Source organism: Peromyscus eremicus, chromosome 3, assembly GCF_949786415.1.
Source record: "Peromyscus eremicus chromosome 3, PerEre_H2_v1, whole genome shotgun sequence".
NCBI classification, from domain to species: Eukaryota; Metazoa; Chordata; class Mammalia; order Rodentia; family Cricetidae; genus Peromyscus; species Peromyscus eremicus.
Window position 1 is genome coordinate 82853076 of NC_081418.1, and position 60948 is coordinate 82914023.

The window sequence follows — 60948 nt, forward strand, 5'->3', positions numbered from 1 at the left end:
CAACAGATGAACTGATAATAAAAGTGGTACATATGTACAAGGAATATTATTCAGCCATAGTAAAAGCAGAGATCATATAAATGTGACTGTTAAGTTTCAAACCTGGGACAAATGTTTGAGATACCTATTTAACATACCAAAGCAGACCTAGCCTCCAGATTCTCCCAGCATCCCTCATTCCCTACCTGTTACAGGGTATGGCTGGCATACAATACTCTCTACCCTGACCTCTCCAGCCCAGAGTCTGGGCTGCCCTTCCCCCAGAGGATCTTCCCTATATAATTCAGACATTTTGGCTACCTGCCCTTTTTTTTGTACCTTTGACCTCCTGGTCCTGCTGCACCTGGTACCCCTCTCTCCCCTCTCCCACATGGCCCAGCTCAGTTTGTTCAAGTCCACTCAGAACTCTCCCAGATGTCCCTGTCCATCCTCTACCAAAGCTTTCGATCTTATCTACAATAAACTCCCCTCCATCATATGTAGGAGTAGTCATGTCCTTTCCTTTACTTTTTATTTCTTTTTTCATTCAGTGAACAACTTTTGCTCCGTGACTCACTATATGGGTTTGTTTCATGAAAGGCTCCTTGTGAATTTGAATAAAATACATATGTTTTCCTATGTTTAGGGATAAAGTTCATGCAACCCCTCCTCATCAAGGCTGATTAGTAGTACTCTTAAAATCTTCTACCTCCTTCATGATTTCCTTACTGCATGTATATCAGTAACTGTGAAAGCCACTGTGACACGCAGGTGGATCAGGATTCCATCCTGGCACATGAGGGATTGAGGGAGAACATTTGTAAACTCAAGGTAATCTTTGGAAACTTTGTGAAAATCTATTTCAAAATTAAAAGAAAAACAAAAGTTGTTCCATCATCCTCACTCGCCCTAGAAGGAGATTCGTTTGTGTACCTACATGAGAATGCAGCCTTGACAACACCTTAACCGTAGCCTATGAGAGCCTGAAGAGAGAACCCAGACAAACCCTGCCCAGAATATACCTGTTAGGATTGTAGTCACTATGCTTGTGCTAACTTATTATGCATCACTAGGACTAACACAACATGGTCTCTCTATCCTGAACTAGGACTATAAACTTGAAAAACTCAGAGAGAGACCTGTATCTCAGAAAAATTACTAGGGATCATTCCATTGAGCTTTCTCACTCCACATGGGGAGGATGCAGAAGCCCAAAGAAGGCTCATGTAGAAGTGGAGAGTGTGTACAAAGTAAACCTTCAATGACCACAGCTGTGCACACTTGGGCCTCTAGAGTTCATGTGTCTGCAATGGTAGAATTATAAAATGAAAAGGAACTGGACATGGTGACATGTTATCCAGCAGTCAGGGAGAAAGGGCAGTTGGGTTGCAGGTTCAGGGTCACTAGGCACTAAATAATAATTTCCAGGTCAGCTGGTGATATATATATATATATATATATATATATATATATATATATATATATATATATATATCACTCCTCCCATATTAGAAGACAGCAAAAGGTGAATCAGGCAAGAAGAGAATGTGACCACGTTGTGGAAGATATTATAGATAAGAATATGAGTATTGGATGAGGAGAAAATAACAGCTAATGAGTCTAAGACCATGGATGAGCATCTATCATGGACACGGAGATGCAGAACAGAATACAAGCAGTAAATCAGCTGAAGGAAGCTTGTCTGTGTAATCTGCTGAAGAGGGACTTTGAAATCTCAAGAAAATAAGAGAGAAAATGTGACATTAGGGTGAGAACGTCAACTTATGTCTGTAAGACAACTAACAATCTTCAGTTCTCTAGCTCTGATTATTTTCAGAGAATGAGGAAAGTTTCCTGTAAGTTTAAAATGACCATCTTTTCAGTCTATTGAACACACAAATACACATACAGATGCATGCATGTACACGTATATGTGTACACACATATTATATTTTTAAAAGGAAATCTTTAATAAGGAAGCAAATTGAAAAATTCTAAAGCGTCCGTGTTTAGACAAACAGGCATATCAGTTTAAGAAATCTCTGTTTCACAGCTTCATTGTTTGTACAAACAAGATTTCTAAAATCACATAGTTGAGATATGTTGGCAAAGACACAGCTAAAACTGAGACTCAGTGAGGAGCAACCCCAAGAGGGTTTTGTTTAGCCCTGGAGCACTGTAGGAGGAAACTTCCTACTCTACTGACAGTAATAGCTTACAGCATCATCAGCCTCCACAGGATGGATGGTGAGGGTGAAGTCTGTCCCAGACCCACTGCCACTGAACCTGGCAGGGACTCCATATTCTAGGTTAGATGCTCCAAGATGAGGAGTTTGTGGGGCTGTCCTGGTTTCTGTTGGTACCAGTGCATATAACTATTACCAAATAAACTGGCACTTTCACTGGCCTTGCAAGAGTTGGTGGCTCTCTGCCCTAGAGACACAATCAATGAAGCTGCAGACTGGGTTAGCACAATGTCCCCAGAAGAACCGAAAATGATAAGCACACACTGCTGTCACAGATGTACGTACCCCAGTGTAAAACAATCATTTTTGTGGAATCTGTGTTAGTTATGAGCTACACTCTGAGAAGCGATAAAATCAAAGGGAAACTTTAAACCAATTAAAGGTGATCATTTCAATGATCAGGACACCAAAGCATAGAAGACAACAAGGGCTACAAGGGATGCTCCCAGTACTGTAACTTCTCACCTGGAACCCAGAGCAGCAGTACCCTTAGCAGGAGAGGGGCTGACCCAATCTCAGAGAGCTGGAATAGAGGCTGCCTCATGGGAACTGGTAAGCTGCCTTGCCTCAATATGCAAATCAGCTGAGAAAAATCTTGACTTGGTGCTTAAATGACACCTGCTCTTATATCACCCTATGGCAGTTAGGATTAGCAAAGGATTCCCTAGAGTATTTTAAGTGCATCCCTAGTGATTTTTTTGCAAGCCCTGTGGAATCACATTCTGTTATTTTGAGGTTCCATCTGGGGAGTACCCTATCACTGCTCTGCTTGCTGTGAAGGATCTGAGTTGAAGGAGCACTGTGATTCCTCAGAATTAAACTTTTCATAAGCACGTTTTTATTTGTAATTTATGAGAATATGTGTTTTGTCTCCATGTATATCTGTGCACCACATATGTGGATGTTGCCCTTGGATTCCAGAACAGAAAATTGGATCCCCTGAAACTAGTGTGGCTGATGGTTGTAAACTGCAATAGGGTTGCTAAGAACTGAACCTATGTCCTCTTCAAGAGTAGGAAGGGTTCTTAACCACTGAGCCATCTCTCTAGCCCCAAATTAAATTTTGTATGTCATAACAAACTGTCTTGCGTTGTGATATTTCTCACCAAGAGTTGAAAACAATCAGGTTTAATAAGATGGAGAAAGAACAAGGTGTCATGTTTAGATGAGAAGGGCATTGGCTCCACTAAGAGACTGCAATCTGAAGGTCATCAGGAGCAGAAGAGGCAGTGAGCCATGAGCATGGGATAAAGAAGGAGGCTGAAAACCTAACTTAGAATGAACAGACATCACTTAGGATAAGGCCGGTCTCTCCATCTTCTCATTCCAAAGCCAATGCTGAGTCCACATGAAGCCTTCACAAATGGAGGGACATTTCCCCCTCTAACCAGTTACACCTCCTCATAATCCACAGTTCCTGTCATTCGTCAGCAAGCTTAGGAACCACAGCTCAGTATGTGGACAGAGTGACAGACACCCTGGCAGTGTCTCTATTATGAAACAAAAGGAGGATAATGATGCTGGACTTTGTGTCCCTCTGGACAATCACTATCTATTCCACACAGGACCACGGCCTGTAAGACAAACCCCAGATTTGCTAAACAGTGAGGCTCATTCATAATGAGCATTTCTCTTCTCACTGGCACCTGAACTGGAGGCATTAAAAATGGGAGAATATTGTATACAATGACAGGAAACAGTCCCAAGTTTCAGCTTCCTGGTATTTGTTAGTGAGAAATGTCGTAGATCCTCACACCCTCACAAAGTATCATTATAATTTAAGGGACTGAGTGAAGCTCAGTGCTCCCCAATCAAGGATTGCAGTACACTGCAATCTGACTGTCCCCAGAAGGCCCATGTGGTTAAAGCCTTGGTCTCCAGTCTGTTTTGTTTGGTGGTGAAATGTGTATGAATACAGCACCACTGGAAAGGTTTGAGGTCACTAACACTGTGCTCATGAGGAGAACTGTGTGCCTGTGATCCCCTGCTCTTTTCTACTCAAGATACTCAGCTTTGCTCCACACTCATGTCCTGATGGACTGCCTCACCACAGACTCACACAGGACATTACTCCCATGGAGAAGAATCTCCACAACTGAGCCAATGTTAAGTTCATTATGCCATTGTCTTCTAGTGATGGACACAATGGGCTTCAACTTTTCAATGTAATTCAGAGCAAGGGATGCTTAAGTGATTGCACAACTGAATATTGTGAAACACATGCTTCAGTTAATGTCAGTGAGATGATTTTTACTTGCTTTCCCATCTCTGTAAGCAATGACTCCAAGGATGTTGATGTAGATTACATTCTTGTGTGACACTGGTGCCACAGCTTACATAGCTTTCTCTATTAATGAGTGTGAGAGATCTTTCCATCCTCTTTCTTCTTCAACTTAATTATTCAATGTCCAAGTGATTCCATTGTAGGCAGCTTTAACTTCCTTGCTTAAACTGGTTCCTAGGTATTTTGCTTTGAAGTTAGAAATGGAATTTGCCCCTGATTTCTTTTTTAGTGCATTTGTTACTATTACGTACAAATGCTACTGATTGTTGTATGTTGACTTTGTATCCTGCTCTTTGTTTATATCCTGCTCTTTACTGAAAGTATTTTCAGGTCTAAGAGTATTCTGGCAGTTTTGAGAGACGTTCTAAGTGAAGAACACATTATGTGTGAATGTTTGTAATTTGATTTCTTCATTTACTATTTATATCTCTTTCATTTCTGCTCTTGTCTTCTTTCTGTGACTGAGATTTGAGCATTACATTGAATACAAGTGAGACAGTGAGCATCCATTTCTCATTTCAGATTTGAGAAGCAGTTTTCTGGTTTATAATAATTTGCCCACTTGGTACAATTATAATGTTATTTTTATCATTAATAATCTTTATTTTTGTTTATTGTTCTTTTGCTTTGTCACTATAAATTTCACTGAGAAACCCACTTTATTTCCTTGATTTTGTTTATAAATCTCATTGTAAACTGGCTTGTCAATCAACTACAACACAGTCTTCTAGACCCACAGTAAAAATGGTTTGGCTCAGAATCGCCAAGATCTGTCACTCTCTCATGCTCTACCACCTCTGCCCTAACCAGGTTCCTGTTCTCTGGATCAGTAATGCAGCTCCAGGGATAGGGAACTAGATCTATGCTTCTTGAGCTGGCACCCATGCAGCTCTCTTAGGAGCTCTATCAAGATGTTCCAGATGCATGAAGTTGCAGAAGCCTCTCTTGGGCAAGCTCCCATTTCCTACTGGAGGCACCAGGCTTTTTAAAAATTATTCATTCTGAGACAGCTGTTTATTGATCAGCAGCTCATTAAACCTAAGGTAATTCAGCTCCACCACAGTCTTCTCAGCATCCTCTTCAAGGAGAAATGTGGCATACATGTTCTGACAAGGTGGTCCCCCATGTTGTTGCAAATATCCATCTTCTCAGTATCCCAGAACTTTTGTTCCACCTCAGTAAATACTTCCTCAAAGAACCCATCACAGTGCTCCTGTGTCTCCACATCATTCACAGAACAGTGTGAGCCATCAGCGCTCTGTGCACTGTTTGCAGAATTTTTGATGTTTTCAATGAAGATGGTGCAGCAAAATGTCACTTTTTGAGCAGCTAAGAACATCTATCCCCTTGATGACATGCTCCAAAATTGAAAGCAGATGAACAGTTAACTTTGTCTGTCTTGGATGGAAACCAAGTGTTCCACCTTCTTCCAACAGAAGCTGCAAACTTATCTTCAAGATGCCACCAACTATGTTCTATATTCCTTATTATATTCAGTAACGATCCTTCAGGGATTTTATTATGAGTTTAGAGGAGTTTTCTGCACTCATGGAAAGGATGATAGGATTTCAGCTTCTTAAGCACTTTGTGCTGACCTACAGTTAAGTGATTTTGAATGAAAGTGGACCAACCTTTTACCCCTGAATTGAAACCAACTTGGTTACAGGTTACACACCTCTCAGTTAATCCTAGATTTCATTTGCAAGAATTGGGGTGATCCTTATGTTAATCATGTATACATGTATATAATATACATGCATACTATATACATATATACAAGATAGATAAGATAAATTTTAGATGTCTGATTCGTCCATTCTTTCTCATACAGATTAATTTTAAAATTTCTTTGGTGGTTTTCAGTTTGAGTCCAAAGAGTGGTGCACTGAAAATACCCTCTGCTATTGTCTCAAGACATATCTGACCTTCTATGTCCATTGTTTCCTGGTTTGTTTTATAAAATTTGAGCCCCAAAGTTTGGTGTGTATTCATTTGGAGTTGTTGCATATGTTCTGTGACTCATTCCCTGTATTGTTGTCTTTATGTATTTGATTAATCTTTGTTTGGATTCTACTGTACCAGATAACAGCAGAGCTGTGCTTGAGCCCCCATTCTCATGGTAGATTTATGTCCATCATGTGACTCTTAGTACCTCTGTGTCATTACCAGTTAGGTGTGTTTCCTGGATAAAACAGACAGTTAGATATAGTTTTTAACCTAGTTCAACAATATCTGTATCTTTATTGCTAAATTGTGGTCACATATGGTTATTAAGAAATGTTTTATTAATTCTTATAATATTGTTGGGGTTACTTGATTTATTAGATTGTTTGTTTTCCATTTCCCTGCTCAACTATATTGGAGTTTTCTGGCTTATAGTGTTGGACACACTGGACTTCTTTCCTGATAGCCATTGTTCATCTATTCCTCTCATGACATGAACGTTTATCTGTGCTCTCATGATTGAAACACTCTTTCTCCTGTGTGCATAGTATTTTGTAGTATCTTCCACAGTGCTGTCTTCATGGTCATGAAATACCTTATTTTGTTATTGTCTTGCAATGTCCTTATTTTTCCCTCAATTTATAATACAGTTTTGCTTTTTTTTAAACCACTGAGTAATATTCCATTGTGTAAATGTACCACATTTTCTTTATCCATTCATAGAGTTGTATCCAGGTTCTGGCTATCATAACTACACAGAAAAATCCTGAGTGAGATAGCCCACACCCGGAAAGATGAACACAGTATGTACTCACTCATAAGTGAATATGAGACATAAAGCAAATTATAACCAGGCTACAATCCACAACCCCAGAGAGCTAGGTAACAAAGAGTAGCCTAAGAGGGACATGCATAAATCTCCCTGGGAGGGGAAAAGAGATAATATCTCTAGGGTAAACTGGGAGCATGCATGGTGGGGAGGGCACGAGTGAGTGGAAGAGATGGCAGAGGAGAACTTGAGGGAACAGGATTGTTGAGTTGGGGCAGGGACAGAAAAGGAGAACAAGGAAAGAGATATCTTGACAGAGGGAGTCATGGGGTTTGGGGGGAAATGGTGCTAGAGAAATCCCCTAGTATCCACAAAGATGACCCCACCTAAGACTCCGAGCAATAATGGAGTAGGTGCCTGAACTGGTCTCCCCATGTAATCAGATTGATGACTACCCTACCTAATTGTCATCATAGAACCTTCATCCAGTAACTGATGGAAGCAGATGCAGGGATCCATAGCTAAGCACTGGGCTGAGCTCCTGGAGTCCAGTCTAAGAGAGGGAGGAGGAATTATATGAGCAAGGGGGGTCAAGACCATGATGGGAAAATACACAGAGATAGCTGATCCAAGCTAGTGGGAGCTCAGGGGAACCTGCACAGGACCTAACTAGGTCCTCTGAATGTGGGTGACAGTTGTGTGTCTTGATCTGTTTGTGGGGCCCCTGGCAGTGGGACCAGAATTTATCCCTAGCACATGAACTGGGTTTTTGGAGATCATTCCCTCTTGAGGGATATCTTGCTTAGCTTTGATGCAGGGCTTAGGGGCTTAGCCCTGCCTCAACTTGATATTCCAGACTTTTTTGACTCCTCATGGGAGGCCTTACACTCTCTGAGGAGTGGATGGGAGTTAGGGAAGATAGAACGAGTGAGAGGAGGGGAGGGAGGGGAAACTATGGTAAGTATATTAAAAAATTTTTGAATAAAAAATGCAATTATACTGGACATGGCTAACTTATTTAACAATTACTTACTATCAAGACCTGAAATACACTGTTCCATGCTTTTCTAGCTTTTACAGTTTCAAATGAGAGTTCAGATGTCATTCTGATGTGTCTGTCTTTGGAGTTGAGTTGGCATTTGTCCATTATATCATTGGACTTTGACTTTTTCCTTTGTATTTTTTACATTATAGACACAATCCATGACATGGGGAGGTGTTTCTCTGGTGTTGTCCATTAGACAACTAAATGCTTTTCTGTGTTTGTCACTTTTTTCTCTTTATATGAAATTTTCTGTACTCATGTACTCATTCCATTCAACATGTTCCCTATGTCTTTGGTTTTTATCTCTGCTCTTCTATAGCCTATGATTCTTGGTATGGTTCTCTTCATCATGTGCTAGAATTCTTTGACATTATGGTCATGATAATTTTTTAACCAATGATAATTCAATGCTGTTTTTTCTACTGCAACCTTGATCCAGGATATCTTTCTTATGTTTTAATGAGACTGTTGGTGAGTTCTTTGTTCTGTGTGTTGTATTTAATGCATTAAAATTTGTTTCCAGCATTTCAATTGTGTTTTCCCCTTACTCACTTTTTCTGCTGTGTAACTGATTGTTTTATCTATCAAGCTTATGTTTGCCTGTATATATCACTAGCTTTCTGACTGAATAAATTTTTGTTTGTATCTGGATAATTTGTATATTGATACAAATACAGAACTATATTTGTTGTAAGGATTATATATTTCTGCTCCTATTTGAAATGTTTGTATATTGATACAAATGTAAAATTATATTTGTCATACTGTATGTATGTTCTACCAATTTAGAATATTTTGTATATTGATACATATATAGGATTATGTCATATTGAATATTGCACTATACATTTCTATCTCTGCTTGAGCTATTTTATGTATTATCACAATTTTGAGATCATTGTCCTTTTACGGTACATTTGCTTATAGACTGTTTACCTTGTTTATGTGAAATGTCAGTCCTTAGGTTATTTAGGTAGATAAGACTTACAGATTTATAGTCACCTATACTTGTCATTTCTATAGTTATATTAGTTAGGTTCTCCAGATTTACAGAAACATATGTCAGATGGATAGGTAATCTTCAAACACTTCATAGACCTACAGAATATGGCATTTTAATGTTTTGATAACTTAGAATTCTCTTGATGTGAGACACAATTGCTCCTGGCAGCACCAATCTGATCTTGAGAGAATGTTGGACTTCTGAGACATTTCCATTTGGAAGTTTATCTTATTCTTGGCACAAAATGGCCTACTGGGCAAAGAATTGCCCTTGCCACAACTGCTGACAGTATGAATACTGTCCTTTCTGGACAAGCAGGACACAAGGAAAAGTGACTTCTAAACTCTGCCAAGACAGAGTAAGATGATCTTCCAAATTCCTGCTTCTAAAAATGGTCTATCAGATATTCTACAGCCAATTCGAATGCACCATCGATGCTGTGAAACTTTAGTTCTCCAGGCTGCCTGTTGTCTCTGTCTACTCTAGCAAGATTCCTGAAAGTTGCTTGCATTCATCTCCTGTTTTCTCAGATATTGTTATAACCTTCTGGGGTCTTTGAAGTAGTTGAAGACTACATAGTTATAATTATAGTTTTCCTTAGTCATGACAAAAAATAAATTAGATATGAAACCTTAGACTCACAAATATAGAATAGATAGAATATTACATTTAATTTTAACAAATACAAAGACCAGATATTGTATCTGTAATTCTTGCTTAGTAGCTGTTTGTTACATATAATTTTACTATGTTAAAGTTAAAACCTTCCTTTTTGAAAAAACGTTACAGAGGAATGAATTTTCCCAGTGGTTAGGTCAAATGCAGTTACATCATAGCAACAGTATGTTTTGCACAGTTTAAGGCTTTGGCTGATTCTTTATTCAGCTTCTTCCTCTGATTCTTCTTCTTCAGCAATTTCTAGCCAGGTTAGCCACTGATTTACCTGGAACAAAGCCTTGCCTTTTCCTGGAAACTCTTGAGTAGAAGCACGTCAGTAAGGTTTCCTTCTGCATAAGGTTTTTGTAGTGTGATGTCTTAATCATAGTCTACCATCAAATACTTTAGGAGTATCCTTAATGTTTAGATAGAATATTAGCAGCATGCAATAATTACATCCTAAGTTCTCAAGCAGAGGCACTCTGCTGCAAGGACCTTCTTTGCTGCCAGGTACCATAGGCTGTTTTAAGTTAGAAAACTGAATAGCAACACTGAATACTGTAGAGATGCACTTTGCTCAGTAATACTTGAGTTGTTGCAATATTTGATTATCTATTTGGTTGTTACAGAAAAATTCTTAACTGTAATTGATGGCTGTTGCCATAATAGTATATTGCCTGTATTTCTACCTCTAGTAATGGGATTTATGTGCTAGATTTTAATATCCTTGAGCCTGGGCAAGTGCACAAGCCTTTTTAAAAGAAACGTGGTTTACTTGCACAAAACTGATCAGTTTTGAGAGATCTTTAATGCCCTTGAAGTGGTTTTTGTGGGTGCGAAACAAATGGTGAGAATTTGAATTGGTCCCTCTTATTATAGTATTGAAATTAAGTCTACTTAATTTATCAAGTCATGTTCACACCTGATTTTATATACTTGTATCTATCAATAAACATTGTGATACTTGGAAAATAAAACCTTCCTTTTTGATTAGACAGAAAAGGGGAAGTGCTGTGGGATGTCTTTTGTATGCTGTGAGTATGTGTTACTCTGGTTGATAAATAAAGCTGCATTAGCCTATGGCAGAGCAGGATGGAGCAAGATGGGAAAACCCAAAAGAGATAGTGAGAGGAGAAAGGAGAAAAAGGAGACGCTAGAAGCCACCAGGAGGAACAAGTTGTAAAAGTACCAGTAAGCCACGACCATGTGGCGACATATAGATTAATAGAAATGGGTCAAGTTATAAGAGCTAGCTAGCAAGAAGTCTGCCATAGAGCATGCAATTAGTAACTAATATTAAGACTCTTAATGACTATTTTATAAGCAGGTGAGTGACTGCAGATGGGAGAGCTTTGTTCCAACCATGGGTCAGGCTGGACACAGGAAACCTTCTGACTACAGTATCTTTTATGGTGATTCACCATTTTTATGAGTATGTTTTTGAAATCTTCACCCAACATTTTACCTATTTCATATCTTTGAGTTGAATCCATATGGGAATTATGGTCCTTTGGAACATCATTTTTTGTTTGTTTGTTTGGATCATGTGTTTCTATGTTATGATTTGTATCTGTTGGTTTACACACCCCTTTTGGTTTATTTGAGGCTTTTCTAAATTTAGCAACCTACACTCAAGGTTCACTGCCAAGAATCACTCAGCTTTAAGGTATCTGGCACTCTACAGAAATTTTACATACTCTGTAACACATTTGTTCCCTGCCATATCTCCAAAATAGGTACTCAATAAGTTTCTTATTCAGAATATGGACACAATTAGTTACCACATTGATATTACATGGAAGCACAAAGTATTCCTTTCTGGAAACATTAAGCTTTATTAATTGATATAAAATGTAAAGACTGGCCGGGCGGTGGTGGCGCACGCCTTTAATCCCAGCACTCGGGAGGCAGAGCCAGGTGGATCTCTGTGAGTTCGAGGCCAGCCTGGGCTACCAAGTGAGTTCCAGGAGAGGCGCAAAGCTACACAGAGAAACCCTGTCTCGAAAAACCAAAAAAAAAAAAAAAAAAAAAAAAAAAAAAAAAAAAAAAAAAAAAATGTAAAGACTGGAAGGTAGCATCTGCTGACACAGAATTATATCCAACATTAGTGTGAAGGGAGCTTTCTCAGTTTCCACAGTTGGAAATCAGATATGGAGACCTTAAAAGGAGATGTGGCCTGAGAAATTAGGGCAAGAAATATCACATTTTCTCTCTTTTTTTGGATCCTAAGTATATGGATTTTGGGTATGTAAGTTCATGACTGCATGTATATATATATATATATATATATATATATATATATATATATATATATATATATATATACACATGTGGATATGTGTGTATCTATGTATGTATATGTGTGACATTCATATACTTTTATGTATATGTAAGTGTAGGATGGGTGAGTGTGGGTGTATCTGTATGTAACACAGAGACAGAGAGATAAAAGTAAAAGAAGCTAGGGAAGAAAAGACAGCAGGAAAGGGAAGAGAAAATGGCGAAGGTTAGTGCATATGGTGAAAGTACCTGATATACTAGAAAAACATAGCTTTCAAGAAAATTGTGTAGAATAACTTTACATCAATAAAAGATTTTAAGAAGCAGCAAGAGGGATTAGATGGCAAAGGCACTTGACACCAAGCCTAATGTCAAATCTGAGCTTGATCCTCAGAACCCAAATGATAAAGACAATCAAGTCCAAGTATCCTCTGACCTCTAGAAATATGCCATGTCACATGTACACCTAGAAACATGCACACTCATATATATATATTAAATAAAATATAATAAAGGTTAAAGGAATTTATGGAAAGGAAAAGAAAAAAATAGAGGAAATGGGCATCAGTAAGGAAGTAAGAAAGCACTCCAGAATCTAGAAAGAGCAGGAAACACTCTTTCAACAGCCTCCAACAGAAATACAATTTGCCATCATCATCACTTCAGCCCATAGACTCTTATGTTGGACACCAAATTCCAGAACTATAAAAAGATAAATCCCTCATAGTCAAGCAGCAGAGTTTGTGCTAATGCGTTACAGAAGGAATAGCAAGATAATACTGAGTTCTCCTTTGCATTGTCATATAAAGGTTTTTGATACCAAAAGACATAAGAGAGATTAAACCCATTATATTTTGCTGGGCTCTGCAAACTTGTTCATCAGTGTTTCAGGGACACTGGCTCTCAGTCAAAAGGGGGAAGTGGAAGTGTGCAGGCCCAGGGCTGTGTGTGGTGCAGGCAGCTGGTGAGACTCTCAGAGGAGGTTTTTGTTGGAGGCTGAAGCACTGTGGGAGGAGTACTACCATACTGCTGACAGAAGTAATCTGCGATGTCTTCAGCCTGGACACTGCTGATGGTGAGAGTGAAATCGGTCCCAGACCCACTGCCTGTGAAGCGATCAGGGACCCCAGTGTACCGAGTGTTTCCCCAGTAGATCAGCATTTTAGGAGACTGCCCTGGTTTCTGCTGGTACCAGGCCAAGTAGTGAGTAGAGCCTGAAGTGAGACTCTGACTGGACTTGCAGCTGATGGTGACCTTCTCTCCTACTGACACAGCCAGGGAGGATGGAGACTGGGTCATCACAATATCTGCACAAGCACCTACAATAAAGAATATCAAAGATCATGCATAATAAAAAAAACTACAGAATTCAATACAAATTAAATTGTTCATTTAATGTCCTCGTAATGCTATATTGTCAGAGTATTATTGCAAAAATATTATTACAGCCTGACACACATTGCAAATTTTTATATACAAAAGTGACTCTAAAAAGGTTATAATACTTTAAAATTTCTCACCAGACACCCAGAGCAGCAGGGACATGAGGACCTGGGTCAGTGACTCCATCCTGCTTCCTCTGCTTGTCTGATGCAGCTCTGTTCTCACTGAAATGGCCTGGTTTATAAATTCTGAGCAGCTGGTCTAGGCTGGAGGAGCCCATGCAAAGCAGTCAGCAAATACAAAAGCAGATGCCTGGGCAGTGTGTGTGAGAGCAGCTGGTGTCAATCAACATTCGAATATACTATCACAAAGAGCATGAGAAATCACTAAAAGATATTGGCTTACAGCTCTCCAACAGAAATCTACTAGGATCTCTAATAGATGCTTTGGTTAAAATCCAAAACATATTTAAATCATGTGACTTGTGCAGAAACATTAGGAGCGCTATCTGAGATTGACTGTCCTAGGGAAATGATATGTTCAAAAAATTACAACAACAAATTAGGAAACATACATTAAGAAAATGTGCAATTAATGAAAGGAAGGATGGAATGAAGAAAAGAGGAAAGCCAAAAACGAGAGAATTAATACTAATTATTTTCATTATCTCCCATCTCCAAAGCAATTCTTATAGTAAAGACAACGAACAGTGCCTCAGTTATTTGGGCTCCAGTTTCCGGGCCAAAAATTGAACAGAGATGCAAAAAATTGATCATAGAAGTCCCTGATCGCTTTGTATAAATCCTGAGGACATTAACTTAAACCTGAAATCAGAGGAACTTTAATCTCAAAGCAAAGGTAAACCCTACAGAAACTAACACGTATCAATCCTACAACTTCAGGAAACAAAGATGGCTCTAAATTGGAGGGAATGAAAGGGAAATGAAAGAAACAAGATTTCTTCAAGAAGTCATGGCTGTAGACCAACACTGTTTATTCCAGAAATGCATATTCTAGAGTAATCTAGACATTAACAGCATTGGAACTGGGTTAAGATGGTCTTGCTGACACAGTGAATAGGGAAAAAAACGTTCCCAGAGGGGGCACAGTCATCTTATATCAAGTAACAATTTTACAGACACCAATAGCCCTCACCATCAGAGATCATTGCCATCCAAAGGAAAAAAAAAGTTTGAGAATGAATGAAAAATCAGTAATAATAACAGAAATCACAGAACCTGCTTGGATTTCAGTTTAGTGGACACTGAAAGCATATGTTAGAAGACAATTGTAAAGAGAGTACTATGTATAAAGTAGAAAAAAAAACAGAAGAGTAAATACATAAATAATAAATAAATAAATAAATAAAATATCATGGCAAGGAGTCAAGATTCACATCTATAATCCCAGAACTGGGGAGACAGAAGCAGGAACATCATGAGTTTGAGGCCAGCCTCGGGTACATAGCAAGTTCTAGGCCAGTCTAATCTATGCATGGAGACAATCTCTCCTAGACTTGCCCATACCTAGCCTCCAGCAATTCATTAAAACACTTCAGGTTTTTCTTCTCTTCCCTGCTTCCAAAGGAGAATTATATCTTGTTATCTTATGATTCTCTGTAACAGCCTGTGTCTGTAATCTTGGGGAGTGGCTTTTGATCTGTGACCTCCTTTCTCCTATGGGTCTAAACAGAGTGGATGATTTTACAGTTTGTTCAATCTCTTTTTTTTTGTTAAAATGGAGTGGCCTCTTCTAGGAACCTCACATGAAGAACTAAAAGCTTCAAGGCTCTGTTCCATTAACTTTTCTGTATTACATGTACTACCTCATTGATTTCTCAAACCAGGTTTGGAATACATAGCTGTATGTACTCTGTAGGTATGTTTATGTGTTTTGTGTGAGCTTAGTTGTTCCCATGGCTGCTGGACACTCAGAGTGAGGATAAGCCACAGTGTCTGATTTTCATGAGGCATTCAGACTCTTAAAAAAAAACAACAACAACTTCTGAGTGTTGTATGATGTTTTGTTTCTGTTCTGACCATTAAAACTTGCCTGGAGATCAGATAGCAGAGCTGGCCACACGTTAACCATAGAGGTCAGGCAGTGGTGGTACACTCCTTTAATCCCAACACTTGGGAGGAGGAAGTAGGAAGATCAGGAGATCAACACCAAGCTGGGCTACACAGGATTGAACCAGTCTAAAAGAGAAACAGAGTGAGGTGGTGGTGGCACAGACCTTTAATCCCAGAACTCAGGACTGAGGAGGTGGAGAGAGGAATACAAGGCAGGTAGAGGCAAAAATATAAGGTGGTAAAGACAGGATCTTGCCCATTCAGTCTGAGGATTCATAGAAGAGGGATGCCATTTATGTCTGAGATTTCATAGAGGAAAGAAATTTCTGGTGGCTGGCTGCTCACACCCAGTAGCTCAAGCCTGGCCAGTGTTGACACATTCACTTCCTGATGCCTGCAGAACCAGATGTAGAACTCTTAGCAACCTCTCCAGCACCATGTATGCCTGCATGGCATTATGCTTTCCACAGTGATGACAACGGACTAAGCCTCTGAACTGCAAGCCAGCTCCAATTAAATGTTTTCCTTTATAAGAGTTGGTGTTCATGGTGTCTCTTCACAGCAGTAAAACTCTAAACATGGAGGTTTTCAATTTATGAGAACACTCATTTTTCAAATCTTTTTATTGATGCTGTTGTTGTTTAAGGACCAAAATCTCTCCATATGTGTCACAGTTAATTTATAATAAACCAACCATTTAACTGAAAAAAAAAAAAACTTCCATTAGCGCTTGAGTATTAGATTTAATTTTAAGCACCAATATCACTTTCAGCTGGTTTTTTTTCTTTTTTAATATGAAAACAATTGTCTGTCCTCTTTGTTAAATGCAGAACATGTGAGAGGACCACCTCCTACATAATTAAATTCTTGACTTCTAATAGAATCATATCCTATTTTATGTAAAAGTAATCTCAATTTGCTTTTTGAATTTATCATTTTTCCTATTAAGAATGATGTTTTAATGGACACATTTGTCTAGTGATATCTTCCATGACATAACCAAAGTTGTGGAATGAGACAGTCTACCCAATACTTTCTCCATTTAGTTTGTTCTTCAATGGTGCACTTTTGATCTAAAAGATCAGAAGAAAGAAATCACATGCTTTAAAAGCTGTTATGGTGGAGGAGCTGACAAGCTGGAATGAAATGTGTGTTCTCTTTCTCAGCAGCTTCTGCAGAGTTAAAGGACTGATGAAGGTGCAGCAAGAACAGTAACCGGCTCTGATTGGTCACAATAGAGAGCATCAGCACAGGGGACGTTCTCACTACTTTTTCAGTATTTCTGTCTTTGCTCTGGGCTTCTGACAAGTGATGGCACTCATCATTTCTGGAAGCCCTTTGAGACTGTGTTTTACTGGGGAAAATGAGGCTTTGACTGAACACTGTTTTCTTATTTTGACTTAATGTCCAAGAGGTGGAGCCACTAACACTAATTTTATTACACAGATCACTTCCCATTAAGTGTGCAAAATGGCTTGAATGCTTACAGAATAAACCAATGGTATTATTGTTAAACATATCAATATTTCAAATTTCCAATTCTCACTCTTTTCTTTGAAAAAAGTGAAGCTAGAAACACCTTAAGCTGTATTTATGGGATTGTGAAGAATAAAAATCCATTTGAGTGATTAAAGTTGCAGATTCTCATCCAGACTGCTCAAAACATGATAGGATGGCCATGTTGCTTTCTGTTTGTGGTGACTAATGTATGGTAGAAAAAAACGATATTAGCTCAGAGCCAGACAACAAAATAGAATAAGGTGGAGGAGGTGGCTTTAGGGCCCTACATCACTCCTCATGGATGTGCCATTGATGACCAAAAGACTTAACACTAGACTTGAATTTTGAAAGTCCTCCCACCACCCAAATCGGCATGCTGGGGAGCCAGCATTTTATCACATGGACTTGAGGGTTATTCCAGATCCAAATGTGAAAATTCTTGTAGCTTAAGAGAAATGCATTGATTTCCACTCAGACCCTCATATTGTAAATAACATTACACATGGATATCCAGAGTGAAGACTTCCTGACTAGTCAAATACTTTAAAGGAGATGCATGACTTTGCTAACATCTTAAATTGTCACCCAATCATGCCCTTATGACTTCCATGCGGCAGAGGAGGGGAGTGATTTTTAGAAAAGAGCATTACCTGGGACTTGGCTGAGATCTGTGTTCAAAGTTTAGCCTTGTGAGGAATTGATGGTGGTACTCTGAAAAGAGTAAAAATGTACAATGTTGAAGCTTCCTCATGTTTCATAGTAAAGACAATGTTGCTTTATCTGATTCTCTGACCCCAAAACCAATCTGAGACTGCTGAGTTAGAAGCTGATTGACAAGATCCCTGGGTCCAGACTCTGTGATATTATCCCAGCTTAAATTCTCATGAGCAAATCTTCTGTCTTTAAGGTTAATGATGACTTTTAGACCTTCAGTCCTTACACTTTCCTTTGTAGTGAAGGGAAGTTACAAAAGCTACAGCTTTATTAAAGGATTCTGGTCAATGTTGATATGTAGATAGATATATAGATATAGATATAGATATAGATATATAGATATAGACACAGATACAGATACAGAGAGAGATAGATAGACAGACAGACAGACAGATAAATAGATAGATAGATACATAGATACATAGATACATAGATACATAGATAGATATAGATATATATGACTTGCTTTAGAGTACTTGCCTAAGATTTTGTTTACTTAATAAAAATAATCTCCTAAGAATTTCAAATTAATGAATAAAGTATATAGAGTAAAATAACTCATGTCTAACCAAAAATGTCAACTATCTGACACTATAATGTTTTTAACCCTTTGTATTAACTGATATGTGTTTGTGGGTTTATTTAATATAATTCTTTAATTTCTTTCCATTGATTCCTTTGATCTTAACCTCCAAGAAATGTTTTTAAGTTAAAAGCTTTAATTATTTTCTATTATTCTGAGAGAATATTAACAAGTTTTGATGGGATCATGTTAAGACAGCATAGCTGAAGTAAAAATGGTGGTTATTTTACTTAGAAAATAGGGCAGAAGCCCTGCATTGGATCTTTGATAATGCATTTGTTATCACTTTGAATTTTAAAAGACCACAAAGTCCAGATTATGCTGTGGATGATTGATTGATTAAAAAAAAAAAAAAAAAAAAAAAAAAAAAAAAAAAAAAAAAAAAACACTGATTGGCCAGTAGCCAGGCAGGAAGTATAGGCGGGACTAGCAGAGAGGAGAATTGAGAGAACAGGAAGGCTGAGAGGAGGAGACACCAGCCTGCCATCCAGGGAGCATCATGTAAAGGCAGCAGGTAAAGCCATGGAACACATGGTGACATATAGATTAACAGAAATGGGCTGAATATAAGAGTAAGAGCTAGACTATTGGCCTGAGCTAATAGCTGAGCAGTTTAAATAATATAAGTGTCTGTATGTTTATTATGTAAATGGGCTACAGGACTGCTGGGGCTTGGCGGGACTCAGAGAGAAAAACACTACCTACACAGATTATCTTTAAAATCCTTTAAATATTTGTATTCATATGTACATTTATTCATATATGTAACATTATTAAGGCACAGACATAAATTACTAAAGTCTAAAGAGGGGAAACTTGTCCAATAGGAAACTTGTGCTCTAGAGCAGGAAGAATCACCTCTTTGGGCATTAAGACCCAGCATCTCTTCAGTGGCAACAGCTGGCATTATCCTTTAAGAATTTTTGTTTGTTATTCTGTTTTGATGAAATCTTTCCATCCAAAAGTGTTAGCACTTTCTGTTAGTATGTCGGTGTTCTGTATCATGTGAAAACTGTATCAAAATTAAAACATTAAAATCAAAACATAGACATCTTTTTAGCTCAGGGAAGCTAAGCCCTTGGGTAGTTGAGAGGGTGGTTGGAGGAGAGGGAAAGTGATAAAATGGAGTAACATAAGTCTCCCTAAGGAGTGTTACCAGCCCAGCTTTACCTTTAACTTTTTGTAATTACCTTTTAGACTGTTTTGTTCTCTTTTTTCAGGTCACAGAGCCAGAGGGCCCACTTCCCCAGTAAAGGGGCTCAGGATATCATGAGAAATAACATGGTTAAGTCTGAAGTGGAAGGGCTGGCTCCCACATTCCAGAGCCTTCTTCTTAGCTCAAAACTACACAGCACAGAACAGGTTGGCAGTAGAGGCTGCTCTGCTTTGACAGGGAAGGGCCCATCAGCCTGATTAGGTGAGAGATTGTTCAGGGAATCAGATTTAGAGGCTTGAGCTGCTAAAACCTGATGTGCAGAAATGAAGGACAGGAGTGAAAATGAAAAGAAGAAGGTGAGAAATATTTTGGATCTTTTGTCATTTTGAAGTTGTCCAAGTCAATGTCTGCCTGTCCCTCGCACTTCCTATGTTTCACAGATAGGCTCCCTTACTACACTGTAAGCAGATTTCAGTCTCAGACAAGCTCCATGCTGGACCACACTACCAGAAAGAGATGGGGCCTCCCGTAAGCGGGCATACAAACACACACACACACACACACACACACACACACACACACACACACAGACACACGCACACACACGCACCCACACACGCAGGCACACACACACATTTGATCCCTGCTCCACTCATTAACTGGAGCTAGAGCAGCCTCCAGCCAGTACCTCCACCTGTTAAATCCTTCCTGGGAAATCTCCTGCTCTAGTAGATGCAGTTAGGTTAGCTAAATGGATAGGAGCCATTTTAAGAGATCTCATAACTGCATTATCAAGTGAAAAGAGCAAGAAGGAAAGAAACTAAGAAACTCCTTCAATGTTTGTGCCACTATTGATCCAGCATATCATGTAAGCAGCTCACAGTTGTAGATTATGTATGTTCAATATTGGAGAAAGTTCCATGAGCTACTGAGATGAGGTATACTCTTTTTCGTTTAGCTGAAATGTTCTGTGAGTATCTGCTAAGTTCATTTGAAATAAGACATTATTTAATTCCAGCATTTCTTTGTACAGTTTTGTCTGGATAACATGTTTATCAGCAAGTGTGGTGTATTGAAGTCATCCACAATCCCTTTGTTAGAGTCAATATGTGCTTTCAGCTGTAGAAGTAGTATTTCTTTTATGAATTTGAGTGCCTTTGTGTTTAGTGTATAAATGTTTAGAGTTGCAATATCCTTTTGAAAGATGTTTTTCTTTGACGATTATGTAGTGTCCTTCCATATATCTTCTGATTTGTTTTGGTTTGAAATCTATTTTGTCAGATATTAAAATAGCTATACCAGCTAGCTTCTTAGGTCCATTTACTTGGAATAGCTTTTTTCAAACTTCTACACTGCAGTGATGTCTATCCTTGATGTTCAGGTCTATTTCTTAGATACAGCAGAAAGATGGATCCTGTTTTCTAATCCACTCTGTTATTCTGTGTCTTTTGATTAGGGAATTGAGGTCATTGAGAGTAAATTCTTTGATAATGTTTATTCTCTTAAATTCTGTTTCCTGGGATTCATCTGGTAAATTCTTATTTGCAAACATTTCTGTAAATAAACTGCAAAAACTCTGGGTTTGGTGTCCCGGGTTTCAGCACCAAAATGTTAGTAAATAGATGGCTGAAACTTCAAGGAGACAGTTCAGCCCTAGAGGGCGAGGTATCCCAGACACCTCGAGTTACTTAGTACAAGAGCTCTGCCCTGAACGTGTCCCAGACACGTGAAGCTGTTTAGCACAGCTCTGATGGCTGGGACTACAAAGAAACAGCCCAGCCTTGGAAAAGAAAATTTTCTGACTTCTCAGGAGAGTCAGGCCTGGAACTGCCTCAGCAAGACTCTTCAGGAAAGTCAGGATATTCCTGGTGTGATGGGGGATGGTCTCCCCACAGGACACAGCAATCCTGCTCCTCTCCTGGAAAGCCACAATCTCCGGCTCAATTTTACCAGCTCTCTCTTGCTCAGTCCACTATGGGACGTCTTAGCAAGGTTCTTCTGTTCAGCTCCCCCTTGCTCAGACTGTGGGACATCCCAGCAAGGTTCTTCTGTTCAGCTCCCCCTTGCTCAGTCCACTATGGGACATCCCAGCAAGGTTCTTCTGTTCACTAGTCAATGAAGGACTTCACCCAATACTCTCTTGAGAAAGAGGTTTATTTGGGAAGGAGGAGTCCAGGAGAGTAGCTGCCTCTACCAGGGTGGAGAGAACAGCTCACAACTGACCAGGCATAGCGATTTATATAGGATGTCTAGGGGGTAGAGTCAAATGTGATAGGTTAGGTTATCTTCTGCCCAGGGACTGGCCAGTTTTGTGAGCAAGGGGCATAGATGACACTACCTCTAAGGCCAGGGCACATTTCTTTTACTGACTCTGATTCTAGGGGCCAAGAGTGTTATTTTGGTACTAGTTTCAGAGTCAGGGCATATTTCCTGGGTTCTGGGTTTGGGGATAAAATGTTCATTTCTCTGGCTCAGGTCCCAAACACAGGCTGTGTTTCTTTACCTGGTCCTGGGCCCTAGATCCAGGATTCTGCTGTCCTGCTCTGTGATTAGTTGATTTCAAAAGTCAGTTGGACAGGGCCAGAAATGGCTCTGATCTAAGCTAAACTGTGTTTCTCTCACTGGCCTTACTTAGCTTTTTGACACTACCTCTAAGGCCAGGGCACATTTCTTTCACTGACTCTGATTCTAGGGCCCAAGAGTGTTTCTTTGGTACTGGTTTCAGAGTCAAGGCATGTTTCCTTGGTTCATTTCTCTGGCCCAGGTCCCAAACACAGGCTGTGTTTCTTTCCCTGGTCCTGGGCCCTAGGGCCAGGATTCTGCTGTCCTGCTCTGTGATTGGTTGATTTCACAAGTCAGTTGGACAGGGGCAGAGATGGCTCTGATCTGAGGTAAATTATGTTTCTCTCACTGGCCTTATCTGAGCCGTCCTTCCCTAATTCTGGGCTCCAGGGTCAGGGTACATTTCTCTAGCCAGCCCCTTTTCCCTACAATTTCTACTGTACTGGTAGGTTTTGAAGAGGAGATCCTGACTTGATCTTTCACATTGTTGGTAATTTTGAGGTGAGATCTGAGCATGAGGACTCCTTTCGTTAGTTCTACGCTGTGGATGATTGAATGATAAAGTACTGATTGGCCAGTACCAAGCAGGAAGTATAGATGGGACAAGGAGAGAGGAAAATTCTGGGAAGTGGAAGGCTGAGGCAGGGAGAGACACTGCCAGTCACAGCCATGAGAAACATGATGTAAGATACCGGTAAGCCACTATGGAAACAAAATAAGACCAAAATGCTTTCACCCTAAAACTAAGGCCTAAGATTTCTCCGTTTAGGTACAGGCCATGAGTTATTGGAATAGGTCATGAGTTACTGAAACCAGTCAGTTCAGATTCCAGAAACCAGGAAGTGTAAAAGTACAGAGTCACAAAGTAGTAACAAGGTAATGACTGCCAGACCATGGAATATCCTCTCCCTGGTTCCCTAGGTAACTGCTTGACCAAAGAATGTTCCAACCCTGGTTTCCAGGGTAACTGACCATATGAATGTCCCCACCTGAGGGCAGCCAATGAGAAATGATGGTGGGCAACCACCCCCTTAGAAATAAGATTAAGCCATGATTTCTACAAAGTCCCTAGAAGCGAGCCAATCAGAATTGAACCCATATGAGCACCCCTAAATGATATAACCTTGTTGATTTTGCCTTTAAAAACTGAGCTTGCAGAGAGGCAGGCTCTTCCTGTAGCCTCCACTGTGTTGGATCTGCTGGAAGAAGTCCCTGCCTAGGCTTGTATTGCTTTTGGATATCCATAATTAAACCTTGCTTTTGCATTCTGGCATGCTTGTCTTTGGTGTTCTCTCTGGGGGTCGCGATCTGGGCACAATACCACAAGCCATGTGGCAAGGTATAGATTTATAGAAATAGGTTAATTTAAGATATAAGAACTAGGTAACAAGAAGCCTGCTATGGCCATACAGTTTATAAGTAATATAAGACTCTGTGTGTTTGATTGGGTCCAAGCGGCTGTGGGACTAGCAGGTGAGGTGAGAGAGATTTGTGCTGACCGTGGGCCAGGCAGGACCAGGAAAACTTCAGCTACAGTTCTAAGTTGACATGCACAAAGGATGTTGAGACATAAAGAAGGATATATGGGATGGTTGGGTCTAGAGGTTGGAAGTGGCTTGGGAGGAAGAAAGTCAGGTAGATATAGGGTCCTGGAATGATGAACAAAATGTGCCTCCTGGTCCAATCCTTGATGTGTTTGTACATCTGACTGAGTGAAAAGGTTGGGTGTCCATATGGGAGGGCCCTGTAAGTTGAAGTATCAGCAGGAAGAAGCCCTAGCAGAATTCTAGATGTTGCTTGATGCACAGACAGGAGTAGCCAGACAAAGTTGGGACAATGAATGTGGGACTAGGGCTAAGTCTGGCTGGTTGGGGAGGGTGTGTGGTGGAAGGGAGCCAGGGAGATTCACTGTGTTAGTCTGAGGAGAAGGGTGTAGGAGATGTGGTTGGAGATGTTTTGTATTCTACTTTCATTTAATTCTAGGAATTTTAAATTTTTCTTCTTGATTTCTTCCTTGACACAATTATTACTCAGTAGTGTGTTGCCTAGTTCCTAGGAGTCTATGTATTTTATATACTGTCTATTGCTCTTCTTATTTAGTTTTATTACCTTGTGGTCATATAAAATACATAATGTTAACTTAGTTTGCCTATGTTCATTGAGCCCTGCTTTCTGTGGAAATACATGGTAGTTTTTGGAGCATATTCCATGAGCTGCTGAGAAGAAAGTATATTCTTTAGGGTACAACAGAATGTTCTGTGGAGGTCTGTTAGGTCCATTTCATTTATGTTTCATTTAACTCCAGTGTTTCTCTGCTTAGGTTTCTCCCAAATGACTTGTAATTGGTGAGAGTGGAGCCTTGAAGTTATATACTATAATTATACTATGGTTAATCTATGGTTTCAGATCTAAATAATATTTCTTTTATGAAATTGAGTATCCCTGTGTTTACAACATATGTGTTAATGATCTTATACTTCATATTTTGATCATATGAAGAAGTGAATCATCTGAAAACTTGAACTAAAATTAATCTTTATTTCTTAACTGTTTCTAATGGGGATTTTAGACACAGCCATACAAAGGTAATTAATTAAAAAATAATCTCTTGTTTCAAGGAAGTAAGTATTTCTAATAAAAGATTTCTTATTGCTCATTCAGATGTCTATGCTGAGGTAGAGACTTCAAAGTCTCTTGTCTTCAGATATGTCCAGGAATCCCAGGATGGGGCCTTGATGTTCTTTTGTCCCCACAGTACTTTCCTGGTGATGCTCTAGTCCTCATTTCTACCAGCATCTTTATATGTATGCTTAGATATGTACATTGACGCCTTCCACTCTCACTCTCATACCACACAGTTGACCATAGTTGAAGGCCCTAGACAAGACAAAGACTATCTAGGAAATGGGCTTCCAAAAGTTCTGGTGATGAAGAGGAGCAGAAAACAGGTAGTATTAAGAGAAAATTCAGAATCCTCACTAAGTCATAATGGGAAAAGAAAAGGAGGAATGTCATGACATCCACAGAAATTTTTAAATAGATTCCTTTGCTTAATATGCAAATGACTTGTTGCTAAAAATTTTTCAGAATGCAGAGTGCTAACTTAATCTGCATTTCCATAAAATGATTGCTATATAACTGTTGCTGGTGAATTATGGACTGTGTAAGTTTTCTCAAAGGTACAAATTTATGAGCTCTCACATTAGATCTAAGAGTCAAAAAATTACAATATAATAATCAGCAACAACTGCAGACAGATGCTAGGATATATGTAAGGATTGTAAAATACCATCATGCTGTTGCAGGCAGATGGGAGCCATGGCACTCCAACCCTGGGTCACAAGGCAAGTATCAGGAGCACATGTTTACCCAGTCCACAAGTTCTTCGACAAATGAATTCTAACTTCTAGGCAAGCAGAATATTCCTCATTTACATCTACAAGCTTCCTGAACACCTGACACTACTTTACCTAAGCAAGGTAATGGCTGCAGAGTAGATCTCAAATTCTAGCTCCTTGTGTCTATAGTGTCTTCTGCTTTGTTTCAGAATGTCAACTGAATATACAACTCAGACCACTAAGGGTAGTAACCTATGTATTTACTGCACTTGAGAGGATAGTAGTTGTTTCTGTGCTACACATGCTGAAAAGATGAAAAGTTGGGATTCACGAGATTCACCTGGCTGCTTACACTAAAAGCTCACAGTGTCCTTCAAGGGCAGACAGTACCTCACAAACATTCTTGCTGATGCAGACACCAGGAGGAGCAGGTGAGGCACCTCAGGTTCACACTTTTGCTTCTCTGAATGATTTAGGGCATGACATGTGTCACTGTGCGAGGGGTGTCAGAACTTTGCTGACAGTAGTAAGTTGCAGTATCTTCAGCCTCCAGGCTGCTAACTGTGGGAGAATATTTAGTCTCAGATCCACTGCACTGAACCTCAATGGGACCCCATCTTCCAAGTTGTTTGCACCATAGATCAGGAGCTTAGGAGCTTTCCCTGGTTTCTGCTGGTACCATGATAATATAGTATAAATGTCCTCACTGGACTTCCAAGTGATGGTGACTCTGTCTCCCAGAGATGTAGATAGGGAGGATAGAGTTTGTGTCATTTGGATGTCACATCTGCCACCTTCAATTAAAAGCACAAATCATAGACCAGTGAGGTTTCTCAGTCTTCACAATTCAAAAGAAGATGGATAGACATCAGAGGAGAATGGGGCCCATAAAAGAAGGGAAGAAAGAAGAAATGCTTTTGAGTATGTATGTGTGTGGGGGTCATACCTTAAGTATAATTTTATAGACCCTAGATATTATAGAAATCTAAATTCTCATATGTATATGAGTCTTAATTAGAAAGGGGGGGGGGGGAAGCAGAGCAAAACTAGAGAAAGAATGCACCAAGTAGGTGGTAGAAAAGGGAAAGGATAAGAAGAGGGCAAATATTTTTCAAAATGTATGTTATATTTTAAAGGAATTGAAATACTTTTAAGAAAATTAATATACTACAGCAAAATTTTTGATCAAACTAAAAAAACAGAAAGAGTGGAGGTACTAGTCACAATGTGAGAGTAGGGACCTCACTAAGAGATGGAAAACAAAAGAAGGTGTAGTGTCTTCCCGAGCCTCCATATGGAAATATAGGGACTGGAGTGATGTCTCAGCAGCTAAGAGCACTGGCTGCTCTTCCTGAGTACCCAGGATCAATTCCTAGCACCCATATAGCAGTTTACTACTATTTGTAACTCCAGTTCCAGGGACCCAATGCCCTCTTCAGGCTTCTGTGGGCACTGTATGCACAAAGTGCAAGACTACATACAGGCAGAACACCCATGCACATAAAAATTACATAATTAATATTAAAGCCTTCACCTGAGATAGCGGGCTGCCAACATCTTACCTTCAGGCCATTGAGTCTTGTGTTAGACTTCTGGGTTGCAGTACTACAAAATGATGAAATTCCTTAGTTCAAGCCACAGTCTGTGGTAAATTGTTACAGAAGAAATAGCCACTTAAACTGAGAAGTTAAATACACTGTGCTCCAGCGATCTAGGAGACAATGTGCTTATTAATTTTCTGGTGGGTCTCACAAGTTTATTCATCAATGTGCCAGGTTCACTGACTGTAAGGTAGATGAAGGAAGTGTCCGTGTGTGTGTGTGTGTATGTGTGTGTGTGTGTGTGTGTGTGTGTGTGTGTGTGTGTGTGTGTGATGCAGGCAGCTGGTGAGACTCTCAGATGGGGTTTGTGTTGGAGGAGAGCTGTAATGCTGCTGACAGTAATAATATTCAGGGCTTCAGAATAGACAGCAATGATGGTGAGAGTGAAATCTATCCTAGATCCACTGCCAGTAAACTTATCAGGAGCTCAAAACGCCTGAGACCAGCAGTTTGGAAGACTGCCCTGGTTTATTGCTGGTACCAGGCCAAGTGGTTCTTCTGGGTAGACCATCGAAACAGATTCTGACTGGACTACAGTTGATAGAAACTCTCTCTCCTGCTGACACAGCCATAGAGTTTGGAGACTAAGTCATCATAATATCACCATAGTCACATGCAACTGAGAAGAGATGAATGTGATTCATACACATTAGAGATTTCATGACACAATCATTGATATTTAAAATGTTCCTGCTCTACTACGAATAAAGCAATCTATGAGTCTACTCAAACTTGAGAGCCTAAAATTTCTCCCATCTTGCACTCTAACTCATCACTTAATTCATTGTTTCCTTTAAATATCTGAATATTATGTCATTGAAAGTTTGTGAAAATGTCTTCAGCACTGTCTGTGCTGTGGCTAAAATAACCCTACAATTACAATAGTCATACACATATCCTGAGAGTAACCAATAGTTCTCTGACCAAACTTAAAGCCTGTTCAACAAGAAAAACATCATGTCTGGTACTATCCAACCTATCCAACTACCTGGGGCTGGTGAAGTCACAGGTACTGGAGGAGAACCTACAACTATCACTTTACAAAGGCAGCATAATCACTAACTACATTATTATTGTCCTTATACCCAAAGATCAGCACAGTTCTCACTCCTCATCAAGGAAACATCTCTTTGAAACATATGAAGATTAGTACAGAAAACCATAATTGATCAAAATGCAGACCTGAGGAGTTTAGTGACAACTGATACACCTAAAACACAACTCTTACACCTAAGGCCTAGGGATCTTTTAGGAAGAGGAGTTGAAAAGATTGTATGAGTCAGAAAAACAGCAAGTTTTCTGTGAGGTTGTGTCTGCTATGAATGTCAGAAGCTACACACATGAAGCCTCACCAACATGTCTGTCTAAACATGAACTGAACAAGAATGACACCAATAGACACTACTATGAAAAGGAGAAAGCTCAGGAGCCATCAACCCTAACATAGAACTACAGGTAACTAAGGAATGCTGAGATTAGGAGAAATAGTCTTCCTCAAGGAAGAGTACACTAATTGGTTATCCAATATCAAATGGCTAACCCTGAAAATGTACACATACAAGACATATTATATGGATGGATTAGGCTGTATTTATATATTATATTTAGAAATATATTTATATATGTATACAAATGAGTACATATGTAACAATTCAAAGAGATCATGAATTTTAAATAGAACAAGAGAGGTATGTGGGAAGGGTTGCAGAAAATTGGAGATACTCGTAAGAAATGTCTCTGATGCTAGTCTGGGAATAAAGGGGATCCCATTTAGGTTTTCTCAGTCTGAACATGAGAGGACCTTCTCATGACATTTCAGGAGTTCTCAGGCACAGGCTTGTGGACAAATGAGCTGCTGCAACAATAGAAATTCATTAGTTGGTAAAAAAAAAAAAAATGTATCAATGTTACAAGAAAGTCACAGATCTATACATCTATCACGTTCCCCCGAGCTCACTGCCAGGGTGATACTTTTTTTTATTTTATTTTACAATACCATTCAGTTCTACATATCAGCCACAGATTCCCTTGTTCTCCCCCCTCCTGCCCCCCTCCCCTTCTCTCTAGCCCACCCCCCATTCCCACCTCCTCCAGGGCAAAGCCTCCCCCAGGATTGAGATCAACCTGGTAGACTCAGTCCAGTGCTCATTGCATGAGTTGGCTGTTTGAAACCAGGGTGATACTTTTAACTTAAACTGAATCACACATGCCTCTGTCTTTTTTCTGCCACAGGAATTTTCCTAAAAAGCATCCATAATCAAATGAATGCTAGTCTACAAAAACACAAGTAGGAACTGATTACAAGACCATTATCTGCCCCTTCTGACTTCTTGACCATGTTCCATAATCACTGAAGGAGTTCTGAGAAAGGACAGGAGAAAACCAATAGTAATCTAAATACACTTAACCTCACAGCTGAGCGGCCTGCACCCATGGTTAAGAATAGCAACATTTCAAGCTCCAAAGACAGACACTTCCTTTGATGTGGGTCAACAAAATGTTCAAATTGTTACCTTACTCTAAGGTAAAGTTTGCTTTCCATCTCTCTTATAACTCATGATGGAGATTCTTATCCAGTTCTACCTATATTCCAATCATGAATCCACTTGCATGTCATTCCACTGTCCTTTTTTTTGGTATTATAGTTTATTTCTGCAGTGTGACACAAAAGCTTCTCATGTGAAATAAATATTTGGTTCCCAATAATGGCTCCAGTATTGAAAGTGAATGGATCATGAGTGCTCTGACTCAATTACTAGATTTATCCATTGCTGTGTCATAATTAAATGGCATTATCAGGAGCTAGTGGAAAGTATGAACTTAGTGCTAACTGAGGAACTAGAGGAATGCTTCTAAAGACTGTGTCCAGTCCCTGGCTTCCTCATACCTCCCTTTGCTTCTCAGCTGCCATGAGAAAAGCATCTTTCCCCTCTCATATCCTTCTGCCATGGTATTCAACCTCAAACTGGCATAGCTGTGTTTTTAGGCACAACCACATCATAAGTGTTTGGACACACCAATTCCCAACCAGATATCTTTAAGGTATTTGGAGATCTCCAGCAATTTTATGTAGTCTGTAACACACTTGCTTCCTGCTATTGTTGCTCAATAAGCTTCTAATCAGAGCGCTGATGAGATTAGTCTGCTTATTCTTTACACAGGTACACAAAAGATTGTCCTCTAAAAACACCAAATTCTATTAATCAATATGTGATGGAAAGACTGGAGAGCAGCACATGCTAACACAACATTACATCCAACATTATAGTGCAGAGAGGGTTCCTGGTCTCCACAGTTGGAAAGCAGATGAGGAGTCTTCAGATGGAGATGTGGCCCCAGAAACATGGGCAACAAATATCACGTTTTCATTACTTTATGGGTCCTAAATATGTTGTGTGCTAACTTCGTATGAATACATGTATGTGTGTGTATGTGTGTCTCTTTATGTGTATGTTTGTGTGTATTTGTGTATGCGGATATGTGTGTGGTATGTGTGTACAAATGTGTGTGTGTACTTATGTATATATGTAATCTCTGATAAAAATACAAGACATTACATGGATAATGTAAAAATGTGTAACGGCAGGAAAGGGAAGGGGAAATGAGGAAAGTCAGTGGATATGGTCAAAATATATGATGTACTTGAAAGACATTGCTTTTATGGTGTTTGTATGCAATGAATATACATTAATAAAGAAATTTAATGTGAAACAAGATTGCTCAGAGGGCAAAGACACTTGTCACAAAGCCTGACGACAGACCTGAGCTTGGTTCCAGAACCCACACTGCAAAATAAAGACTGAGCCTGATTCCAGAACCCACACTGCAAAATAAAGACTCTGTCCAAATTGTCTTCTGACTGCACTTGTGCACCTACATACATGTACACATGCATGCATACATACACAAAAAAATGTAATTAACTAAAATGTAATTTAAAAGTAAAAGAATTTATAAAATGGAAAGAAAAAACTTGAGAAATATTGAGCAGTAAAGAAGTAAAAAGTCGCCGGGCGGTGGTGGCGCACGCCTTTAATCCCAGCACTCGGGAGGCAGAGGCAGGCGGATCTTTGTGAGTTCGAGGCCAGCCTGGTCTCCAAAGCGAGTTCCAGGAAAGGCGCAAAGCTACACAGAGAAACCCTGTCTCGAAAAAAAAAAAAAGAAGTAAAAAGTCCTCTAGATACTAGAAAAGAAAAGAAACTTTCCTAGACCAGCAAGCTGAAGTGATGTTTGCTTACATCATCACTTCTGCCCATAGAGTCATATGTGGGACACCAGAACTCCAGAACCATAAAAATACAAATCTCTAGTATTGAAGAAACATAATTTGTGGTAATGTGTTACAGAAGGAATAGAAAAATAATACTGAGTTCTTGCCTGCATTTCCATATATACATTTTTCATACCAAAAGACATAAGAGACATTGAACTCATTATATTTTGCTGGGCTTTGCAAACTTTTACATCAGTGTTTCAGGCACACTTGTTCTCAGGCAGAAGGGGGAAGTGTGCAGGTCCAGGACTATGTGTGGTGCAGGCAGCTGGTGAGACTCTCAGAGGAGGTTTTTGTTGGAGGCTGAAGCACTGTGGGAGGATAGCTATAATGCTGCTGACAGTAGTAATCTGCCAGGTCTTCAGCCTGGACACTGCTAATGGTGAGAGTGAAATCTGTCCCAGACCCACTGCCTGTGAAGCGATCAGGGACCCTAGTGTCCCGAGTGGATGCATAGTAGATCAGCAGTTTAGGAGATTGCCCTGGTTTCTGCTGGTACCAGGATAAGTGGTTCTTCTTGCTATTGCTGCCAAACAGACTCTGGCTGGACTTGCAGTTGATGGTGACCTTCTCTCCTGCTGACACAGCCAGGGAGGATGGAGACTGGGTCATCAAGATGTCCCCACAGATACCTGTGATCATGAAAGGACAATGAACATGCACAGAAACACAAACACAGATTATGACAGTTGATTTGTTGTCATTTAATGTCCTTATAATGTCATATTATCAAAGTATTATTATATAAGAAATATTATGCCCTGAGATAACTTGCAAATTTCTTATACACAAAGAAGTGACTCTGGTATGATTACAATAGTTTGCGGTTTCTCACCAGACACCCAGAGCAGCAGGAACATGAGAACTTGGGTCTGTGACTCCATCTTGCTTCCCCTGCTGTATGATGCAGTTTCTCATGGGAAAGCCCCGGTTTATAAATTCTGAGCAGCTGGGCTGGCCTGGAGGGGCCCATGCAAAGCAGTCAGCAAATACAAAGGCAAATGCCTGGGCAGTTTGTATGAGAGTGGCTGGTGTCAATCAACAGACAAACGTACCGTCACAGAGAGTATGAGTAATCACTGAAAGGGATCCATTTACAACTTCCCAAGAGAAATCTACTAGGTGCTCTAATAGCCACTGTGGACTACAATCCAAGACATATTTAAATCCGGTGACTTTCGCAGAAATGTGAGGAGAGCCATCTCAGACTGACAGTCCTACGGAAATCATAAGATATGCTCAAAAATTGCAACAACAAATTAGGAAACAGAGTAAGGAAACATGCAATAAAAGAAAAGAAGAGAGAGAGGGAGGGAGAGAGGGGGGACTGGGTCAAAATTTGTTATCACCCATCTGCAAAGTCACTATTAAACTGAGGACATTGAACAGTGTCTCAGATATTGGCCTCCAGTTTCAGGATAAGCATGGGACAGAGATGCAAAGAGCAGCCCTGAATTTGCTCTGTGGAAATCATGGGGGTCATGAATTTAAGACCTGGATCAGAGAAGCTTTAATATGGAAGCAAAGATAATCTCAGCAGAAACTAGCAAGTGTCATCCCCACAACTTTGGTAGCTGAGAGATGGCTCTAAATTTGGGAAAATGGAAGAGGAATAAAAGAAACCAAATTTCTCCAAGAAGTCATGACTGTAGACAAACACTGCCAAGAGTGTTTATTCCAGAAATGCATATTCTATGGTAATTTAGAAATTAGCTATATTGAAATGGGTCAAGGTGGTCTTTCTGACATAGTGAACAGATAAAGACCTTGCCAGAAGGGGGCATAGCCCTCCCAAATCAAGCAATAATTTTACAAACACCAATAGACCACAACATCATAGATTTTTGCCATCAAAAGGAAAAAATATTTAAGTATGAATGAAAATCAATAGCAATAACAGAAATCAAAGAACCTTCCAAGATTCAGAGTAGTGAATCATGAAAGCATATATAAGAAGTACATTATAGACCCAGTATTCTGTGTAAAGTACAAAAAGCAAAAACAAAAAAAAAGTATCATGACAAGGAGTTGAGATTCACATCTGTAATCCCAGAACTAGGGAAACAGCAGCAAGAGGATCATATGATTAAAGCTAGCCTGGAGTACATGGTTGTGGGTTGTTACTCCCACAACCATTCTAGATCATAAGATTTATGGCTGGGTTGGTGGTCACCTTTCTCTTCTGGTAGAATGTAGATTATCTTTCAGCACCATGAACACTAGTCAGTAGGGGAATGGGCTCTAGTTAGGCACCAGCACAATTTCTTTATGTTCAATGAGATATGTAAGGGATGAAAGAGAGGGTACTCTGTCTCCTAATTGTTGTTGCAATTTTTGAGCATATCTTATGATTTCCCTAGGACCGTCAGTCTGAGATAGCTCTCCTCACATTTCTGCAATAGTTCTCTGATGGTAGCTTAGCAGGACACTGACATATGGGTATAACAGAATGTCATTAGGAGTCACTTCATTGCTGTGTTCCTTTAGCAGAACAATAGTATCCGGGTTTCCTCTAGGTCCATGTCCTATCTAGGCTCAGGTTCTTGGCCACCAAAACAGTATCAGGTATGGTTGCATTCTGTGAAATGGGCCTTAAATCCAATTACCTAGAAGTTGGTTACTCCCACAACCATTCTAGATCATAAGGTTTATGGCTGGGTTGGTGGTCACCTTTCTCTTCTGGTAGAATGTAGATTATCTTTCAGCACCATGAACACTAGTCAGTAGGGGAATGGGCTCTAGTTAGGCACCAGCGCAATTTCTTTATGTTCAATGAGATATGTAAGGGATGAAAGAGAGGGGCAAGGGAGGGAACACAGGAAGGGCCTGGAATTCTTAGTTCAACTTCTCAAATGATGCTCCCTACTCAACTCCTGGGGTTGCTGATGCTCTGGATCTCTGACGAGGAAGGAGGAGAGAAATAAAGTGAACGGGGATTCATGGTGATCTGTGGGATGCTGCTCCCACCCATGTGTGTTCAGTTCACATACAACATATGCAAATTCAGGTCTTATGGGATTTAGACCTGTGGTCTTCAGAGAGATTTGACAAGAAGGACCTGGGATCTGATGAAGATTGTCAAATAGAAGGAGCGTGATGTTATGAGCAAATTCTAACAAATGGTTTACAAATATCGGTCCTTTTTAAAAATTGAACACTTTTAGTTCATAAATCACAGTAAATGTTAAATTAAGAAATAGATTGCCATATTGCATATGACATTGAATTTCTTTCCCCGATGAACTTATTTCCTACTTATTTAAGACCCACAGGAGATTTTGAGATGACCCAAACTACACTCTCTCAGTCCATCTTTGGAGAGCCAGTCTCCATGTCCTCAACTCTAGTCAGAACCACTATTTAACTTGGCTTCTATATAAACCAGTCCAGTCTTCCCAGCTCCTGATCTATGAGGCTTCCAGCTGCAGTCTCTGACTGGTTCAGTGGCAAAAGGCCAGGGCAAATATCAGCAGGGTGGTGCCTGAGAATGTGAGAGTTTATTACTGCATTCTAAGTTTAGGAAGTCTTTATACAGGATGACTTTCATGAACAAAATCTGCCCTGCTTATGGAGACCTAGAGTCCATCATCAGAAATTCACCTCCTGGTGAGCTGACACCTTGAACTTCAATTGCCACCTGTGCTCCTCTAACATGGACACCTGCATCTGATGTTGTGTTACACTTGAGTGTTGTGGGTATTATGTCCTTCGAACAGATAAAGAACTTCAGAGTGGACTTCTATCCACTGCTGTGGGTAGCATGGATTCCACTGGTTCACTTCCAATGATAGAAAGCAGGTGTTCCAGTGGCTCCCCTATTAAACTGTATACCCACTCCTTAGCTCTTTCCGTATCACTTTACCCACCAGGTAATTTGGATATGACTTCCCACGGAGGCCTTCTCTTCGAGAATTAGGAGAAATCTCAGTTCTTCTCTTGGCTTACTGTTTGAGTTCTCAGATTGAGGTTCCTTCTGCATAACTTGGGGTACTAATTTTCAGGATCCCATGTGAGTTCAGAGATAAGGAAGAAAAGCAGCACTGAGTGAGCTTTAGGGCCATGCTACTTCCCCGGTGTCATGAGAGATGAGCAGGATTTGTCATTTATGAGCAGGGCAGGGATATTGCATTTGTGAGAGAAAGAGTCAACAAAGAAGAGGGATCTGGACTCTGGTGATGGTGATCACATACAAAGAGTGAAATGGTATTTGAAAATCCTGGTGTCAGGAGCCTAGTAGCCTAACTGATTCTGATGGGAAAAAGCTGTGTACCTAACCTTCCGTTAACAGTTTCAATAGCAACCATTTTTCAACAAAACCACAGTATGTACTTTTAGATTAACTTCCTGAAACATGATGGTTTGCTGCATGGTCTGTTGATCAAGCCCTGGAACAAAGAGACCTTTCCCTGAACCCTACCCTACGCTAACTTCTTCCTAGTAATTTTCCATACCCCTATCTACTTCTCCTAGCTCCCAGCATATATAAGCCTGACTCCCCTTGCAATAAACGAGACCTTGACATGACTCAGACTGACTTTGTCTTCCTTTATGCGTCTGGTCTCCTTTCTCTCTCGCCCCCATTGATCTTTCAGGAGGTGCCTCCTCGGGTCTCACCCAATAACCTGGCCCACGGGACAGGTCAAGTGGTGCCCAAACATGGGGCTTGAGGCACGGTGACCTGCTGGACGACAGACAATGGAAGGGGCCCCAGAGAGGATCAGGGTAGAGACGCCCGGACCGCATCACTCGTGCAACGCGGGAGAGTCTTGAGGTAAGTGTGTCATCCCATCGATCATGGGCAAAAATTTATCTAAAGAGGCTATTTTTCTCAAGGAGATGAAAGGTAATCTTAGGGGGAGAGGAATAAGAGTTAAGAAAAAGGATTTGATAAAATTCTTCCAATATGTGGAGGAGAAATGCCCCTGGTTAGTGATTAACAGCCCAAGAATTCACCCTTTGACTTGGAACAAGGTTGGAAAAGATATTAACAAATTACTCAGAGACGGGGAAAATGTCCCCGATGCCTTTTTTAGTTTTTATGGTGTGATTAGAGATGTTCTAAAGGAAGCAGAGGGAGACAGGCGTGTTTCACATTTACTAGCCCTTGCAGAGGATTTTCTCTCAGACTCCCCCTGCCTGACACCCGATAATGAGTCTGGAGGTGCGGCGGCCACTCCGTTAAAAAATGAAAGTAAGGGAGCTGGAGAGATGGCTCAGAGGTTAAGAACACTGGCTGTTCTTCCAGAGGTCCTGAGTTCAAATCCCAGCACCCACATGATGGCTCACAACCATCTGAATGAGATCTGGCTCCCTCTTCTGGCCTGCAGGGATATATGCAAACAGAACACTGTATACATAATAAATAAATAAGTAAATCTTTAAAAAAAATGAAAGTAAAACAAAAACGGCCGCTTCTCCCCTAACGGAGGCTCAAAAGAACATCGAGATCACAGGCGACCCTGCAGCCGCCCCGGTCTCGCGTGCCCCCTCTCTTATCGATGAGCCTATCCCTAATGAGTTAACACCCCACCTAATAAAACCACTCACTGCCACTCAATCTTGTAAAAAGATCTACCCTGTCATTTACAAAAATGCGTCAGGCGATGAATGGCTTGACCCCTCGTCTGAAGTAAGCTTGGAAGAGGAGGCAGCACGCTATGAAAAGGAAAGATATGACCCTCATCCTTTTACTCAGTCCCAGATCCTATTTGGTGAGAGGCGCCTTCTTTGGCCCCCCCTGCCTCCCTATGTCCCTCCTATTCCCAGTGCCCCAAAAGCCCCTACTCATAGAGAAACAGTGCTGGGACAAATGGTCTGTGCTATACCGGGAATGCAAGGCCTTTTAGAGACCAAGGAATCTCTTCTAAACCAGATCACCAATTTAAAAGATGTTCTTTCTATGAAAAGAGTTGAGGGATCTTGCCCAACAGATACAGGAGTTACAAGCTGACCTTACAGGAGAGGCCAACACCACCCTTCCCACCGCCTCCAGTAACTCCCATCACTCAGGCTCCCAGTCGAAGGCCAAACCAAAAGTAGAAAAAATCAAAAAGATACTGCCCACCATTTCCCTCTCCTTCCCAGTAATGACCCGCTCTGGTACTCAGTCCCAGGACGCAGGGGGACAAGTTGACACCACTCAGGATGATGATGAGGACGCTGAGGGTGCAGAGCAAGGCGCCTCAGCTTCCGAAGGGGAAGAGGAAGAACCAACAGAGGAGCAGGGGGGTGACACTAATGGCCAGGTCATATATAGAAAGCTAAAAATCAGGCATTTAAAAGATTTGCATTCGGCAGTGAAGAATTATGATATCAACTCCCCCCTCACAATTTCAGTCCTTGAAGGGCTGGCTCAGGGGGGCAGTTTGTTGCCTCATGAATGGAACAAAGTGGTACAGTCAGTGTTAACTCAAAGTCAATTTTTGACCTGGAAGGCTGAATTTATAGATAGAGCTGAAACACAGGCCGTCATAAATAAAAAGGGCTCCCAGACGGCCTCATGGTCTTCGGATAAAATTACAGGAAGGGGCAAGTATGCCACAGAGGAAAAGCAACAAAAACTCCCAGCAGGGCTTCTGGTACAAACAGCCCAGGCAGCGATGGCTGCCTGGCGGGCTGTGCCTGCGACAGGGGCAGCCACTACTTCCCTGTCTAAGATAGTCCAAGGCAACAGCGAACCTTATGCCCAGTTCGTTGCCAGGCTACTAGAGTTTTTCTGCCTGGCCCATGGTCAGGGCAAATCTCTCTCACCCGCCAGTCCCACAGCCACTCAGACTCAACCAAGTAAACACAGAGACTTATATTGCTTACAAACTGTATGGCCGTGGCAGGCTTCTTGCTAACTGTTCTTACAGCTTAAATTAATCCATTTCTATTAATCTATACCTTGCCACATGGCTCGTGGCTTACCGGCACCTTCACATGCGGCTTGTCATGGTGGTGGCTAGCAGTGTCTCCCTCTCAGCCTTCCACTTCCCAGAATTCTTCTCCTTGTCCCGCCTATACTTCCTGCCTAGCCAATGGCCAATCAGTGATTTATTTACTGACCAATCAGCAACACACTTGACATACAGACCATCCCACAGCAAATTCTGGGAGAGGATGGGTTGGAAAATATTATGGTTAAACAATTGGCCATAGAAAATGCCAATGCAGCCTGCAGAGCAGCCTTAAGAGGCAAAACTAAGGCCATGGATCTCAATGGCATGATCAAGCTATGTAATGAGGTAGACTCCTTTGATCACAAGATCTCTAAATCCATTAGTATGGCCATAGGTGCTGTGCTTCAGGCGCCCATCAGAGGGCCAAATTATGGAGGCAAGAACTGTTTCAAATGTGGGCGCCCTGGACATTTCGCCAGAGAGTGCCCTAGCACCCAAGGTGAAGGATCCTCTTTTAATAATAATCTAAACATTCCACCCCCAGGGCTCTGCCCTCGATGCAAAAGGGGGTGACATTGGGCCAAGGACTGCTGCTCCAGGACTGATATTAATGGCCAGCCATTGTCTGCAGTATCGGGAAATGGGATGCGGGCCCCATTTCAGGGCCCCACCCATCCATTACAATCCCGTGTAACCCCAAAAAACCCCTTCAGCAACAACCGGGTACACGGGACCCCACTGCCCCAGACAGCCTTGGCTCAGCTTCCTCAGGCCTAGCCCGAGCCACACCAGGAAGTGCAGGATTGGACCTCTGTTCCCCCACCACCCAGATTGTAACCCCGGAAGAGGGCACAGTGATTATAGAAACCGGGGTCCTTGGCCCTCCCCCGCCTGGTATGTTCTTCCTAATTATAGGCCAAGACTCCAGCTCACTACAAGGGCTCTCCATTGTTCCCTCCACAGTAGATGCTGACCATCAAGGAGAAATAAAATCCCTGGCCATGGCCTCTTGGGGTCCTATCACCATCCCCACAGGCCACCGCATTGCACAGGCCCTTCCTTTCCCGATGGTTGGACGATTTTCGCATAAGGGTACAACTCGTGGTCACTCAACACCAGGATCTTCAGATATATTTTGGGTACAACAATTAACAGAGGGCCAGCCTATACTCAACCTCTCCTTGGAGGGGAAGCAATTTTTGGGTATTCTTGATACGGCGCTGATGCCACCATTATAGCAAAAAAATACTGGCCTGATTCATGGCCACTGGAACCCACTGCCACACATTTAAAGGGAATAGGCCAAATCCAAAATACGTTACAAAGCTCTAAATTCTTAAAATGGAAAGACCCCGAGGGAAATACTGGAGCAGTAAGGCCCTTTATAGTTGAGGGGTTGCCGACCAACCTGTGGGGAAGAGACATTTTGACACAGATGGGGGTCATTATGATGAGTCCCAATGATAAAGTGACCCAAATGATGCTAAAGACAGGCTTTCTGCCTGGTAAAGGGTTGGGGAAGTTTGAACAAGGACGAACTCAGCCCACCCCTAAGCTGGATAAAAGAGGATTGGGGACAGACCTTTTTTCCTAAGGACCACTGTTCCTCCTGCACGCCAAGCCAATAAAATAACTTGGAAGTCAGACGATCCAGTTTGGATAGACCAGTGGTCCATGCCTCAAGAAAAGGTACAGGCTGCCCTTCAGTTGGTGCAGGAACAATTAGAACAAGGGCATCTTGAACCTTCCACATCTCCATGGAACACTTCTATTTTTGTGATAAAGAAAAAGACTGGAAAACGGAGGCTATTGCAGGATCTCAGGGAAGTAAACAAAACCATGGTCCCCATGGGAGCGTTACAGCCTGGGTTTCCATCTCCTGTGGCCATTCCCAAAAAATATTTTAAAATAGTCATAGATATCAAAGATTGCTTTTTCTCTATCCCCCTGCATCCTCTAGATTGCAAACACTTTGCCTTTTCTATACCTGTTGTGAATCATGTTGGGCCTAACCCTCAATTTCAATGGGGAGTATTGCCCCAAGGAATGGCCAATTCCCCTATGCTATGTCAAAAGTATGTAGCTCAGTCTATAGATCCAGTGAGGGTCCAGTACCCCAAGTTTATATTATACATTATATGGATGATTTGTTAATAGCAGGGAAATCCGAAGAAAAACACAAAATGTAGCTCAAAAGATAATTACCACACTTCAGGACTGGGGATTTCATATAGCTCCAGAGAAGATACAAACCCAATACCCATTCCTGTTTTTAGGGTTTGGGTTACACCCGGACCTCCTCTATACACAAAAAATCCAGATTAGAAAAGATACACTTCATTGTCTCAATGATTTTCAAAAGCTTTTAGGGGATATCAATTGGCTGCGACCCTATTTAAAAATAACCAAAGGAGAGGTATGCCCCCTTGAAGATATCCTCAAAGGAGATTCCGACCCTCAATCCCCTAGATACCTTATGATGGAGGCAGAGAGGGTATTACAAAAGGTTGAAATGGACATCACTCAACAACATACGGGATATTTTGACCCAACCCTCCCATTGTATTTGATCATTTTTTTCTACTGATTTTGCCCCTACGGGCCTGCTTTGGCAAGAGCCTGTACCCTTACTGTGGGTACATCTTCCTGTTACTAAAAGAAAAATCCTTCCCACCTACTCTTCCCTAGTTTGCCAATCAATAATGTTAGGAATAAAAGCCTCCACTTGATACTTTGGGCATGACCCTGATATTATTGTTATGCCATATGATAAAGAGCAACTTGAATGGTTATGCACCCACAGTCCTGACTGGGCCATCCTTGTCTGCACCTACGAAGGAAAACTTGACACACAGATGCCCAGTAACAAACTCCTACAATTCTTCAACCTCACTTCTTTTGTTTTTCTTAAAAATACTCGAATGGAGCCCATCCCGGACTCCCCTGTGCTTTTCATAGATGGGTCAAGTAATGGTAAAGCTGCTTATGTTCTCAATGGCCAAAGGAACGTTATGACAACCCCTTTCAAGTCAGCTCAGCTGGTGGAGCTATATGCTGCCCTTGCTGTCTTTAAAAATTTTGAAGATCGCTCCTTTAATTTGTATTCAGACAGTAGATATGTGGTAGGGGCTTTACAGGCTTTGGAAATGGTCCCAATAATCCAACCCATTACTTCCACCTTCCAAATGTTTTCTGAATTACAAAAATTAATCCGACAAAGGTCGCTACCCTTTTATGTTGGCCATATTCGTGCCCACACAGGCCTACCTGGACCCCTAGCTCAGGGAAATGAACTTGCCGATTCTGCTACATGTTCTATCTTGATTTCTCACTTGGAACATGATCAGGTAGCAGCTGCTCGTGAGGCACACCACCTTCATCACCTTGATGCTCAAACTCTGAGACTAAGGTTCTCAATTACTAGAGAACAGGCTAGGGAAATTGTAAAAAGCTGTAAAAATTGCCTGATGCTCTTACCCGAACCTCATTATGGAGTAAACCCCAGAGGGCTTATACCTGGACAAATATGGCAGATGGATGTCACCCATGTTCCTTCTTTTGGCAAATTAAAGTTTATACATGTTACTGTAGATACCTTCAATGGATTTATTTGTGCCTCCGCTCATAGTGGAGAAGCCACCAAAGATGTTATCAATCATATGTTACATGTCTTCACAGTGCTGGGTCAGCCGAAATGTATAAAAACTGATAATGGTACGAGATATACTAGTAACAAATTTAGACAATTTTGTTTACAATTAGGAATTAAACACATCACTGGAATACCCTATAACCCTCAAGGCCAAGGTATCATGGAGAGAGCCCATCAAACTTTAAAATATACTCTTAATAAACTCAGCTCACAAGAGACACTATTTCCCCTTAAGGGAAACCACAAAGCTCTACTTTCTCATGCCCTATTTGTATTAAATTTTCTGACATTGGATGTTTTTGGAAAATCTGCGGCTGAGCAACACTGGCACCCAGAAACCAAACAAGGATATGCACAGGCCCTTTGGAAAGATCCAATAACCAGAAAATGGGGTGGTCCTGATCCAGTTAAAATCTGGGGAAAGGGGTCTGCATGTATTTATGACTCCAAGGAAAATGGGGCTCGTTGGCTACCAGAAAGACTGATTAAGCCTTACTCTACACAGACTGCCTCCCTAGACTAAGGAAAAAATAACTGTTATGTCCAGGACACAACCCTGAGACAAAAATTCTCTCTTTTTCTTTCAGAAATGCCTCCGACTTGGAAAATAAAGGGAGCCACGGACATCTCAATGGCAGGACCTGTTCATCGCGGGCCTCAGAAAACCAACCCCTGCTTCATCGCTTGCTTACTACTCTTCCCCCTTCCCCTCTCCTGCATCTCTGAGGAAAGCCCCCATGCTATTAAAAGCTTACCTGGCGAATTTTCACAGTAACGGGGAGGAGGTCTGGAGGGTTACTGCAAACCATGCTCCCTATTCCTGGTGGCCATCACTCACTCCCGACTTCTGTCAGCTGGCTGCAGGATTGGATTCTTGGGATATACCTACTATTGACCAACACCAGTTAAATGGTACAGGAGGTCAAATGATTCCAACCTGCAATCAATTTCCTCACAGTCCTAAAACCACTTGGTCAAGCCCTTGTGGGACATTCCATGATAATAACCCTGCCATGATGACCGCCCCAGGCTGTGTTAGTCCTACAGCTCTTTGTAGGTTAGCACAATCTGACTTTTATGTCTGCCCTAAGGACGGTAGAAGCCGAGCCATGGCTGCCAGATGTGGGGGATTCGAGACCTTCTTTTGTGCTTGATGGGGTTGTGAAACTACAGGGGCAGCTTACTGGGAACCAACTTCATCTTGGGACCTTATTTCAGTTACAAGAGGATACAGTAAGCCTAGCACGAATAGACGTTTTTGCTTTAGCTCCTATACTTGGACAGCCCATAATCACGGGCTATCATTACCTTTAAACATAACCTTCACCCCTCAGGGTAGGGCAAATCGAGAATGGCCCTCAGGAAAAACATGGGGACTCTGCTGGTATCTTGATGGCACAGATAAAGGAGTCATTTTCAAGATCTTGCTAACAATAGAAAACCTGTACCCAAAGTCGGTAGGGCCCAACTTAGTTCTCTCTGACCAAAAGGTCCCCTCCAATCATGAAAAGGTGCCATCACCTTCTCCTCCTCCCCCCTCACCTCATCCTCGTCCCTTTCCCTACCATACAAGCACCGTGACTACCATCGTAGACTCCAGTAATAGCACTCTCCTTTCTCCTTTTGGGGGAACAGGAGATAGATTGTTTAATTTGGTCCAGGGAGCTTATCTGGCCCTAAATGCCACAAATCCAAACCAAACCTTGGGTTGCTGGCTCTGCCTTACCTCCAGTCCCCCTTATTATGAAGGAATCGCCTTTTAGTCTACTGCCAATAACCTCACTTCCCCAAGCAATAGGTGTCAGACTAAGCCACATAAGCTAACACTCCCTGAAGTCTCCGGACGAGGTTCTTGTTTGGACAAGATTCCATCGACCCATAGTCACCTCTGTAAACAAACGTTGACACCCTATAAAGGGAGCTATTATATCGAAGCCCCCAACGGGTCCTACTGGGCCTGTAACACAGGATTGACCCCTTGTGTATCTGCTCAGATATTTAATGATTCACATGAATTTTGTGTCATGGTCCAGTTATGGCCTCGTGTCACTTATCATCGAGAGAGCTCAGTGATGGAATTCTTTGAGCAGAGAGGCAGATACACTCGAGAACCTGTGTCTATGACTAATGCCCTATTGTTAGGTATTGGGGGCATCGCTGCAGGAATTGGTACAGGAACTACTGCCCTCGTGCAGAGCAACCACCTTATGCAGTTACAAATGGCTATGACTACTGACCTAGAGGACATAGAAAGATCCGTTTCTGCTCTGGAGAAGACTTTAACCTTGCTCTCTGAGGTTGTGTTACAAAACAGAAGAGGTCTAGATTTACTATTTTTAAAGGAGGGGGGATTATGTGCAGCCTTGAAGGAAGAATGCTGCTTTTATGCCGATCACACTGGGGTAGTCAGAGAATCAATGGAGAAACTAAGAGAAAGATTGGCACAAAGAAAACATGATTTTGAAAATCAAAACAATTGGTTTGAGGGCTGGCTAAAGGGGTCCCCTTGGCTTTCTACTCTGATCCCCACCCTCTTGGCCCCCTTGGTCATTTTCCTTCTCCTCCTCACCTTTGGTCCTTGGGCTTTTCAACAACTAACACAATTCATCAAAAATCAGATCGATTTGGCCCTATCAAAAACCGTTTCAGTACACTACCATCAGATAGAAACTCAAGATCAAACTATCGAAACAGGTGAAAGGCTCAGGTTCAGCGTCCTACGAACCTAAAACCCCTTACAACTAAAGGCTAGAGTATACTCAATGACGGGAATAGTATGGGGCCTGTGCTGGGAGCACAACGAGGAATAGTATGGGGCCTGTGCTGGGAGCACAACGTACCGAGGTCGCCAGAGACCGGCTCAACATGGCACGTTGCCAGACACAGGACGCTCCCCATACAGCCTAAGACAGGGGCCCTCTCGATTTATGACCAAAGCCTGCTTTGGCCATTTTATAGAAAGAAGTGGGAATTGTCAGGAGCCAAGTAGCCTAACTGATTCTGATGGGAAAAAGCTGTGTACCTAACCTTCCGTTAACAGTTTCAATAGCAACCATTTTTCAACAAAACCACAGTATGTACTTTTAGATTAACTTCCTGAAACATGATGGTTTGCTGCATGGTCTGTTGATCAAGCCCTGGAACCCTGAACCTACCCTACCCTAACTTCTTCCTAGTAATTTTCCATACCCCTATCTACTTCTCCTAGCTCCCAGCATATATAAGCCTGACTCCCCTTGCAATAAACGAGACCTTGACACGACTCAGACTGACTTTGTCTTCCTTTATGCGCCTGGTCTCCTTTCTCTCTCGCCCCCATTGATCTTTCAGGAGGTGCCTCCTCGGGTCTCACCCAATAACCTGGCCCCGGAACGGGTCATCCTGGGAGGCCTTTTATTGCATAAAAACTTTGAGTTTTTATATTCAAAATTGGATATTGTGGGTGTGCAAAACAAAACCACCCAGTACCCAGTATGGAATGTCAGAAAATGCACAAATATTTGATTGGCTAATAAATTCATATGACCTCATGCTAATCTGTCATTCTCTCAGGATCCTCTGGAGATATTCAGATAACTCAGACTCCTATCTCTGGCTATCTTCAGTAGAGATTTGAGCTCCATCTCTTATACATGAAATCACTGCTTCCTACTAAGTGATATAAACACCTACTTGAAATAGATAATACATAAGCCAGAATAGTGCCAAAAGCTACTGATTTATAAGCTTTCCAAACAGGAACCTCAGGGTCCTGACAGGCTCAGTGACAGTGGGTCTTGACTGGAGATGAAACAACTTTCTAAATGCATATTCTGTCAATAACTGATAAAGATATTATGCAGTGTAGATCAGGTTTCTAATCCTGTAATATGGTTGGTAAAGTCAGGACATTCATACCTGAGTCAGCAGAATGGAACATGAGGATGATGTTATTTATTACTGTGTACAAGGCACACAATATCCTCATACAGTGCTATAGCATAAAATGAAATCCCTCCTATTTAGATGGTCCAACTGCCATCATGTTTCACTTGTCTTTGGAAAAATCATAGGAAATTATTAAACTTGTATGAGAGGGAGAAAACAGATCAACAAGTTACAGCTGAGCTCTTTATCACATGGGAAACACAGCTTCATTCAGGCAAAGCCTTAATATTACTTTCAGCTCCACCATTCTAAGCATGTCAATATGGAGCAGAAGACTAAACATTATCAAATCACTTCTGAATAAATACTTATGTTTGAATGTAAAGGATGATCCAGGATATCAATAACTTGGGTTCTTCTGAAGATAGTTAGTGACTTCTACATGATCTTTCGTGGCATGTGGATTTTTCACATTTTTTAACAATGGGATAGAAAGAAAAGCAAAAATATAAAAATCACTTCACCTAAGTAACAAATTAAAAAGAAATCATGATAATGACTATAAATGAAAGCAAGGCTGTACAAAAAGAGCAAGCAGTATCTGCTGCAGAAGGGACTGCACACTGGCATGGGCACTGTGAACTTCATTCATTATTGAGGGTCCTCAAGAAAACATGGAACTAACATACAATTCAGCTAATCCTTCACTAGGTATATTCCTCAACAAATGTAAATTACCATAAAGTAGAAGTATTCATCAATGTTCCATTGCTGTGAAGAGACACCATGGCCTTGGTAACTCTTACAAAGGAAAGCATCTAATTGGGCTTCCTTACAATTTCAGAGCTTTAGTGTATGGTCATCATGGCAGTGAGTATTGAGGGATTCAGGCAGACACACTGCTAGAGGAGTGAACAGAGTTCTACATCCAGATCTGCAGACAGCAGGAAGAGAGAGACTCTGAGCTTGGAATGTGCTTTTTGAAATCCGGAAGATCAACCAAAACAGCATATTTTCTTGATTCGTGATTAAATGGCATTATTGGGAGCTGGTGGAAAGTATGAAGTCAGTGCTAACTGAGGAACTAGGGGAATGCTTCTAAAGACTGTGTCCAGTCCCTGGCTTCATCCTACCTCCCTTTGCTTCTCAGCTGCCATGAGGTAAGCATCTTTCCCCTGTCATGTCCTTCCTCCATGATATTCAACCTCATTTAGAACCACAGAAACGATGTTAATCTACCTTAGTCTGAAACAGAAACTGTGAGCTGAAGAAATCTTTGCCCTTTAAGTTGTTTTCCTCATATGTGTTGTCACAGTGAAGAAAACTCTAAACTCAGCACAGTCCACAGACTTCAAGATTTTCCTGGGGAAACACCTGGCACAGCTGTGTTTCTAGGCACAACCACACCATGCAAGTTTGGACACACTGATTCCCAAGAAGATAGCTTTAAGGTATTTGGAGATCTCCAGCAATTTTATGTAGTCTGTAACACACTTGTTCCCCACTATATCTCCAAAATAGGTGCTTGATAAGTTTCTTAATCAAAATATTGATAAGATTAATTTGCATATACTTCACACAGGTGCACAAATGATTGCCCTCTAAAAACACTAAATTCTACTAATGGATATGTGATGGAAAGACTGGAGAGCAGCACATGCTAAAACAACATTACATCCAACATTAGAGTGGAGAGAGGATTCTTGGTCTCCACAGTTGGAAAGCAGATGAGGAGTCCTCTGAGGGAGAAGTGGCCACAGAAATATGGGCAACAAATATCACATTTTCATTCCTTTGTGGATCCTAAATATGCTGTGTGCTAAGTTTGTGTGTGTACATGTATATATGTGCATGTATGTGTATCTCTTTATGTGTTCATGATCATGTATATGTGTGAGTGTTTGTATATGTGGATATGTGTGTGGTATGAGTGTACAAATGTGTGTATGTACTTATGTATATATGTGTATGTCTGTAATAAAAATACAAGAGATTACATGGATAATGTAAAAATGGATAACAGCAGGGAAGAGAAGGGGAAATGAGAAAGGTTGTTGGATATGAACTAAATATATGATATACTTGAAAGACATTGATTTATGACATTTGTATGCAATGAAGAAACATTAATAAACTCAATGTGAAGCAAGATTGTTGAGAAGGCAAAGACACTTGCCACAGAGCTTGACATCAGACCTAAGTTTTATCCCAGAAACCATATCACAAAAAGAAAGACTCATGTACACATGCATGCATGCACAAAAATGTAATTAACTAAAATGTAATTTAAAATTAAAAGAATTTATGAAAAAGGAAATAAAACCTTGAGAAATATTTAGCAGTAAAGAAGTAACAAAGTCCTCTAGAAGCTAGAAAAAGAAAAAAAAGAAAGTTTCCTAGAACAGCAAGCAGAAATGATGTTTGCCTACATCATCACTTCAGCCTATAGAGTCATATGTTAGACACCAGAACTCCAGATCCATAAAAATATAAATCTCTAATACTGAAGAAACAGAATTTGTGGTAATGTGTTTCAGAAGGACAGAAAGATAATACTGGGATCTTTCCTGCATTTCCATATATACGTTTTTCATACCACAAGACATAAGAGACATTGAACTCATTATATTTTACTGGGCTTTGCAAACTTTTACATCAGTGTTTCAGGCACACTTGTTCTCAGGCAGAAGGGGGAAGTGTGCAGGTCCAGGGCTGTGTGTGGTGCAGGCAGCTGGTGAGACACTCAGAGGAAGTTTTTGTTGGAGGCTGACGCACTGTGGGAGGATAACTGTGTTGCTGCAGACAGTAGTAATATACCAGATCTTCAGCCTGGACACTGCTGATGGTAAGAATGAAATCTGTCTCAGATCCACTGCCTGTGAAGCGATCAGGGACCCCAGTGTCCCGAGTGGATGCAAAGTAGATCAGACGTTTAGGAGCCTGCCCTGGTTTCTGCTGGTACCAGTTCAAGTAGTTCTTGCTATTGCTGCCAAACAGACTCTGACTGGACTTGCAGTTGAGGGTGACCTTTTCTCCAGCTGACACAGCCAGGGAGGATGGAGACTGGGTCATCAAGATGTCCCCACAGATACCTGTGATCATGAAATGACAATGAACATGCACAGAAACACAAACACACATTATGAGAGTTGATTTGTTGTTATTTAATGTCCTTAAAATGTCATGTTATCAAAGTATTATTATGTAATAAATATTATGCCCTGACTCTGAAATAATTGTAATATTTTTTTAATTTCTCACCAGACACCCAGAGCAGCAGGGACATGAGAACTTGGGTCTGTGACTCCATCTTGCTCCCCCTGCTGTATGATGCAGTTCTCACTGGAAAGCCCTTGTTTATAAATTCTGAGCAGCTGAGCTGGGCTGGAGGGACCCATGCAAAGCAGTCAGCAAATACAAAAGCAAATGCCTAGGGAGTTTGTGTGAGAGTGACTGGTGTCAATCAACAGGCAGAACTACCATCACAGAGAGCATGAGCAATCACTGAAAGGGATCCATTTATAGCTTTCCAAGAGAAATCTATTAGGTGCTCTAATAGCAGCTGTGGGTTAAAATCCAAGACATAGTTAAATCAGGTGACTTTTGCAGAAATGTGAGGAGAGCTATCTCAGATTGTCAGTCCTAGGGAAATCATAAAATATGCTCTCAAAAATTGCAACAACAAATTAGGAAATAGAGTAAGAAAACATGCAATAAAAGAAGGGAGAGAGATGGGAGAGGGGCGTTATTGGGTCAAAATTTGTAATCGCCCATCTGCAAAGCCACTCTTACACTGCGGACAATGAACAGTGTCTCAGACATTTAGCCTCCAGTTTCCATCACAAGCATGGGACAGAGATGCAAAGATCTGCCCAGAGATCGCTCTGTGGGAATTATGGGGGTCATGAATTTAAGACTGGGATCAGAGAAGCTTTAATCTTGAAGCAAAGATAAACCCTGAAGACACTACCAAGTATCATCCCCACCACTTTTTATAACTGAAAGATGCCTCTAAATTTGGGGAAATGGAAGGGAAATAAAAGAAACCAAATGTATTATGGGACTTGGAAACAAGTGGTAGGAATAAAAATTGTGTCATCTCCTTTAAAAAAAAAAAAGAAAAGAAACCAAATTTCTCCAAGAAGTCATGGATGTAGACAAACACTGCCAAGAGTGTTTATTCCAAAAATACATATTCTATGGTAATTTAGAAATTAGCTATATTGAAATGGGTCAAAGTGGTCTTGCAGACATAGTGAACAGATAAAAACCTTGCCAGAAGGGGGCATAGCCCTCCCAAATCAAGCAATAATTTTACAAAGACCAATAGACCACAACATCATAGATTTTTGCCATCCAAAGGAAAAAATATTTGTGTATGGATGAAAATCAATAATGATAACAGAAATCAAAGAACCTTCCAAGATTCAGAGTAGTGAATCATGAAAGCATATATAAGAAGTACATTATAGACCCAGTATTCTGTGTAAAATACAAGAAACAAAAATAAATAAAATATCATGACAAGGAGTTGAGATTCACATCTGTAATCCCAGAACTGGGGAGACAGTAGCAAGAGGACCATAAGATTAAAGCTAGCCGGGGTACATAGCAAGTTCTAGGTAAGTCTCTGTGATTTCCTGTTTTCATCAATCCTGTAGTGTCTGGAAGACACTGTTTCCTTGATGTCATCCACCCCTCTGACTATCACAATCTTTCCCCCTCCTCTTCCACAGAGATCCCTCAAGGAGGAGTTTGATGAAGACATTCCCTTTATGACTGAATGTTCCAAGGTCTACCACTCTCTGTACCTTGTCTACTTGTGATGCTCTGTATTAGTTCCTATCTACTGCAGCAAGAAGCTTCTCTGATAGAAGCTAAGCAGGACACTGACCTATGGGTATAACAGGATTACAAGTCATTTCATTCCTGTGTTCCTTTAGCAGAAATAATATCTAGGTTTCCACTGGGTCTATGGCCTATCTAGTCTCAGGTTCTTGGCCACTAGTGCAGTATCAGGCATGGGTTGTATCTCATGGAGTAAGCATTGGATCCAATTACATATAAGTTGGTTGCTTCCACAACCATTCTAGATCACAGGGTTTATGGCTGGGTTGGTGGTCACCTCTCTCCTCTATTAGAATGCAGATCATCTTTCAGCACCATGAACACTAGTCAGTAGGAGTGAAAGCTCTAGTTGGGCAAAAGCTCAATTTCTCCATTTTTAATGAGATATGTAAGGGATGAAAGAGAGGAGTGAGGGAAGGAATACAGGAATGGACAATTAACACTAAGAGCCATTTGAGAACCATATGGAAACCTACTTCAGTAGAGACTTCCTAACATGTAAACATATGAAAGAAATGTAAGTGAAATCAGCAAATAATAAAGGTTTGTCAAGCCTCAACTAGACATCTTTCACCACCACGTGAAACCTCCAGTGTCAGGAATGGGTTACATCTTAATAAATTGTTGCTCAGAGGGTCCCAAGGAAACCCCAAATAACTCTGGCTATTGCTTGCTCTCCACAAACTGATGACAAAGACCTATTGCTGAAGAGACTTGTTTCTTTTTAATTACAGGCTGAGGAAGAGCCACTGAGTTGCCTGTGCAAAGTGCACACACACACACACACACACACACACACACACACACACACACATCCCTGTAACCTTGGGCTTCTGGATGCTGTCATAATGGGACATGGATGTACATACTGTGTATTCCACACAGATCTCAGACATTCACCATGGGATTTTGTAGGCTGGTTCAAGAAATATGGATTTTATATTTATTGGTTTTCCTTCAAATATAAAAGATATTTATATGACTTGCCTCACCCCAGGGGCTCCTTAATTTTGTCTGGCTCTTTTCACCTTACCCACCATGTGTTGCTAGAGTTTTTCTGGTCCTGCTTGTCCCACGGTCAGGACAAATCTCTCTCACCCGCCAGCCCCGCAACCACTCAAACCCAACCAAGTAACCACACCCATCCGCCCGAGACACCAGCCACTTAATGAGACTTACAGACTGGCCCCCAGCTCCCATCCTGCCCCAGACTTCCCTTCTGGACAAAAGCTCCCATCCTGCCCCGGACTTCCCTTCTGGACAAGAGTGCCCATCCTGCCCTGGACTTCCTGTCTGGACAAGAGCTCTCATTCTGCCCTAAACTTCCCGTCCAGACAAGAGCTCACATCCTGCCCTGGAGTTCCCATTTGGACAAGAGAGCTCCCATCTGGAAAAGAGAGAGAGACTTCCTGAATCTCTCAGCTCTGTCTGGACCAAGTGTGCTGACAAGACCAAGAACGAACCACAAGGAGATGGGCAGACATCAAGGCAGAAGTACATACAACAAAATGAAGAGCAATACAGCATCACCAGAACCTAGCCCTCCTCCAACATCTAGACCTGAACATCAAAAATTGGAAGAAGCAGAAGAAAACAGCCTTATGAATAACATCATGAAGAAGGTAGAGGCTTATATAGAGGAAAAGACAAAAAAATGGGAAGAATGCTTTAAAAAACTAGAGGAAAGGACAAATAAAGTAGAAGTAAAGAATAAAGTCCTGGAAGAAAACAATAAAGCAGTGAAAGAAAATCATGAAAAAGCAATGAAACAAGTGAACGAAACAGTCCAACACCTGAAAAGGGAAATAGAAAAAATGAAGAAGACACAAACAGAGGGAATGCTGGAAATAGAAAATCTGAGTAAACGATTGGGAACTTCAGATGCAAGTATAACCAACAGAATGCAAGAGATGGAAGAGAGGATCTCTGGCGTTGAAGATATAGTAGAAGAAATAGATTCATCAGTCAAAGAAAACACTAAAGCCAACAAAGTCATGAACCAAAATGTCCAAGAAATTTGGGACACCATGAAAAGACCAAACCTACGAATAATAGGGATAGAAGAAGGAGAAGAATACCAACACAAAGGCACAGAAAATATATTCAACAGGATCATAGAAGAAAACTTACCCAACTTAAAGAAGGAATTGCCTATGAAGATACAAGAAGCCTATACAACACCAAACAGACAAGATCCCAAAAACAACTTCCCCTTGCCACATAATAATTAAACAACTAAACATACAGAATAAAGAAAGAATATTAAGAGTAACTAAAAAAAAAAAGGCCAAGTGACTTATAAAGGCAAACCCATCAGAGTAACACTTGATTTCTCAATGGAGACTATGAAAGCCAGAAGGACCTGGACAAATGTATTGCAGACACTAAGAGACTATGGATGCCAGCCTAGACTAATATACCCAGCAAAAACTTCAATCATCATACACGGAGTGAACAAGACATTCCAAGACAAAACCAGATTTAAACAATACTTATCCACAAACCCAGCCCTATAAAAGCACTAGAAGGAAAATTCCAACCTAAGGAAGTCAGATACACCCTCGATAACACAGGCAATAGATAAAGCCAAAGCATTAAACCCCAAAGAAGAAAAGTACACACACACTACCACCAAAAAATAACAGGAATGAACAATCACTGGTCATTAATATCCCTTAATATCAATGGACTTAATTCACCTATAAAAAGACATAAGCTTACAGAATGGATACAAAAGCAGGACCCACCTTTCTGCTGTATACAAGAAACACATCTCAAATTCAAAGATAGACACTACCTAAGAATAAAAGGCTGGGAAAAGACTTTCCAATAAAACTGTCTTAAGAAACAAGCAGGTGTAGCCATCCTGATATCCAGCAAAATAGACTTCAAACTAAAATCAATCAAAAGAGATCAAGAAGGGCATTACATACTCATCACAGGAAAGATCCACGAAGATGAAGTTTCAATTCTGAACATTTATGCTCCAAACACAAGGGCACTCACATATGTAAAAGAAACATTACTAAAGCTTAAACCACATATAAAACCCTACACATTAATAGTGGGAGACCTCAACACCCCACTTTCACCACTGGACAGATCTCCCAAATCAAAACTTAACAGAGAAATAAAGGACTTAACTGATGTCATGACTCAAATTGATTTAATTGATATCTACAGAACATTCCATCCTAACAAAAAAGAATATATCTTCTTCTCAACACCCCATGGAACCTTCTCTAAAATTGACCACATACTTGGCCACAAAGCAAATCTCAACAGATACAAAACAATTGGAATAACCTCCTGTGTTCTATCAGACCACCATGGTTTAAAGTTAGATTTCAACAGCAACAAAAACTACAGAAAACCTACTATCTCATGGAAACTGAATAATGCCCAATTGAATCACCAATGGGTTAAGGAAGAAATAAAGAAAGAAATTAAAAACTTCCTAGAGATCAATGAAAATGAAGACACAACATACCCAAACTTATGGGACACTATGAAAGCTGTGCTACGAGGGAAATTCATAGCACTAAATGCCCACATAAAGAAGTTGGAGAAATCTCACACTAGTGACTTAACAGCACACCTGAAGGCTCTAGAACAAGAAGAAGCAAAGTCTCCCAGGAAGAATAGACACCAGGAAATTATCAAAGTGAGAGCTGAAATCAATAAAATAGAAACAAAGAGAACAATACAAAAAATTAATGAAACAAAGAGTTGGTTCTTTGAGAAAATCAACAAGATAGACAAGCCCTTATCCAAACTAACCAAAAGACAGAGAGAGAGCATCCAAATCAACAAAATCAGAAATGAAAAGGGGGACATGACAACAGACATTGAGGAAATCCAGAGAATCATCAGGTCATACTTCAAAAACTTCTACTCCACAAAACTGGAAAATCTAAAAGAAATGGATAACTTTCGGGATAGGTACCACATACCTAAATTAAATCAAGACCAGATAAACTATTTAAATAGTCCAATAACCCCTAACGAAATAGAAACAGTCATTAAAAGTCTCCCAAGCAAAAAAAGCCCAGGACCAGATGGTTTCAGTACAGAATTCTACCAGATCTTCAAAGAAGAGTTAATATCAATACTCTCTAAATTGTTCCACACAATAGAAACAGAAGGAACATTACCAAACTCCTTTTATGAGGCTACAATTACCCTGATTCCTAAACCAAAGAAGGATACAACAAAGAAAGAGAACTACAGACCGATCTCCCTCATGAACAATGATGCAAAAATACTCAATAAAATACTGGCAAACAGACTCCAAGAACACATCAAAACAATTATCCACCATGATCAAGTAGGCTTCATCCCAGGGATGCAAGTGTGGTTCAACATATGAAAGTCCGACAATGTAATACACCATATAAACAAACTCAAAGACAAAAAACACATGATCATCTCACTAGATGCAGAAAAGGCATTTGACAAAATCCAACACCCCTTTATGATAAAGGTCTTGGAGCGATCAGGAATACAGGGAACATACCTAAACATAATAAAGGCAATTTACAGCAAGCCAACAGCCAACATCAAATTAAATGGAGAGAAACTCAAAGAAATTCCACTAAAATCAGGAACGAGGCAAGGCTGTCCGCTCTCCCCATACTTATTCAATATAGTACTTGAAGTTCTAGCCACAGCAATAAGACAACATAAGGAGATTAAGGGGATACAAATTGGAAAGGAAGAAGTCAAGCTTTCCCTATTTGCAGATGACATGATAGTATACTTGAGTGATCCCAAAGATTCAACCAAGGAACTGATACAGCTTATAAACACCTTCAGCAACATAGCAGGCTACAAGATCAACTCAAAAAAATCAGTAACCCTCCTATATACAATTGACAAAGAGGCTGAGAAGGAAATCAGAGATACATCACATAAAATAGGTAAAACTAACTAAGCAAGTGAAGGACCTATATGACAATAATTTTAAGTCCCTGAAAAGAGAAATTGAAGAAGATGTCAGAAAATGGAAAAATCTCCCATGTTCATGGATAGGCAGGACTAAAATAGTAAAAATGGCAATTTTACCAAAAGCAATCTACAGATTCAATGCAATCCCCATCAAAATACCAACACAATTCTTCACAGACCTGAAAACAATAATACTCAACTTCATATGGAAAAACAAAAAACCCAAGATAGCCAAAAGAATACTGTACAATAAAACAACCTCTGGAGGCATCACGATCCCTGACTTCAAGCACTACTACAGAGCTACAGTAATAAAAACCAGCTTGGTACTGGCATAAAAACCAACATGTGGACCAATAGAATCGAATTGAAGACCCTGACATTAATCCGCATACCTATGAACATATAATTTTTGACAAAGAAGCCAAAAGTGCACAATGGAAAAAAGAAAGCATCTTCAACAAATAGTACTGGCATAACTGGATATCAACATGTAGAAGGCTGCAAATAGATCCATATCTATCACCGTGCACAAAACTTAAGTCCAAGTGGATCAAAGTCCTCAACATAAATCCAGCTACTCTAAACCTGCTAGAAGAGAAAGTAGGAAGTAGTCTTGAATGCATTGGCATACGAGATCACTTCCTAAATATAATACCAGTAGCACAGACACTGAGAGAAACAATCAATCAATGGAACCTCTTGAAACTGAGAAGCTTTTGTAGAGCAAAGGATGCGGTCAACAAGGCAAAGCGATAGCCTACAGAATGGGAAAAGGTCTTCACCAATCCCACATCTGACAGAGGACTGATATCCAGAATATATAAGGAACTCAAGAAATTAGACATCAAAATGCCCAACAGTCCTATTAAGAAATGGGCTATAGAACTAAACAGAGAATTCTCAACAGAGGAAACTCAAATGGCTGAAAGACATTTAAGGAAGTGCTCAACATCCCTAATCATCAGGGAAATGCAAATCAAAACAACTCTCAGATACCACCTTACGCCTGTCAGAATGGCTAAGATCAAAAATACTGAAGACACCTTATGCTGGAGAGGATGTGGAGTTAGGGGAACTCGCCTCCACTGCTGGTGGGAATGCAAGCTTGTACAACCACTTTGGAAATCAATATGGTGCTTTCTTAGAAAATTGGGAATCCATCTCCCCCAAGATCCAGCTATACCACTCTTGGGCATATACCCAAGGAATGCTCAATCATACCACAAGAGCACTTGCTCAGCTATGTTCATATTAGCATTGTTTGTAATAGCCAGAGCCTGGAAACAACCTAGATGCCCTTCAACTGAAGAATGGATAAATAAAATGTGGTACATATACACAATGGAATACTACTCAGCAGAGAAAAACAATGACATCATGAGGTTTGCAGGCAAATGGATGGAACTAGAAAAAATTATCCTGAGTGAGGTAACCCAGGGTCAGGAAGACAAACATGATATGTACTCACTCATAGGAAGATATTAGATATGGAACAAGGATGACTGGACTGCTACTCACATCACCAGGGAGGCTAGCTGGAAAACAGGACCCCAAGAAAGACACGGGGATTACCCAATGACAGAGAAATAGATGAGATCTACATGAACAGCCTGGACATGAGTGGGGGTAATGAAGGGCGAGAGTCGAGGGAAAGAGAGCTTGGGGGAGCGGTAGATCCCAGCTGGATCAACAACAGAGAGGGAGAACAAGCAATAGGAGACCATGGTAAATGAAGACCACATGAGAATAGGAAGAAGCAAAGTGCTAGAGAGGCCCACAGAAATCCACAAAGATACCCCACAACAGACTACAGGCAATGGTCGAGAGACAGCCCAAACTGACCTACTCTGGTGATGGGATGGCCAAACACCCTAATTGTCGTGCTAGAAACCCCATCCAATGACTGAGGGATCTGGATGCAGAGATCCACAGCTAGGCCCTGGGTGGAGCTCCTGGAGTCCAATTAGCGAGAAATAGGAGGGTTTATATGAGTGAGAATTGTTGAGACCAAGGGTGGATAAAGCACAGGGACAAATAGCCAAACGAATGGAAATACATGAACTATGAACCAATGGCTGAGGGGCCTCCAACTGGATCAGGCCCTCTGAATGGGTGAGACAGTTGATTGTCTTGATCTATTTGGGAGGCATCCAGGCAGTGGGACTGGGTCCTGTCATTGTATGAGTTGGCTGTTTGAAACCTGGGGCTTATACAGGGTGACTTGGCTTGGCCTGGGAGGAGGGGACTGGACCTACCTGGAATGAGTCTACCGGGTTGATCTTAGTCCTTGGGGGAGGCTTTGCCCTGGAGGAGGTGGGAATGGGGAGTGCGTTGAGGGGAAGGGGAGGGTTGCGGGAGGGGGGAGAACAAGGGAATCCATGCCTGTTTTGTAGACCTGAATTGTATTGTAAAATAAATAGATAGATAGATAGATAGATAGATAGATAGATAGATAGATAGATAGATAGATAAATAAATAAATAAATAAATAAATAAATAAATAAATAAATAAATAAATAAATAAATAAATAAATAGAATTACAGTTACAATATCTAGTCTATTTATAATATCTGGTCTATTTGTATTTGGCAAAATTAGAGAAGACATCCTATCTGTCTTACATTTGTGAGTCTAAGTTTTTATATCGAACTTATCTTTTATCATAACTAAGGAAAGTATAACTATCTATTTATTCTTCAACTACATCAAAGACCTCAGAAGGATATAATATTACCTGAGAAATGGGAGAAGGATACAAGCAACTTTCAGGAGTCTTGCAAGAGTAGAAAGAGACAGCAGGCAGCAAGGAGTGTCAGCTAATGTTCCTTTGTAAAGTTGGGGCATCTGTCTTCAGCCCACAGGCCTAGAGCCTCTCGGTCACTTCTCTCTGTGTCCTATAGAATATCTGGCACTTTCCACTGTGAAGCAGGAACCTGAAGGACCATTTTGCCAAGCAATGTTCAGTGGTTACCTACCTATGGCTCCTGCATGTCCAGTCAATACATTTTTTTTCAAGCAGTCCAGGCAACAACAGTTTTTTGCCCAAATGACTATTTTTATTAAGAAGAAGATAAACTCCATATGGAGTGTCTTTGATGCCCATTCTCCTCTCTAAAGTAAATTGGTGCTGCCAGGAGGAGACATGCCTCACTGTTCAGAAAGTCTAAAATTTTAAAACATTTTAAATGCCATATTCTGTAGGTCTTTGAAGTGTTTGAAGATTATCTATCTATCTGAAATATATCTATGTATACCTAGAAAACTTAACTAACATGACTACAACTTTGACTATCATAGAAGACTAATTATTAATCTGTGTTTCTTAATTATCCATTACAATCTAAATGAATTACATAAACATAATACCTCAAACAAGAGTAGAAATATATATGCAATATAATAAAATTAACTTCAAATTTGTATCAATAAACTAAAATCTACAGCAATGTAAAACATTTCTAAACAAGTTGCTCTTTAAAAGTAGGTTCAATAATCTACCCTTTCATCCTATCATATCTAAACTATCCCCATTTTCTTCTTTAGAAAGAGATTGCATTTATAATCAACCTGCTTTAAATAAAAATATTGGTTTTTCTCTGTCCCACACTAGAGGGCTCTTTTGATATGGGACAAAAGAATCTCTCAACCTTTTTTTTTTTTTTACCAATATATTTGGGTTTAGAGAAGGAGTGAGCCAATTCCATTTCCAAAGCCAGCTTGGTATATTTGGGAATTTGGACAAAGTTTCTCTTACTACTTCTGGCTGGAGGGGGCCACTGTATTTTATGGGGACACAAAGAAAATTTTAGGATTATGGAGTAGTCCATGAGGGTGTTTCATCTGAGTCAGTTACCTTGAAACAGTTCTGGATGTTGAATCATCTGGGCCATGGTGTCATCGGAGACCTTTCAGGGGGTCTTGATTAGTCAAACCTGATGTGTCTTAATCTGGAACAAATTCATGGCCTCTGGCTTTCTGTGGAAATAAAAGCAGAGCCTCCTTTCCAAAGCAACATATCTTTACATCCAAATTTTGAAGTCAAGGTACCTTTAAAATATACATATTGGCTTAACTCAACAGCTTTTATGATTAAATGTTTTTTTGAAATTAAAAATCCCAAAGACGCTGGGCAGTGGTGGTACACACCTTTAATCCCAGCACTCGGGAGGCAGAGCCAGGTGGATCTTTGTGAGTTCAAGGCCAGCCTGGTTACCAAGTGAGATCCAGGAAAGGTGCAAAGCTACACAGAGAAACCCTGTCTTGAAAAACCTAAATAAATAAATAAATAAATAAATAAATAAATAAATAAATATCCCAAAGACAACACAATCCAGATTCTCTGTGTAATATCCATCTTTACATGATTTATTTTTCATATTAATTTTACTGTCTCTTTAAAGACTTTAATTTTTAAACTATGTATTTCTTTATATAAATGTATATATTGCCTTTTTTGTCTCTTTCAAGCCTACGTATATTTTACACACATTGTAAACAATCCATCTGAATCTGTTTTATTGTGAACCTATTGCTTTAAACTGCAGCATTATAAGACTGAAAAGGCCGCTGTTGCTGGTGGCTCTGTCCACCTCAGCTTCCCAACATGGTGGTGGTACATTTACCACCAGCTCTGGGAGCCATCAACTCTTAGAAACAGTGGGTCTATGCTTTTATCAAAATAGCATGTAGCCCAGAAACCTTTTTTTTAACTAGCAAAAACTATATCCAGCACACAGCATAGTGTGCAACGTGGAGACACCTCTGTATAACATAGCATAGGTCAAGCCCGCAAGCATGCCATGAACCCACCATAGAGTAGCTCAAACCTGCAGGCTGCCACTAACTTGAGAGAGACAACTAGGAAGCTGTTTTTAGCTCCATCCAGATTAAGACACATCAGGTTTGACTAATCAAGACCCCCTGAAAGGTCTCCGATGACACCATGGCTCAGATGATCCAACATCCAGAACTGTTTCAAGGTAACTGGCTCAGATGAAACACCCTAATGGACTACTCCATAATCCTAAAATTTTCTTTGTGTCCCCATAAAATACAGTACCCCCCTCTAGCAGGAAGTAGTAAGAGAAGCTTTGCCCAAATTCCCAAATATACCAAGCTGGCTTTGGAAATGGAATTGGCTCACTCCTTCTCTAAACCCAAACATATTGGTTAAAAAAAAAAAAAAAAAAAAAAGGTTGAGAGATTCTTTTGTCCCATAGGTTTTAGGTGGAAACTCTTGCCAACCCGCTGGGCACCATTTGTTGCTAGAATTTTCCTGGTCCTGCCTGGCCCACAGTCAGAACAAATCTCTCTCACCCGCCAGCCCCACAGCCAGCCACTCAGACCCAACCAAGTAACCA

General features: G+C 40.6%; 3 gene segments (V, D, J or C); all 3 read right to left on the reverse strand.

Annotated features, from left to right (window-relative positions):
- Window positions 1-13110: 13110 nt before the first annotated feature.
- LOC131906417 (immunoglobulin kappa variable 4-1-like) lies at window positions 13111-13793 on the reverse strand. The segment is given in 2 exon segments: window positions 13111-13526; window positions 13728-13793. Coding segments are annotated over 2 exon segments (465 nt in total).
- Window positions 13794-31531: 17738 nt separating this feature from the next.
- Window positions 31532-32273, reverse strand: LOC131906418 (immunoglobulin kappa variable 4-1-like). The segment is given in 2 exon segments: window positions 31532-32021; window positions 32225-32273. Coding segments are annotated over 2 exon segments (432 nt in total).
- Window positions 32274-48468: 16195 nt separating this feature from the next.
- On the reverse strand, window positions 48469-49099 carry LOC131906419 (immunoglobulin kappa variable 4-1-like). The segment is given in 2 exon segments: window positions 48469-48881; window positions 49051-49099. Coding segments are annotated over 2 exon segments (462 nt in total).
- Between the last annotated feature and the right edge of the window lie 11849 nt (window positions 49100-60948).